The sequence below is a fragment of the Triticum aestivum genome, chromosome 3A, assembly GCF_018294505.1.
Source record: "Triticum aestivum cultivar Chinese Spring chromosome 3A, IWGSC CS RefSeq v2.1, whole genome shotgun sequence".
Lineage (NCBI taxonomy): Eukaryota > Viridiplantae > Streptophyta > Magnoliopsida > Poales > Poaceae > Triticum > Triticum aestivum.
This window is the reverse complement of record NC_057800.1, coordinates 535,023,240-535,095,328: the sequence shown is the minus strand read 5'-3', so window position 1 is coordinate 535,095,328 and position 72,089 is coordinate 535,023,240. Positions and strand designations below refer to the sequence as shown.

At 42.4% G+C, this 72,089-nt stretch overlaps 2 protein-coding genes across 4 annotated transcripts; both read left to right on the top strand.

Moving 5' to 3' along the window:
* The first annotated feature begins 33,413 nt into the window (after positions 1-33,413).
* On the top strand, positions 33,414-44,853 carry LOC123062090 (uncharacterized protein At4g18490). Its single transcript, XM_044485430.1, has 16 exons — positions 33,414-33,595; positions 35,205-35,286; positions 35,542-35,662; positions 35,767-35,952; positions 36,039-36,251; positions 36,338-36,844; positions 37,119-37,301; positions 37,380-37,487; positions 39,749-39,934; positions 40,016-40,187; positions 41,109-41,173; positions 41,264-41,303; positions 41,714-41,866; positions 42,407-42,517; positions 42,609-42,683; positions 44,463-44,853. Exons 2-16 carry the CDS (start codon positions 35,223-35,225, stop codon positions 44,466-44,468), a joined length of 2,190 nt encoding a protein of 729 aa, XP_044341365.1. The 5' UTR covers positions 33,414-33,595; positions 35,205-35,222; the 3' UTR covers positions 44,469-44,853.
* Positions 44,854-58,600: 13,747 nt separating this feature from the next.
* LOC123062089 (pentatricopeptide repeat-containing protein At3g58590) lies at positions 58,601-63,839 on the top strand. Of its 3 annotated transcripts, XR_006429479.1 has the most exons (3): positions 58,601-61,643; positions 61,763-62,677; positions 63,359-63,839. XR_006429479.1 is itself a non-coding variant. In XM_044485428.1 (2 exons), exon 1 carries the CDS (start codon positions 58,850-58,852, stop codon positions 60,833-60,835), a length of 1,986 nt encoding a protein of 661 aa, XP_044341363.1. In that variant the 5' UTR covers positions 58,601-58,849; the 3' UTR covers positions 60,836-60,859; positions 61,763-63,839. The 3 variants fall into 3 exon arrangements, 1 of the variants encoding a protein (XP_044341363.1); XR_006429478.1 differs by having other exon boundaries at positions 61,763-63,839; XM_044485428.1 differs by having other exon boundaries at positions 58,601-60,859; positions 61,763-63,839.
* Positions 63,840-72,089: the final 8,250 nt, after the last annotated feature.

Here is a 72,089-nt window from a genome sequence, read left to right as displayed (position 1 = left end):
CGTCTCCGATGTATCTATAATTTTTTATTGTTCCATGCCATTATATTATCAACCTTGGATGTTTTATATGCATTTATATGCTATTTTATATGATTTTTGGGACTGACCTATTAACCTAGAGCCAAGTGCCAGTTTCTGTTTTTTCCCTTGTTTTAGAGTATCGCAGAAAAGGAAAATCAAATGGAGTCCAATTGACCTGAAACTTCACGAAACTTATTTTTGGACCAGAAGAATCCCACGGAGTATCAGAGATGGACCAGAAGAGTCCCGGGCTGCCCACGAGGGTGGGGGCGCTCCCACCCCCCTGGGCGCGCCCCCTGCCTCGTGGACAGCCCGGAGATCCACCGACGTACTTCATCCTCCTATATATACCCATATACTCTAAAAACTTCGGAGAGCATAATAGATCGGGAGTTCCGCTGCCAGAAGACTCCATAGCCACCAAAAACCAATCTAGACCCGTTTCGGCACCCTGCCGGAGGGGGGAACCCTCACCGATGGCCATCTTCATCATCCTGGCGCTCTCCATGACGAGGAGGGAGTAGTTCACCCTCGGGGCTGAGGGTATGTACCAGTAGCTATGTGTTTGATCTCTCTCTCTCTCATGTTCTTGAGGTGATACGATCTTGATGTATCGCGAGCTTTGCTATTATAGTTGGATCTTATGATGTTTCTCCCCCTCTATTCTTTGTAATGGATTGAGTTTTACCTTCGAAGTTATCTTATCGGATTGAGTCTTTAAGGATTTGAGAACACTTGATGTATGTCTTGCAATGCTTATCTGTGGTGACAATGGGATATCACGTGATCCACTTAATGTATGTTTTGGTGATCAACTTGCGGGTTCCGCCCATGAACCTATGCATAGGGGTTGGCACACGTTTTCGTCTTGACTCTCCGGTAGAATCTTTGGGGCACTCTTTGAAGTTCTTTGTGTTGGTTTGAATAGATGAATCAGAGATTGTGTGATGCATATCGTATAATCATACCCACAGATACTTGAGGTGACATTGGAGTATCTAGGTGACATTAGGGTTTTTGTTGATTTGTGTCTTAAGGTGTTTGATACGTCTCCAATGTATCTATAATTTTTTATTACTCCATGTTATATTATCTACTGTTTTGGACATTATTGGGCTTTATTTTCCACTTTTATATTATTTTTGGGACTAACCTATTAACCGGAGGCCCAGCCTAGAATTTATGTTTTTTGCCTGTTTTAGGGTTTCGAAGAAAAGGAATATCAAACGAAGTCCAAATGGAATGAAACCTTTGGGAACGTGATTTTCTCATTGAATACAACTCAGGAGACTTGGACCCTACGTCAAGACACGTAACAGGAGGCCACGAGGTAGGGGGCGCGCCTACCCCCCAGGCGCGCCATCCACCCTCGTGGGCCCCCTGTTGCTCCACCGACGTACTTCTTCCTCCTATATATACCCACGTACCCTCAAACGATCAGAGATAGAGCCAAAACCCTAATTCCACCGCCGTAACTTTCTGTATCCACGAGATCCCATCTTGGGGCCTGTTCCGTAGCTCCGCCGGAGGGGGCATCGATCATGGAGGGCTTCTACATCAACACCATAGCCCCTCCGATGAAGTGTGAGTAGTTTACCTCAGACCTACGGGTCCATAGTTAGTAGCTAGATGGCTTCTTCTCTCTTTTTGGATCTCAATACAATGTTCTCCCCCTCTCTTGTGGAGATCTATTCGATGTAATCTTCTTTTTGCGGTGTGTTTGTTGAGATCGATGAATTGTGGGTTTATGATCAAGTCTATCTATGAATAATATTTGAATCTTCTCTGAATTCTTTTATGTATGATTGGATATATTTGCAAGTCTCTTCGAATTATCAGTTTGGTTTGGCCTACTAGATTGATCTTTCTTGCAATGGGAGAAGTGCTTAGCTTTGGGTTCAATCTTGCGGTGTCCTTTCTCGGTGACAGTAAGGGTAGCAAGGCACATATTGTATTGTTGCCATCGAGGATAACAAGATGGGGTTTTCTTCATATTGCATGAGTCTATCCCTCTACATCATGTCATCTTGCTTAAGGCGTTACTCTGTTTTTAACTTAATACTCTAGATGCATGCTAGATAACGGTCGATGAGTGGAGTAATAGTAGTAGATGCAGGCAGGAGTCGGTCTACTTGTCTCGGACGTGATTCCTATATACATGATCATACCTAGATATTCTCATAACTATGCTCAATTCTATCAATTGCTCAACAGTAATTTGTTCACCCACCGTAGAATACTTATGCTCTCGAGAGAAGCCACTAGTGAAACCTATGGCCCCAGGTCTATCTTTATCATATAAATCTCCTACTACTTAGTCATTTACTTTGCCATTTACTTTGCCTTTATTTTACTTTGTATCTTTATCATAAAAATATCAAAAATATTATCTTATCATATCTATCAGATCTCACTCTCATAAGTGGCCCTATAGGGATTGACAACCCCTATTTGCGTTGGTTGCGAGGATTTATTTGTTTTGTGCAGGTACGAGGGACTCGCGCGTAGCCTCCTACTGGATTGATACCTTGGTTCCAAGAATTGAGGGAAATACTTACGCTACTTTGCTGCATCATCCCTTCCTCTTCGGGGAAAACCAACGCAGTGCTAAAAGAGGTAGCAAGAAGGATTTTTGGCGTCGTTACCAGGGAGGTCGACGCAAAATTCAACATACCAAGTACCCATCACATACCCTTATCTCCCGCATTACATTATTTGCCATTTGCCTCTCGTTTTCCTCTCCCCCCCCCCCACTTCACCCTTGCCGTTTTATCTTCCCTATCTCTCTCTATCCTCCCTCTATTTGCCTCTTTTTGACCGCTTGCTTTTTGTTTGCTTGTGTGTTAGTTTGCTTGCTTGTCACGATGGCTCTACCTAAATTTGGTGACCTTCACCTTAAAAGGTTAGAAGAAATCGGAAATAATGTTAGGAGTTTCATGGTTTTGCAAATTGAACATAATAGTTTCTTCAGAAACGAGCTTAAAGAACAGAAAAGTTTTACGAGTTTTATGAATAAAGAGCTCGATGATATGTCTAAATAATTCGATGGTTTAAGATCCCAACTTGCTCATCTTGAGAAATTAACTGCCGAAATTTCAGATAAGCAGGCTACCCTAGTTAATAAGATGGCCGCTAAACCGAGTTGCTATGAAAATAATGATGAAGATCTAAAAGTTATTGATGTGTCCCCTATTAAATCCTTGTTCTGCAATATGAATCTTGATAATGATGGGACTGAATATGATCCACCTTTACCTAGAAGGTGTTCCAAGAATTCTGAATCTTTTGATCTTGATGCTAAATTTGATAAAAGTAGGATTGAAGAAATAAAAACCCTAGATGTTGCTAAACCCACTATTATGGATTTCAAGGAATTTAACTATGAAAATTGCTCTTTGATTGATTGTATTTCCTTGTTGCAATCCGTGCTAAATTCTCCTCACGCTTATAGTCAAAATAAAGCATTTACTAAACATATCGTTGATGCCTTGATGCAATCTTATGAAGAAAAACTTGAATTGGAAGTTTCTATCCCTAGAAAACTTTATGATGAGTGGGAACCAACTATTAAAATTAAAATTAAAGATCATGAATGCTATGCTTTATGTGATTTGGGTGCTAGTGTTTCCACGATTCCAAAGACTTTGTGTGATTTGTTAGGTTTCCGTGATTTTGATGATTGCTCTCTAAACTTGCACCTTGCGGATTCCACTATTAAGAAACCTATGGGAAGAATTAATGATGTTCTTATTGTTGCAAATAGGAATTATGTGCCCATAGATTTTATCGTTCTTGACATAGATTGCAATCATTCATGTCCTATTATTCTTGGTAGACCTTTCCTTAGAACGATTGGTGCAATTATTGATATGAAGGAAGGGAATATTAGATTACAATTTCCATTAAGGAAAGGCATGGAACACTTTCCTAGAAAGAAAATTAAATTATCTTATGAATCTATTATGAGAGCCACTTACAGATTGCCTACCAAAGATGGCAATACCTAGATCTATTCTTGCTTGTTATGCCTAGCTAGGGGCGTTAAACGATAGCGCTTGTTGGGAGGCAACCCAATTTTATTTTTATTCCTTGATTTTTGCTCCTGTTTAGTAATAAATAAATTATCTAGCCTCTGTTTTGGTTGTGTTTTTGTGTTTAATTAGTGTTTGTGCCAAGTAGAACTGTTGGGAAGACTTGGGGAAAGTCTTGTTGAACTTGCTGTAAAAAACAGAAACTTTAGCGCTCACGAGAACTGTTGTCATTTTTATTTGGAAAGACATATTTAGTTTATTCTTGTTGAAGATGATTAATAGATAAATTTCTCATGCCCATCAATTTATTTTCGAATTTTTGGGGTTCCAGATCTTGCGCTAGCTACAGATTACTACAGACTGTTCTGTTTTTGACAGATTCTGTTTTTCGTGTGTTGTTTGCTTATTTTGATGAATCTATGGCTAGTAAAATAGTTTATAAACCATAGATAAGTTGGAATACATTAGGTATAACACCCATATAAATAAAGAATGAGTTCATTATAGTACCTTGAAGTGGTCTTTTGTTTTCTTTTGCTAACGGAGCTCACGAGATTTTCTACTTTAAGTTTTGTGTTGTGAAGTTTTCAAGTTTTGGGTAAAGATTTGATGGATTATGGAACAAGGAGTGGCAAGAGCCTAAGATTGGGGATGACCATAGCACCCCCAAGATAATCTAAGGACACCTAAAAGCCAAAGCTTGGGGATGCCCCGGAAGGCATCCCCTCTTTCGTCTACTTCTATCGGTAACTTTACTTGGAGCTATATTTTTATTTACCACATGATATGTGTTTTTCTTGGAGCATCTTGTATGATTTGAGTCTTTGCTTGTTAGTTTACCACAATCATCCTTGCTGTACACACCTTTTGATAGAGCCGTACATGATTTGGAATTTGTTAGAATACTCTATGTGCTTCGCTTATATCTTTTGAGTTATATAATTTTGCTCTAGTGCTTCACTTATATCTTTTAGAGCACGGTGGTGGATTTGTTTTATAGAAACTATTGATATCTCATGCTTCACTTAGATTATTTTGAGAGTCTTAATAGCATGGTAATTTTCTTAAAATCCTAATATGCTTGGTATGCAAGATTAATAATAAAACTTTCTTATGAGTGTGTTGAATACTAAGAGAAGTTTGATGCTTGATGATTGTTTTGAGACATGGAGGTAATAATATAAAAGTCGTGCTAGTTAAGTAGTTGTGAAATTGAGAAATACTTGTGTTGAGGTTTGCAAGTCCCGTAGCATGCACGTATGGTAAACATTATGCAACAAATTTGAAACATGAGGTATTATTTGATTGTCTTCCTTATGAGTGGCGGTCGGGGACGAGCGATGGTTTTTCCTACCAATCTATCCCCTTAGGAGCATGCGCGTAGTACCGAGGTTTTTGATGACTTGTAGATTTTTGCAATAAGTATGTGAGTTCTTTATGACTAATGTTGAGTCCATGGATTATATGCACTCTCACCCTTCCATCCTTGCTAGCCTCTTCGGTACCGTGCATTGCCCTTTCTCACATTGCGAGTTGGCGCAAACTTCGCCGGTGCATCCAAACCCTGTGATATGATACGCTCTTTAGTACATAAACCTCCTTATATCTTCCTCAAAACATCCACCATACCTACCTACTATGGCATTTCCATAGCCATTCCGAGATATATTGCCATGCAACTTTCCATCATTCAGTTCATCATGACACATTCATCATTGTCATATTGCTTAGCATGGTCATGTAGTTAACATAGTATTTGTGGCAAGGCCACCGTTCATAATTCTTTCATACATGTCACTCTTGGTCCATTGCATATCCCGGTACACCACCGGAGGCATTCATATAGAGTCATCTTTGTTCTAGTATCGAGTTGCAATCATTGAGTTGTATATAAATAGAAGTGTGATGATCATCATTTTCTAGAGCATTGTCCCTAGTGAGGAATAAAAAAAAGAGATAAAGGCCATAAAAAAGAGAAAAGGCCCAAAAAAGAGGGGAAAATGAGAGAAAAAGAGAGAAGGGACAATGTTACTATCCTTTGCCACACTTGTGCTTCAAAGTAGCACCATGATCTTCATAGTAGAGAGTCTCTCATGTTATCACTTTCATATACTAGTGGGAATTTTTCATTATAGAACTTGGCTTGTATATTCCAACAATGGGCCTCCTCGAGTGCCCTAGGTCTTCATGAGCAAGCAAGTTGGATGCACACCCACTAGTTTCTTTTGTTGAGCTTTCATACATTTATAGCTCTAGTGCATTCGTTGCATGAAAATCCCTACTCCTTGCATTAACATCAGTCGGTGGGCATCTCCATAGCCCATTGATTAGCCTCGTTGATGTGAGACTTTCTTTTTTTTGTCTTCTCCACATAACCCCCCTCATTATATTCTATTCCACCTATAGTGCTATGTCCATGGCTCGCGCGCATATATTGCGTGAAAGTTTATAGGTTTGAGATTACTAAAGTATGAAACAATTGCTTGGCTTGTCATCGGGGTTGTGCATGATGATAGCATTCTTGTGTGACGAAAATGAAACATGACTAAACCATATGATTTTGTAGGGATGAACTTTCTTTGGCCATGTTATTTTGAGAAGACATAATTGCTTAGTTAGTATGCTTGAAGTATTATCATTTTTATGTCAATGTGAACTTTTGTATTGAATCTTTCGGATCTGAATATTCATACCACAATTAAGAAGAATTACATTAAAATTATGCCAAGTAGCACTCCGCATCAAAAATTCTGTTTTTATCATTTACCTACTCAAGGACGAGCAGGAATTAAGCTTGGGGATGCTTGATACGTCTCCAACGTATCTATAATTTTTGATTGCTCCATGTTATATTAGCTACTATTTTGGACATTATTGGGCTTTATTTTCCACTTTTATATTATTTTTGGGACTAACCTATTAACCGGAGGCCCAGCCCAGAATTGATGTTTTTTGCCTGTTTTAGGGTTTCGAAGAAAAGGAATATCAAACGGAGTCCAAACGGAATGAAACCTTCGGGAACGTGATTTTCTCATTGAATACAACTCAGGAGACTTGGACCCTACGTCAAGACACGTAACAGGAGGCCACGAGGTAGGGGAGCGCGCCTACCCCCCAAGCGCGCCCTCCACCCTCATGGGCCCCCTGTTGCTCCACCGACGTACTTCTTCCTCCTATATATACCCACGTACCCTCAAACGATCAGAGACGGAGCCAAAACCCTAATTCCATCGCCGTAACTTTTTGTATCCACGAGATCCCATCTTGGGGCCTGTTCCGGAGCTCCACCAGAGGGGGCATCGATCACGGAGGGCTTCTACATCAACACCATAGCTCCTCCGATGAAGTGTGAGTAGTTTACCTCAGACCTACGGGTCCATAGTTAGTAGCTAGATGGCTTCTTCTCTCTTTTTGGATCTCAATACAATGTTCTCCCCCTCTCTTGTGGAGATCTATTCGATGTAATCTTCTTTTTGCGGTGTGTTTGTTGAGATCGATGAATTGTGGGTTTATGATCAAGTCTATCTATGAATAATATTTGAATCTTCTCTGAATTCTTTTATGTATGATTGGTTATATTTGCAAGTCTCTTCAAATTATCAGTTTGGTTTGGCCTACTAGATTGATCTTTCTTGCAATGGGAGAAGTGCTTAGCTTTGGGTTCAATCTTGCGGTGTCCTTTCCCGGTGACAGTAAGGGCAGCAAGGCACGTATTGTATTGTTGCCATCGAGGATAACAAGATGGGGTTTTCTTCATATTGCATGAGTCTATCCCTCTACATCATGTCATATTGCTTAAGGCGTTACTCTGTTTTTAACTTAATACTCTAGATGCATGCTGGATAACGGTCGATGAGTGGAGTAATAGTAGTAGATGCAGGCAGGAGTCGGTCTACTTGTCTCGGACGTGATGCCTATATACATGATCATACCTAGATATTCTCATAACTATGCTCAATTCTATCAATTGCTCAACAGTAATTTGTTCACCCACCGTAGAATACTTATGCTCTCAAGAGAAGCCACTAGTGAAACCTATGGCCCCCGGGTCTATCTTTATCATATCAATCTCCTACTACTTAGTCATTTACATTGCCATTTACTTTGCCTTTATTTTACTTTGCATCTTTATCATAAAAATATCAAAAATATTATATTATCATATCTATCAGATCTCACTCTCGTAAGTGGCCCTATAGGGATTGACAACCCCTATTTGCATTGGTTGTGAGGATTTATTTGTTTTGTGCAGGTACCAGGGACTCGCGCGTAGCCTCCTACTGGATTGATACGTTGGTTCTCAAAAACTGAGGGAAATACTTAAGCTACTTTGTTGCATCATCCCTTCCTCTTCAGGGAAAACCAACGCAGTGCTAAAAGAGGTAGCAGTGTTATTCTAGTACGAACTCTATGATAGATTGAACGGAAAGAATAGCTCCGTGTTATTTTACTACGGACTCTTGAATAGATAGATCAGAAAGGATAACTTTGAGGTGGTTTCATACCCTACCATAATCTCTTCATTTGTTCTTTGCTATTAGTGACTTTGGAGTGACTCTTTGTTGCATGTTGAGGGATAGTTATATGATCCAATTATGTTATTATTGTTGAGAGAACTTGCACTAGTGAAAGTATGAACCCTAGGCCTTGTTTCAACACATTGCAACACCGTTTACACTCACTTTTATGATTAGTTACCTTGCTGTTTTTATATTTTCAGATTACAAAAACCATTATCTACCATCCATATTGCACTTGTATCACCATCTCTTCGCCGAACTAGTGCACCTATACAATTTACCATTGTATTGGGTGTGTTGGGGACACAAGAGACTCTTTGTTATTTGGTTGCAGGGTTGCTTGAGAGAGACCATCTTCATCCTACGCCTCCTACGGATTGATAAACCTTAGGTCATCCACTTGAGGGAAATTTGCTACTGTCCTAGAAACCTCTGCATTTGGAGGCCCAACAACGTCTACAAGAAGAAGGTTGTGTAGTAGACATCAGTCTCCTATTAGATCTTTATTTGCCAATATGAATCTTGATAAAGATGGGACTGGAGACGAGTCAACTTTAGTTAAAAGGCGTCCCAATGATTCAGAGTTTTTAGATCTTGGTGCAAAAATTGGTAAAAGTGGGATTGAAGAGGTCAAAACTTTACATAGCAATGAACCCACTATTTTGGATTTCAAGGAATTTAATTATGATAATTGTTCTTTGATAGATTGTATTTACTTGTTGCAATCCGTGTTAAATTCTCCTCATGCTCATGATGAAAATAAAGCTTTTACTAAGCATATTGTTGATGCTTTAATGCAATCTTATGAAGAAAAACTTGAATTAGAAGTTTCTATCCCTAGAAAACTTTATGATGAGTGGGAACCTACTATTAAAATTATGATTAAAGATCATGAATGCTATGATTTATGTGATTTGGGTGCTAGTGTTTCCATGATTCCAAAAACTTTGTGTGATGTGTTAGGTTTCTGTGAATTTGATGATTGTTCTTTAAATTTGCATCTTGCGGATTCCACCATTAAGAAACCTATGGGAAGGATTAATGATGTTCTTATTGTTGCAAATAGGAATTATGTGCCCATAGATTTTGGCGTTCTTGATATAGATTGCAATCCTACATGTCCTAATATTCTTGGTAGACCTTTCCTTAGAACGATTGGTGCAATTATTGATATGAAGAAGTAAATATTAGATTCCAATTTCCATTAAGGAAGGGCATGGAACACTTTCCTAGAAATAAAATTAAATTACCTTATGAATCTATTATGAGAGCCACTTATGGATTGCATACCAAAGATGACAATACCTAGATCTATTCTTGTTTTTATGCCTAGCTAGGGGCGTTAAATGATAGCGCTTGTTGGGAGTCAACCCAATTTTATTTTTATTCCTTGGTTTTTTTTCCTGTTTAGTAATAAATAAATAATCTATCCTCTATTATGATTGTGTTTTTATGTTTTAATTAGTGTTTGTGCCAAGTAAAGCCTTTAGGATCTTCTTGGATGATTGTTGTTTGATCTTGCTAAAAGAAAGTATGTGCTCACGAGAATAATTTTTGTTTTTTACCAGAGAGCGATAAAATACCAATTCCAACAGAAGTAGATCAATATAGAAATTATTTAGGATTTCCTAATTTTTAAGAATTTTTGGAGTTACAGAAGTATTCGAAACCTACAGATTGTTAAAGATTGTTCTGTTTTTGACAGATTCTGTTTTTCGCGTGTTGTTTGCTTATTTTGATGAATATATTGCTAGTATCGGGGGGTATGAACCATAGAGAAGTTGGAATACAATAGGTTTAACACCAATATAAATAAAGAATGAGTTCATTACAGTACTGTAACATCCCAAATTTTTAATTTGGAATGTTATACATTAGCTCATCATTGCATATCATAATTTTTTTTGCCTTTGGCTTTGATCCTAGAAGTTCTACGCAACTCAAGGACCCACAGCGAGAGTTGGGGATTTCATTATTTTCATATTTGAGTTTTCTCGAATTTTGAGAATAGGATCATTTGATTTTAATTATTTTATCATCAATTATTTCTATTATAAAAATATGAGAGAGGGAATAAAATGACTTTCCCAAAATAAAGAAATATTGAGGATTTAATAATAAAATCAAATAAGATTTTATTTCGGAGTTTTTCGGTATTTTATTTGAATTTAGGAAAAACGTACGTTTTTCAAAATTGCATTTAGGCCCCAAATAAATGTTCACCTTGTGCGGCTTGATTCTAGAAGCCCGGGAAAATTTATTTTCGGATTTTTGGAGTCCGTTTAGTATATCTTTTATTTGTTTTTCTGCGCGTAATTATTTTAAAAAAAACGCGAACCGACTCCGGGCCATACCCGAGCGGGACTCCGCCCGGGGGCAGCCTTTAAATAGCCACCGCCCGAGCCGCCCCAGCCCAAAGCCCGCCGCCGCCAACCCTAACCCTAGCTGCGCCTCGATCCGTGCGCCGCCGCCGCCGCCGGAGCCGCCGCCGTCGCCGACCCGCCACCCGAGGTTGCCTCGACCCGCGCGTCGTTTTTTTAGAGAAAAACCGTTCGGATTTTTTTCTGTTTTTTTAAATATATCGTTTTTTTCCCGATTTATTTAAATAGCGAGCGTTCGTCCGTTCGTTTGTTCTAGCGAACGTTCGTCGTTTTTCTTTTTTCTCAGATTTAATCCGCGATTTCTCTGATCGCGATTCCTGATCCGATTTTCGTTTTAGTATAACTTTTCGCTTGTTTATCGGATTCAGGCGATTCAAGCGCCTGGAGTTTCGTCTCGAAACCCTCTATCCGTTAAACCAACTTAAACAAGTTTTTGCCACTGTAAAAATTGCCCTAGATCCAGAATAGTAAATGAAGCCTGTTTCTTTTGCCGTTTGACTTTCGTTGCTTCGTTTGATTTGATTCTTTTTGCAAACCGGAGTTCTTAAGTTGAACCTTCTGGTTAGATCTCTTATTTGAGTTTTACCTGTGCATTAGATGAATACTTATTGTATGATTGTTTGTTTGTCTGCGATAGAATACCCGGAGTGTGCCGCCTATTACTTTGAATCTCTAGGTTTTGCGGATCATCAGCAAGGCAAGTAACACTTTGATCATACCTCCTACTACCCAGTTTTATTGCATTAGATCAATCCTCAAACATTTGCATGATTAGGAGCTAATTAAATTGTGGGATGGGAAGTAGTTGAGGTAGTACCTATTACCTGTTGTATTATCAAACCTTTGGGAGTTACTTCTACGTTTGCCTATTATGCCATGCTATGCTAGTAGACGTGGATTGGGTGAGTGATATCCATGACAGATGTGAGTTTGTTAATTTAATGGTTTATCTAAGGTGGCAACTTAAACACACATCTGGGTGGACTGAGGTACCTGGATATTCCAGGATTGCCTATTTTTCTTTATGGACCGCCACCCAGGGCCAAAGGGATCATGAGATTTTTCATACTAGAAACTTCCATGTGCAGCCACAAGCTATTATGGGCTCTAGCATAGTTGATTAAGTCGTGCGAACTCTTACAGGGTAGACTAGTAGACGTAGGGCAAAGTAGGTGTAACGGTCTATCCATCGTAAGGTGCTAGCACTTCCGAAAGATTGTGTCTCGGTCATCCGTCTTCTCAAACACCATGTAGTGCGAGAAACCAAACGGAGGCGATCGAGTCTTGTGGGGAAAAGTGCGCAAACCTCTGCAGAGTGTATAAACTAATCATGGTTAGCCGTGTCCCCGGTTATGGACAACTTGAGTATCTAGTACTTGGATTATCATGTGAATCTCAACATGTTACTCTAAATTAATTTTGTTGGGTTTTGTTAATAATGATGCTTAATTGGGATTGAGGATGCTGTCAACCATTCTCAATGTTTAACAACTACCATGATAGTTAAATAAAATTTATTCCTTTGCAGTAGGGAAAAATTGGCTTTATGCAAAACTGTAAACATAGAGCTTTCCACCAGCCAAATATGCATATAGTATAGCTGTTTCATTCCATTACTCTCTATGTGTTACCTTGCCAGCATATTCCATGTGCTGACCCATTTCGGGCTGCAATGTTAATGTTGCAGACTTTTCAGACGATGATTAAGGGGTTTTTAGGTCGTGGTTCTATACTCAGTGATGCCGTTGGAGTTGACGGACTCACTTATCTTCCAAGCTTTCCGCTGTTATAGTTATTAGATGGCCTTAAGCCATATTTATTGTAATAAGTTCTCAATTGAGACACTCGATGTAATAAGTGTGTGATTGCTACTTTGTTATAAATCCTCCAAGTATTGTGTGGTGTCAGCATTACTGATCCAGGGATGACACCTGAGCACAGAGATCAGACCGTTTGAGGTCTGGTCGCTACAAGTACCTTAAAGTGGTGGTTTGTTTTCTTATACTAACGGAGCTCATGAGATTTTCTGTTGAGTTTTGTGTTGTGAAGTTTTCAAGTTTTTGGGTAAAGACTTGATGGATTTTGGAATAAGGAGTGGTAAGAGACTAAGCTTGGGGATGCCCAAGGCACCCAAAGGTAAAATTCAAGGACAACCAAAAGCCTAAGCTTGGGGATGCCCCGGAAGGCATCCCCTCTTTCGTCTTCATCTATTGATAACTTTACTTGAGGCTATATTTTTATTCACCACATGATATGTGTTTTGCTTGGAGCGTCTTGTATGATTTGAGTCTTTGCTTTTTAGTTTACCACACTCATCCTTGCTGTACACACCTTTTGGAGAGACACACATGAATCGGAATTTATTAGAATACTCTATGTGCTTCACTTATATCTTTTGAGCTATATAATTTTGCTCTAGTGCTTCACTTATACCTTTTTAGAGCACTGTGGTGGTTTTGTTTTATAGAAATTATTGATCTCTCATGCTTCACTTATATTATTTTGAGAGTCTTTTAGAACAACATGGTAATTTGCTTTGGCTATAAAATTAGTCCTAATACAATAGGCATCCAGGATGGGTATAATAAAAACTTTCATATAGAGTGCATTAAATACTATGAGAAGTTTGATACTTGATAGTTGTTTTGAGATATAAAGATGGTAATATTAGAGTCGTGCTAGTTGAGTAATTATGGAATTGAGAAATACTTGTGTTGAAGTTTGCAAGTCCCGTAGCATGCACGTATGGTAAACGTTGTGTGACAAATTTGAAGCATGAGGTGTTCTTTGATTGCTTTCCTTATGAGTAGCAGTTGGGGACGAGTGATGGTCTTTTCCTACCAATCTATCCCCCTAGGAGGATGCGCGTACTGCTTGGTTTTGATGACTTGTAGATTTTTGCAATAAGTATGAGTTCTTTATGACTAATGTTGAGTACATGGATTATACGCACTCTCACCATTCCATCATTGCTAGCCTCTTCAGTACCGTGCATTGCCCTTTCTCACCTCGAGAGTTGGTGCAAACTTTGCTGGTGCATCCAAACCCCGTGATATGATACGCTCTATCACACATAAGCCTCCTTATATCTTCCTCAAAACAGCCACCATACCTACCTATTATGGCATTTCCATAGCCATTCCGAGATATATTTCCATGCAACTTTCCACCTTCTGTTTATTATGACACGCTCCATCATTGTCATATTGCTTTGCATGATCATGAAGTTGACATCATATTTGTGGCAAAGCCACCTTCATAATTCTTTCATACATGTTACTCTTGATTCATTGCACATCCTGGTACACCGCCGGAGGTATTCACATAGAGTCATATTTTGTTCTAAGTATCGAGTTGTAATTCTTGAGTTGTAAGTAAATAAAAGTGTGACGATTTTCATTATTAGAGCATTGTCCCATGTGAGGAAGGGATGATGGAGACTATGATTCCCCCATAAGTCGGGCTGAGATTCCGAACGAAAAAAAGAGGCCATAAAAAAGAGAGATAAATGGCCCAAATAAAAAATGAGAGAAAAAGAGAGAAGGGGCAATGTTACTATCCTTTTTCCACACTTGTGCTTCAAAGTAGCACCATGATCTTCATGATAGAGAGTCTCTTATTTTGTCACTTTCATATACTAGTGGGAATTTTTCATTATAGAACTTGGCTTGTATATTTCAATGATGGGCTTCCTCAAAATGCCCTAGGTGTTTGTGAGCAAGCAAGTTGGATGCACACCCACTTAGTTTCTTTTTGTTGAGCTTTCATATATTTATAGCTCTAGTGCATCCGTTGCATGGCAATCCCTACTCCTTGCATTGACATCAATTGATGGGCATCTCCATAGCTCGTTGATTAGCTACGTTAATGTGAGACTTTCTCCTTTTTTGTCTTCTCACACAACCTCCATCATCATATTCTATTCCACCCATAGTGTTATGTCCATGGCTCGCGCTCATATATTGCGTGAAAGTTGAAAGAGTTTGAAAAGGCTAAGTATGAAACAATTGCTTGGCTTGTCATCGGGGTTGTGCATGATGGGAGCATTTTGTGTGACGAAAATGAAGCATGGCCAAACTATATGATTTTGTAGGTATAAGATTTCTTTGGCTATGTTATTTTGATAAGACACAATTGCTTGGTTAGCATGCTTGAAGTATTATTATTTTTATGTCAATATTAAACTTCTGTCTAGAATCTTTTGGATCTAAAACATTCATGCCGCAATAAAAGAGAATTACATTGAAAATTATGTTAGGTAGCATTCCACATCAAAAATTCTGTTTTTATCATTTACTTACTCAAGGACGAGCAAGAATTAAGCTTGGGGGTGCTTGATACGTCTCCAATGTATCTATAATTTTTTATTGTTCCATGCCATTATATTATCTGTTTTGGATGTTTAATGGGCTTTATTATGCACTTTTATATTATTTTTGGGACTAACCTATTAACCGAAGGCCCAGTGCAGATTGTTGTTTGCCTATTTCAGTGTTTCGCAGAAAAGGAATATCAAACGGAACGAAACCTTCGCGAGGATCTTTCTTGGAACAAACTTCACCCGGGAGACTTGGAGTACAAGTCTGGAAGTCTGCGAAGCTTCCACGAGGTAGGGGGTGCGCCCAGGGGGTAGGCACGCCCCCACCCTCGTGGGCCCCACAGAGCTCCACCGACCTACTTCTTTCGCCTATATATACTCTTATACCATGAAAACATCCAGGGGAGCCACGAAACCGCTTTTCCATCGCAGCAACCTTCTGTACCCGTGAGATCCCATCTTGGGGCCTTTTCCGGCGATCTGCCGGAGGGGGATTCGATCACGAAGGGCTTCCACATCAACACCATAGCCTCTCCGATGATGTGTGAGTAGTTTACCATAGACCTTCGGGTCCAGAGTTATGAGCTAGATGGCTTTTTCTCTCTCTTTGGTTCTCAATACAAAGTTCTCCTCGATGTTCTTGGAGATCTATTCGATGTAATACTTTTTGCGGTGTGTTTGCCGAGATCCGATGAATTGTGGGTTTATGATCAAGATTATCTATGAACAATATTTGATTCTTCTCTGAATTCTTATATGCATGATTTGATACCTTTGCAAGTATCTTCGAATTATTGGTTTAGTTTGGCCTACTAAATTGATCTTTCTTGCAATGGGAGAAGTGCTTAGCTTTGGGTTCAATCTTGTGGTGCTCGATCCTAGTGACAAAAAGGGAACCAACACGTATTGTATTGTTTCCATCGAGGATAAAATGATGGGGTTTATATCATATTGCTTGAGTTTATCCCTCTACATCATGTCATCTTGCCTAATGTGTTACTCTGTTCTTATGAACTTAATACTCTAGATGCATGCTAGATAGTGATCGATGTGTGGAGTAATATTAGTAGATGCAGAATCGTTTCGGTCTACTTGACACGGACGTGAGGCCTCATGATCATGCCTAGATATTCCATAACTATGCGCTTTTCTATCAATTGCTCGGCTGTAATTTGTTCACCCACCGTAATATATGCTATCTTGAGAGAAGCCACTAGTGAAACCTATGGACCCCGGGTCTACTTTACACCATATAAGTTTCGAATCTATAATTCTAGTTTACTATTTATTTTGCAATCTTTACTTTTCAATCTATACAATAAAAATACCAAAAATATTTATCTTATTATCTTTATCGGATCTCACTTTTGCAAGTGGCAGTGAAGGGATTGACAACCCCTTTATCGCGTTGGTTGCAAGGTTCTTGATTGTTTGTGCGGGTACTAGGCGATTTCCGTGTAGTCTCCTACTGGATTAATACCTTGGTTCTCAAAAACTGGGGGAAATACTTACGCTACTTTGCTGCATCACCCTTTCCTCTTGAAGAGAAAACCAACGCATGCTCAAGAGGTAGCACACCCATGGAGTCTTAGTGATGATCATGTTTTGTTCATGGAAGAGGCTTACTCAATGGGTCTGCAACATCCAGATCCGTATGTATCTTGCAAATATCTATGTCTCCCTCCTTGACTTGATCGTGGATGGAATTGAAGGGTCTCTTGATGTGTTTGGTTCTCTTGTGAAATTTGGATTACTTCGCTAAGGCAATTGCTCCAGTATTGTCACAAAAGATTTTCATTAGACCCGATGCACTAGGTATTACACCTAGATCGGATATGAACTCCTTCATCCAGACTCCTTCATTTGCTGCTTCCGAAGCAGCTATGTACTCCGCTTCACATGTAGATCCCGCCACGACGCTCTGCTTGGAACTGCACCAACTTATAGCTCCACCATTCAATATAAATACGTATCCGGTTTGTGACTTTGAGTCATCCGAATCAGTGTCAAAGCTTGCATCGAAGTAACCATTTACGATAAGCTCTTTGTCACCTCCATAAATGAGAAACATATCCTTAGTCGTTTTCAGGTATTTTAGGATGTTCTTGACCTCTGTCCAGTGATCCTGTAAGTGCATCTAGTGCCACCCCTAGTTGGTTTTGGAGTATTGACGACAAACCTAGTTGAGGGACTAATGTGTCTAGTGGATGACAGGAAATGTTCATCACGAAGCCAAAGCCTTTGATATCATTGAGCTCACTGGTCTGCCCACTCCTGGAGATCTCTATGAACCTGGCTGTCAGCTTCACACTGAAGCTATGGAGAGCATCTTTCACAAGCCTGAACCGAACATGAGTCAGATGCTCAGTATGATGAAGCCTTTGCCACAAGATGCTGCATATCCTAAGGAGTTCTTTGTTGAAGACCTGGAGTATCTGCCAAAGACTATCTATCACATTCTACGACGAACTCTCTGGCCCATCAAAGGACATTCTCCACATACAAAACTGGAAGGTGCAATGAAGACTTTGGTCTTCTATATTCTCCATGGCAACTGCTTCAATGCACAAGACTTCTTCATTCGCCAACTTGCTGCATCAGGATCTGATCTTTTTGGCTTGAAGTTCTACGCTCCATGGATAATGTGGCTGATTAAACTCCACTCAGCTATCTCATATCAGCCATCTGCTCGCAATCATCGGATCTTTCTGCCCGATGTGGATATGTCCGTTGAAGCCATTTATCCAGATCCTGCCAAGGAACCTCTTAGTCTTCAGAATGCGGAGCATCAAAGTTTCACTCAGAACATTGAAGGAGTTGAAGCAGTCACTCGTGTTTATCCTCTGGCTGGTACTACACGTGCACCTCATCGTGCCCTTACTGAAGCCACTGAAAGCACTATTGACCATCGACCCAAGAAGCGATCTCGTGTTCTCAATGACCGAGAGCTTCTGGTTGCTCTTCATCAGAAACAGGATAGGCATTATGACTGGCTGAAGAGCCAAATGCACAGCCTCTTGGTGGATGTCAACCGCATTCGCAATCTTGCCACCAAGAATGCCTTTGTTGCCCATGAAACCTGTCGGCGTACATGGAAAGGGCTGACGCTTATGTGTTCTGAGGATGATCTTCAAGAGGATGGCTTCTCTGAACGTTTCAAGTTTGACTCCACACCTCCCCGAAGGACTGTGCTGCGACGAACTCCATCTCTTGAAGACTCTGAGTTCTCTTCCTCTGCGGCAACTGTGAATGCTAGAGTGATCGAGGACAAAGATGATGCCACTTCACCGCCCCCTACTTCTGCATGCCTCGACACTGCCCCAAATTCTTCTGCACCGCCGAACACCACCGATGACCCTGCTGCTTCACCTACTCTTCATGGGAACGAGTAGCTGCTCTATGTCTTCAAACCTTTTTGGTCCTCACTGACAAAAAGGGGAGAAGCATATGAGTTTGATAGTCTTCAAGCGGGTCCATATGGGCGGTTACTTTATGTTTTGCCTAGTGTTTACAACTCTCGCTTTGATACATTTGGTTCTTTGAGTTGTAACACTTAAACTCGATGGTCGTCTGCTACTTATTTGCTATTTTGTGATGCGATGATAAATCCCGCATGTGCGATGATAAATTCCGCACTTAGATCATTTTGCAGACGTCCATTTTTCATTATGCATGTCATTATCTTCACATACCCTTCATGCATGATGAATTGTCATCATAAGTTGAAGAGGATCTCCACAAGTACAACCTGCCATGTGCATTTGCATTCCAAAAGCAAATTACTTATATGCACATCTTTAGGGGGAGCCCTTGCAACTTATGAAGACAATTCCTTGTCCTTTACAATTTCACATATTATATTCCCCGTTGAAAACTTCAACTAGTTTGTCATCAATCACCAAAAAGGGCGAGATTGTAAGTGCATCTAGTGCCACCCCTAGTTGGTTTTGGAGTATTGACGACAAACCTAGTTGAGGGACTAATGTGTTTGTGAGAATTGCAGGATAACACAGGTAGAGGTCCCCCATTGATTCGATTTTCCTACCAGAGATGACCCCTAAAAATGTATGAAGACATTGAAGTCAAAGGTGGTAAGTGAAGACATTCACCTTGAAGACTATGACAAGAGAAGACATCGCATGAAGACTATGGAGCGCGAAGACTTAGATCTTTCGTAGTTCTTTTTCTTCTTTGTTGAGTCATAGGAACCACTGTACTGTTAAGTGGGGTCCAAGAAAACCAGTCAGAATGACTGAAGTGATGCTTAGCCAAAATCCTATGTCTTCAAGTGAAGACTATGAGAGCGAATCTTGTTCAGAGTTGGACAAGTCAGCTTTGCTTGTAGCCCAAGTAAAGTTGACGTGTGTGTTTGAAATCTGACCGTTGGAACACGTGTCAGTTCCTTAGTGACCTAGGGTCATTTCGGACAAATCAGGTCGGGTTGCCTAGTGGCTATAAATAGCCCACCCCCTACAACCATAAACGTTTGGCTGCTCAGAGTTAAAGTACGTCTTTTGTCGTTTGAGAGCAACCCACCTCGAAGCCTTTGAGAGAGAATTCCTTGAGAGGATAAAGCCCTAACCACCCAGAGCCAAAGAGTGTTAGGCATCACTTAAGTCTTCTTGTTTGTGTGATCTGAAGACTTGTTACACTTGAGGACTGTGAATCCTCCAGCCGGTTAGGCGTCACGTTTTGAGCATCGAAGAGTCATTGTGGATCACCGGTGAACGAAGTCTGTGAAGGTTTGGAAGTCTACCTTGAAGACTTACCAGAGTGATTGGGCGAGGACTGGGTGTCCTTAGCTCAAGGGGAATAAGGTGAAGACGAGGTCTTCTGAGTTGAATCTCAGCCTCCCTAACCAGACGTACAGTTGTCACAGCAACTGGAACTGGTCCAACAAATCATTGTCTTCAACGAGTCACTGGTTTCATCCTTCCCTTCCCTTTACTTACTGTTGGTTCTTGTGAAGTCATTGTACGATAGCATCACCGTTCGACTTCACTGAGTGATTACGTGTACTGATTGGCTTCTCAACATCTTCCTACCTGATCCTTACTGCCTAGCTGTTATTTGTCATTGTGCTTTCACTTCATTGAATACATGACTATGGTTTGCCTAGTGTAGTCTACCTTCCGCTGCATGATAATAGGTTTATTTCTATTGTTTGTCTTCGAAACTTACATGTTTTGAAGACTTTCATAAAAATCGCCTATTCACCCCCCCTCTAGTCGATCACTAGCACTTTCAGATCCACTCCTGGATTACTTTGGTACCTCCTTGCTAAACTTATAGCAAGGCTCACATCAGGTCTGGTACACATCATTGCATACATGATATAACCTATGGCTGAGGCATAGGGAATGACTTTCGTTTTCTCTCTATCTTCTGCAGTGGTCAGGCATTGAGTTTGACTCGACTTCACACCTTGTACTTCACACCTTGTAACACAGGCAAGAACCCTTTCTTTTACTGATCCATTTTGAACTTCTTCAAAACTTTATCAAGGTATGTGCTTTGTGAAAGTCCAATTAAGCGTCTTGATCTATCTCTATAGATCTTGATGACCAATGTATAAGCAGCTTCACCGAGGTCTTTCATCGAAAAATTCTTATTCAAGTATCCTTTTATGCTATCCAGAGATTCTGTACTATTTCCAATCAACAATATGTCATCCACATATAATATCAGAAATGCTACAGAGCTCCCACTCACTTTCTTGTAAATACAGGCCTCTCCAAAAGTCTGTATAAAACCATATGCTTTGATCACACTATCAAAGCGTATATTCCAACTCCGAGAGGCTTGCACCAGTCCATAAATGGATCGCCAGAGCTTGCACACTTTGTTAGTACCTTTAGGATCGACAAAACCTTCTGGTTGCATCATATACAACTATTCTTTAAGAAATCCATTAAGGAATGCGGTTTTGACATCCATTCGCCAAATTTCATAATCATAAAATGCGACAATTGCTAACATGATTCGGACAGACTTAAGCATCGTTACGGGTGAGAAGGTCTCATCATAGTCAACTCCTTGAACTTGTCAAAAACCTTTTGCAACAAGTCGAGCTTTGTAGACAGTAACATTACCGTCAGCGTCAGTCTTCTTTTTGAAGATCCATTTATTCTCTATGGCTTGTCGATCATCGAGCAAGTCAACCGAAGTCCATACTTTGTTCTCATACATGGATCCCATCTCAGATTTCATGGCCTCAAGCCATTTCGCGGAATCTGGGCTCATCATCGCTTCCTCATAGTTCGTAGGTTCGTCATGGTCTAGTAACATGACTTCTAGAACAAGATTACCGTACCACTCTGGTGCGGACCGTACTCTGGTTGACCTATGAGGTTCGGTAGTAACTTGATCTGAAGTTTCATGATCATCATCATTAGCTTCCTCACTAATTGGTGTAGGAATCACTGGAACTGATTTCTGTGATGAACTACTTTCCAATTCGGGAGAAGGTACAATTATCTCATCAAGTTCTACTTTCGTCCCACTCTCTTCTTTCAAGAGAAACTTCTTCTCTAGAAAGGATCCATTCTTAGCAACGAATATCTTGCCTTCGGATCTGCGATAGAAGGTGTACCCAACAGTTTCCTTTGGGTATCCTATGAAGATGCATTTCTCTGATTTGGGTTCAAGCTTATCAGGTTGAAGTTTTTCCACATAAGCATCGCAGCCCAAAACTTTAAGAAACGGCAGCTTAGGTTTCTTGCCAAACCACAATTCATATGGTGTCATCTCAACGGATTTAGATGGTGCCCTATTTAACGTGAATGCAGCCATCTCTAAAGCATAACCCCAAAACGATAGTGGTAAATCGGTAAGAGACATCATATATCGCACCATATCTAATAAAGTACGATTACGACGTTCAGACACACCAATACGATGTGGTGTTCCAGGTGGCGTGAGTTGCAAAACTATTCCACATTGTTTCAAATGAAGACCAGACTCGTAACTCAAATATTCACCTCCATGATCAGATCGTAGAAACTTTATTTTCTTGTTACGATGATTTTCCACTTCACTCTGAAATTCTTTGAACTTTTCAAATGTTTCAGACTTATGTTTCATTAAGTAGATATACCCATATCTGCTCAAATCATCTGTGAAGGTTAGAAAATAACGATACCCGTCGCGAGCCTCAACACTCATCGGACCGCATACATCAGTATGTATTATTTCCAATAAGTCAGTGGCTCGCTCCATTGTTCCGGAGAACGGAGTCTTAGTCATCTTGCCCATGAGGCATGGTTCACAAGCATCAAGTGATTCCAAAAGCCCATCAGCATGGAGTTTCTTCATGCGCTTTACACCAATATGACCTAAACGGCAGTGCCACAAATAAGTTGCACTATCATTATTAACTTTGCATCTTTTGGCTTCAATATTATGAATGTGTATCACTATGATCGAGATTCAACAAAAATAGACCACTCATCAAGGGTGCATGACCATAAGAGATATTAATCACATAAATAGAACAACCATTATTCTCTGATTTAAATGAATAATCGTCTCGCATAAAACAAGATCCAGATATAATGTTTATGCTTAACGCTGGCACCAAATAACAATTATTCAGGTCTAAAACTAATCCCGAAGGTAGATGTAGAGGTAGTGTGCTGACGGCGATCACATCGACCTTGGAACCATTTCCGACGCGCATCATCACCTCGTCCTTAGCCAATATTCGTTTAATCCGTAGCCCCTGTTTCGAGTTGCAAATATGAGCAACAAAACCAGTATCAAATACCCAGGCACTACTACGAGCATTAGTAAGGTACACATAAATAACATGTATATCAAATATACCTTTCACTTTGCCATCCTTCTCATCCGCCAAATACTTGGGGCAGTTCCGCTTCCAGTGACCAGTCCCTTTGCAGTAGAAGCACTCAGTTTCAGGCTTAGGTCCAGACTTGGGCTTCTTCCCGGGAGCAGCAACTTGATTGCTATTCTTCTTGAAGTTCCCCTTCCTCCCTTTGTCCTTTTTCTAGAAACTAGTGGTCTTGTTTACCATCAACACTTGATGCTCCTTCTTGATTTCTACCTCTGCAGCTTTAAGCATCACGAAGAGCTCGGGAATTGTCTTTTCCATCCCTTGCATATTATAGTTCATCACGAAGCCTTTATAGATTGGTAGCAGTGATTGAAGAACTTTGTCAATGAAACTATCATCAGGAATATTAACTCCTAGCTGAGTCAAGTGGTTATGGTACCCTAGACATTCTGAGTATGTGTTCATTGACAGAACTGTTCTCCTCCATCTTGCAGCTATAGAACTTGTTGGAGACTTCATATCTCTCAACTCGGGCATTTGCTTGAAATATTAACTTGAACTCTTGGAACATCGCATATGCTCCATGACGTTCAAAACGTCTTTGAAGTCCCGATTCTAAGTCGTAAAGCATGTCACACTGAACTATCGAGTAGTCATCAGCTTTAGTCTGCCAGACGTTCATAACGTCCGAAGTTTCTCCTACAGCGGGTCTTGCACCTAGCGGTGCTACCAGGACGTAATTCTTCTGTGCAGCAATGAGGATAATCCTCAAATTACAGACCCATTCCGTGTAGTTGCTACCATCATCTTTCAACTTAGCTTTCTCTAGGAACGCATTAAAATTCAAGGAAACGGTAGCACGGGCCATTGATCTACAACAACATAGATATGAAAAAAAACTATCAGGACTAAGTTCATGATAAATTAAAGTTCAGTTAATCATATTACTTAAGAACTCCCACTTAGATAGACATCCCTCTAGTCATCCAAATGATCACGTGATCCATATCAACTAAACCATGTCCGATCATCACGTGAGATGGAGTAGTTTTCAATGGTGAACATCTCTATGTTGATAATATCTACTATATGATTCACGTTCGACCTTTCGGTCTCAGTGTTCCGAGGCCATATCTGCATATGCTAGGCTTGTCAAGTTTAACCCGAGTATTCTACACGTGCAAAACTGGCTTGCACCCGTTATATGCAAACATAGAGCTTATCACACCCGATCATCATGTGGTGTCTCGGCACGACGAACTGTAGCAACAATGCATACTCAGGGAGAACACTTATATCTTGAAATTTAGTGAGGGATCATCTCATAATGCTACTGCCATACTAAGCAAAATAAGATGCATAAAAAGATAAACATCACATGCAATCAAAATATGTGACATGATATGGCCATCATCATCTTGTGCCTTTGATCTCCATCTCCAAAGCACCGTCATGATCTCCATCGTCACCGGCTTGACACCTTGATCTCCATCGTAGCGTCATTGTCGTCTCGCCAACTATTGCTTCTACGACTATCGCTACCGCTTAGTGATAAAGTAAATCAATTACATGGCGATTGCATTTCATACAATAAAACGACAACCATAAGGCTCCTGCCAGTTGCCGATAACTTCTACAAAACATGATCATCTCATACAATAACTTATGTCACATCATGTCTTGACCATATCACATCATAACATGCCCTGCAAAAACAAGTTAGACGTCCTCTACTTTGTTGTTGCAAGTTTTGCGTGGCTGCTACGGGCTTCTAGCAAGAACCGTTCTTACCTACGCATCAAAACCACAATGATTTTTCGTCAAGTGTGCTGATTTAACCTTCAACAAGGACCAGCCGTAGTCAAATTCGATTCAACTAAAGTTGGAGAAACTGACACCCGCCAGCCACTTGTGTGCAAAAGCGCGTCGGTAGAACCGGTCTCATGAACGTGGTCATGTAATGTTAGTTCGGGCCGCTTCATCCAACAATAGCCGAATCAAAATAAGACATTGGTGGTAAGCATTATGACTATTATCGCCCACAACTCTTTGTGTTCTACTCGTGCATATCATCTACGCATAGACCTGACTCGGATGCCACTGTTGGGGAACGTAGCATGCAATTTCAAAAAAGTTCCTACGATCACGCAAGATCTATCTAGGAGATGCATAGCAATGAGAGGGGGAGAGTGTGTCCACGTACCCTCGTAGACCGAAAGTGGAAGCGTTAGGTTAACGCGGTTGATGTAGTCGAACGTCTTCGCGATCCAACCGATCAAGTACCGAACGTACAACACCTCCAAGTTCAGCACATGTTCAGCTCGATGACGACCCTCGAACTCTTGGTCCAGCAGAGGGTCGAGGGAGAGTTCCATCAACACGACGGCGTGGTGACAATGATGGTGATGTGATCCGCGCAGGGCTTCGCCTAAGCACTACGATACTATGACCGAAGAACAATTGATGTGCTATGGGGTGCCCCCTGCACCCGTATATAAAGGAGGGGAGGAGGAGGAGGCCGGACAGGAGGGGCGCACCATGGGGGGAGTCCTACTAGGACTCCGCTCCTAGTAGGATTTGCCCCCCCTTTTCCTTTCTTCACCGGAGGGAAAAGGAAGGAGTGGAACAGGGAGAGGGAAAGGGGGGCCGCCGCCCCCTCACCTAGTCCAGTTCAGACTGCCATGGCGGGCACCCCTTGTGGCCCTCCTCTCTCTCCACTAAGGCCCATGTAGGCCCAATAGTTCCCCCCCGGGGGGGGGGGGTCCGGTAACCCCTCGCCACTCCGATAAAATACCCGAATCACTCGAAACCATTCCGATGTCCGAATACTACCTTCCAATATATGAATCTTTACCTATCGACCATTTCGAGACTCCTCGTCATGTCTGTGATCTTATCCGAGACTCCGAACAAACTTGGTCACCAAGAACACATAACTCATAATACAAATCGTCATCGAACGTTAAGCGTGCGGACCTACGGGTTCGAGAACTATGTAGACATGACCGAGACACATCTCCGGTCAATAACCAACAGCGGAACCTGGATGCTCATATTGGTTCCTACATATTCTACGAAGATCTTTATCGGTCAAACCGCAATAACAACATACGTTATTCCCTTTGTCATCGGTATGTTACCTTGCCCGAGATTCGATCGTCAGTATCATCATACCTAGTTCAATCTCATTACCGACAAGTCTCTTTACTCATTCTGTAATGCATCATCCCGTAACTAACTCATTAGTCACACTGCTTGCAAGTCTTATAGTGATGTGCATCATCGAGAGGGCTCAGAGATATCTCTCCGATACTCGGAGTGACAAATCCTAATCTTGATCTATGCCAACCCAACAAACACCTTCGGAGACACATGTAGAGCATCTTTATAATCACCCAGTTACATTGTGATGTTTGATAGCACACAAGGTGTTCCTCCGGTATTTGGGAGTTGCATAATCTCATAGTCAGAGGAATATGTATAAGTCATGAAGAAAGCAATAGCAATAAAACTTAATGATCATTATGCTAAGCTAACGGATGGGTCTTGTCCATCACATCATTCTCTAATGGTCAGGAAACTTAATCGTCTTTGATTAATGAGCTAGTCAAGTAGAGGCATACTAGGGACACTCTGTTTTGTCTATGTATTCACACATGTGCTAAGTTTCCGGTTAATACAATTCTAGCATGAAATAATAAACATTTATCATGATATAAGGAAATATAAATAACGCTTTATTATTGCCTCTAGGGCATATTTCCTTCAGAAGCAGGGCTATCAGTGGACTGAGTCAGATGGGGAGTCCATTGCTGCCGCTGAGACAGATGAGGAGCTTGATGGGTGATCGCGTCAGTGGGAGCTACCACCTGTGTCGCAGGTGTCATCTCTACCTTTTTGGTGTATCGATGCCAAAGGGGGAGAGAGTCCAGGATTTGCGAGTCTTGTGTCTTGTTGCTTTCGTTTCATTGAACCTTTATCGCTTTGGTTTGTTGGTTTGTGTTGGTGTGTGTGTGAGACCAAGAGACCCATGCTATCATATGGTGTGAGACATATGCCCTCAAACTTATCTTATCTTATTGTCTAGTATGTTAGTAGTTTGTGAGCTTATGTTATCTTGTGCCCTTTACTTCATGATCACTTACTTTACCTTGCCTCAATGCTTATTGTCACTTATATTATTGCAAGTTTTGCCTTGTCTATAAAATATAGGGGGAGTGTTGATCCTAGTATGTGTGTCGTGCAGTCCAAAGCATATCTATATCTAGAGTGCACACATCTAGGGGGAGCCTGACTATATTTTATAGATGTTGAGTTTGCTTATGTTCATTTTTATATCCTTATGTGCAAATCCCGTATTGTCATCAATCCACCAAAAAATGGAAGTTGGAAGGGCATATTTCTCCCTATGTGGTTTTGGTGATTGATGACAGTGCATTTGCGGACTAATTGTGTGCTTTGAGTATTTCATATATCTCATTTTCGGGCACAAGACAATTCGGTGCCCCTCGGAGCCTATCGAAGACGGCGGTTTTCTACGTTTCTTTTCGGTGGATTTGAGTCGTAGGAAAGCCGTACTATTAAGAGGGGGTCCACTTCGGAAAGGTTAGGGTGGAATCTACACGTACACATCTGTTCCTTTGCACCACCTTTCCTTCACTTCTTTGGAGCACCATTCGTCTACCCTTGTCTCTGCGAAATGAAGGCTTCCAAATGCTTAAGTGTCTGTGGCGTGTGGTAGTACTGCTCAAGTGAGCAGTAGTACCGCAGGGCCTTGCGGTAGTACCACTCAGTGAAGCGGTAGTACCACAGGGTCCAGCGGCAGTACCGCTCTTGGTGAGCGGTATTACCGCTCGCTCCGACCCTGACACTGGCGCGTGCGAAAGTAGACACGAAAGTAATTTTTTTACTTCTGCCCCCATGTGGTAGTACCGCTCCCTGCCAGCGGTAGTACCATGCCAGATTTTTGCATAGTCATGATCTCAGCGGAAGTAGTCACAGACGTAATTTATTTAGTCTGTGCCTTTCCAGCCCAGTTGAGCCCTGCCTTGCAGTAGTACCACAAGGGTGCGCGATACTACCGCTCTGGCGGTTCTACCGCTCGTTGCTATGCGCAACAGGGCCTCGTCTGGTCACTGCCGCTTTAGCGGTAGTATCGCGAGCTTGTGCGGTAGTACCGCGTGTCGCGGGCTGAATAAGTGGGTAATGGTTGGATCTTTTCCCCCACTATAAAAAGGGGGTCTTCTTCCCCAAGAACACCACCCCTTCCCTCCCCAAGCTCCATTGTTGCTCAAAGCTCCATTTTCGCCCGATCTCTCTCCCTAGCCAATCAAACTTGTTAATTTTCTAGGGATTTGTTGAGAAGGCCCCGATCTACACTTCCACCCAGAGAAATTTGATTCCCCCACCAATCCCTTGCGTATCTTGTTACTCTTGGGTGTTTGAGCACCCTAGACGGTTGAGGTCAATGCGGAGCCATATTCCATTGTGGTGAAGCTTCGTGGTGTCTTTGGGAGCCTCCGATTAAGTTGTGGAGATTGCCCCAACCTTGTTTGTAAAGGTTCGATCGCTGCCTCCAAGGGCACCAATAGTGGAATCACGACATCTCGCATTGTGTGAGGTGTGAGGAGAATACGGTGGCCCTAGTGGCTTGTTGGGGAGCATTGTGCCTCCACACCGCTCCAAGGAGACATACTTCCTCTCAAAGGGAAGGAACTTCGGTAACACATCCTCATCTCCACCGGCTCCATTCTTGGTTATCTCTTACCTTTACTTGCGCAAGCTTATATTGTGTTGTATCCCTTGCTTGCTTGTGTGCTAGTTGTTGTTGCATCATGTAGGTTGAAGGAAATATGCCCTAGAGGCAATAATAAAGTTGCTACTTATATTTCCTTATATCATGATAAATGTTTATTATTCATGCTAGAATTGTATTAACCGGAAACTTAGTACATGTGTGAATACATAGACAAACAGAATGTCCCTAGTATGCCTCTACTTGACTAGCTCGTTAATCAAAGATGGTTAAGTTTCCTAACCATGGACGTGTGTTGTCATTTGATGAACGGGATCACATCATTAGAGAATGATGTGATGGACAAGACCCATCCGTTAGCTTAGAATAATGATCGTTTAGTTTTATTGCTATTGCTTTCTTCATGACTTATACACATTCCTCTGACTATGAGATTATGCAACTCCCGAATACCAGAGGAACACCTTGTGTGCTATCAAACGTCACAACGTAACTGGGTGATTATAAAGATGCTCTACAGGTGTCTCCGAAGGTGTTTGTTGAGTTGGCATAGATCAAGATTAGGATTTGTCACTTCGTGTATTAGAGAGGTATCTCCGGGCCCTCTCGGTAATGCACATCACAATAAGCCTTGCAAGCAATGCGACTAATGAGTTAGTTGCGGGCTGATGCATTATGGAACGAGTAAAGAGACTTGCCGGCAACGAGATTGAACTAGGAATAAGGATACCGACGATCGAATCTCAGGCAAGTAACATACCGATGACAAAGGGAATGTCGTATGTTGTTATGCGGCTTGACCGATAAAGATCTTCATAGAATATGTAGGAGCCAATATGAGCATCCAGGTTCCGCTATTGGTTATTGACCGGAGATGTGTCTCGGTCATGTCTACATAGTTCTCGAACCCGTAGGGTCCGCACGCTTAACGTTCGTTGATGATTTGTATTATGAGTTATGTGTTTTGGTGACCGGAGTTTGTTCGGAGTCCCGGATGAGATCACGGACATGACGAGGAGTCTCGAAATGGTCGAGAGGTAAATATTGATATATTGGACGAAGGTATTCGAACACCGGAAATGTTTCGGGACGTTTCGGATATTCATCGGGGAATCGAGGGGTTACCAGAACCCCCCAGGAAAGTTATGGGCCTTAATGGACCATAAGGGAGTAGGAGAGGGCAGCCCGCAGGGTGCCCCCCAAGAGAGTCCGAATTGGCCTAGGGGGGATGCGCCCCCCTCTTTCCTCTCCCTCTCCCTTACCTTCCCTCTTTCCCCCTCTTGGAATAGGAAAGGGAGTCCAACTAGGATTGGAAATCCTAGTTGGACTCCCCCTTGGCACGCCCCCTCATGGCCGCCGGCCTCCTCCCTCTTCTCCTTTGTATACGGGGGCGGGGGCACATCAATTGTTCCTTAGTCGTGTACGGTGCCTCCCTTCACAGTTTACCACATCGGTCATATTGTCGTAGTGCTTAGGCGAAGCCCTGCGCGGATCACATCATCAACACCGTCACCATGCCGCTGTGCTGACGAAACTCTTGCTCGACCCTCTACTGGATCAAGAGCTCGAGGGACGTCATCGAGCTGAACGTGTGCTGAACACGGAGGTGTCGTACGTTGGATCGGTTGGATCGTGAAGACGTTCGACTACATCAACCGCGTTAACCTAACGCTTCCGCTTTCGTTCTACGAGGGTACGTGGATACACTCTCCCCGTCTCGTTGCTATGCATCTCCTAGATAGATCTTGCGTGATCGTAGGAATTTTTTTAAAATTGCATGCTACGTTCCCCAACATAGGTTGCTCACCTAGTTGCATATCTAGACAACCTATTTTGATGCTAAGTTTAATTTGGTAAAGAAAAACTAAAAATTGTTAGTTGCCTATTCACCCTCCTCGAGTCAACCATATGGATCCTTTTATCTAGCTCTGGGTTCCGGTTGAGTAGCATGTTGGTCCCGTATAATTGGAACCACACTAGAATTATTCGGGACCCAAATAAGTCTTTATTTTATTTGAGCGATGCTACAAGAGGTGGCATGTGTGTAGATAAGAGCATCTCAATAAATGATGTAAAATACATCACTAAATTGTGCTTTTCAAGTAAATTTTTAATCACAAAAGCGGTTTATTACATCACCAAAACCTTCCACTCTAACAGATGATGTAAAACAAGTGTTACAAAATACATCACGACTTTCTTCTTGTAGGTGCCCTATTTTACACCACCTGTTGGAACACTTGGTGATGTAAAAATAGCACTTGGTAATGCAAAATTTGCTCCAGCCGTTGTTCCCCGCGTGGTCCTCTGGTGATGCAACATTTTCTCTAGAGCATCAAGTGATGCAAATTTGCATTACTTGGTGCCCTATTTTACATATAGAACAAATCTTTAGTAAAAATATTTGCATCTACAGCATGTATTGGAGCAGCGTTTTCTTTCTTTCGTGATGTAAAAGTGGTTCCAGCCTATTTTACATCATCTATTGGAAATGCTCTAAGTATCTCTTGATTATTTCAATAGAAAAAACTTGATACTTACTACAAACCACCGCATTTGCTCCCCCCTCGGGTGTCGCCGTTGTACTCGGCACTGCGTGCGTGGCAGCAGCAGCTCCGGCCTTTCGTTTGACGAGGTAGCTGTCGACCTCGAACATCCCTCCGTTGTTTAACACAAGTAAAAACATTCATATGTACGAAATAAAAATTTCAGCACATATTAAAAAATATACGTTCACCAAAATAATTTTATTCATGTATTTTAAAAAGCTTATGTATTTCTCAAAATAACCATGGATCAAAAGTTGTTTATATATATTGAATAAAATATTCATATTGTACTTAAATATGTTTATATATAATGGATGAATATTCATCGCATAATTAAAGGTATTTATTTATACAAATAATAAACTCATGTGTTACTAATAAGTTTACATATTTTTACTAAACTTCATGGTTTTGTCTAAAGGAATATATAAAACGACATGTAAAATATAGGAATGATTCAAAAATAAATGCAAAAATGAAAGAAAATGAAAAACAACTGAAAACGAGAAGCTGAAAAACAAATGAAACCCCAAAGGGAAACAAAATAGGGTAAAAACCCGCTGAAACTAAGAATGGCTCTGGCCCATTTGCATGCTCCCTGCCATTGCTCTCTTGTTCGACACGTTGGATTCAAAGGTTCAAAGAAATTTTCGAGGATTCTAATCCTTAATATTGTCCCTATGTGGGTTGTTTGATCCGTATTATTTAAATACATTTTTCTTAGGATTCATTTGTAGTTTTCATATATAAAATCTCATCCACTCTAACCTCATGTAAAGAATACTACGCTTTCTTGCGTACAATCAAATGCATGTACTTTTTTTTATAAAAATGATCCATATATATTATCAAAGTTTAGCAGAAGTACAAAGCATGTTGAACATAGTAAAAGTTATATTGAGATTTCAAGACCGACAAACAACCACTACTGTCGCTAGAACAAGCTGCCGACGCGCTGTTGTCGTCGCTCCCATATCGGAGCCGGCTTGACCTTGTCGATGACATCCGGAAAGTCTTCATGCATGTGTCCCCAAGGACCAGCGCCCTAGAGCCACAATCGTCGTCGTTGAACCCTTGCATAGATTTGAAGCACCTGCACCAAATCTCGGCACAAGATGAGAAACCCTAACCTCAGCGTCCCAAAGAGAGGGTAGGAATCTACATCAGAGATCCGTTGACTACGTCCAGACAGACGTACTCGAGGAGGATCGTGGACCGGAAGACAAACTCGAAGAAGTAGCGCCGCCATCCGTCTAACCACCGCACCCGCGAGGACTAAAAAACCTAACCTAAACTACTAACCGGAGCGGAGGCACCGGGATTCCCCTCCCCGCCATCGGCCGCTGGAGCGGCAGGCAGAGGGGAGGTGAATCCACGGACTCGCCGACGAAGTTTGGAGAGAATAATTTGCCATGCCTGTACTAACATTGTAGTATTGAAGATGACATGCCACTCCAATGTGTTTTTTCTTTCACACATTTTACAAATCCTACGAATCAAAGAGACTCTAAGCGTGGAATAGTCCACATGCACAATCTAATATGCTTTTGTTAACCATTTTTATTTTTCTATAAAATGCTTTCAGCTTAGCATTTTTTAATATTTAAGCAGTTAAAATTAAAAAGTAAAACATGTTCATATTCATTTGCTAGAAAAATTTCACGTTTATTAAAAAATTGCTCATGTGTTTTCAAAAAATGTTTGTATATTTTTCTAAAAAAATTAGTGTATACAAAAGATAATATTCATGCACTACTACAAAAGAATGCTCACATATATAGAATGAAAAAAATGTTTACATATCTGCCTCCCTAAAAGGATTTAAAAAAAATCAAAGGTAAAATCAAAAAAATAAATAGAAAAAATAAAAAGCTAGGTTTTTTTAGTCTAACTAGGTAAAAACAGAAGAGAGGAAAAAGGAAAAACAAAAAAACATATAACCAGAAGAAAAAAACTAAATGGGCCAGAGCGTATGCCGGCCTAGACTCTGTATGCCGCCTTGCCTCGATTGATCAGGCCTGCTCCAGCCCCGGACTGTGTTCACTGTTCACCCACTTCACAACTGTCTTTTCTTCTTCCGTTCACCTCACCTCGCGTGTAGGCGCGCGCGCGCTCGCTCTCGCTCCCCCCTCTCTCTCTCTCGTGGCAACGACTGGCCGACCGCCGCCGCCCTACGCAAGGTGCCTAGGTATTCGTCGGGCCGTTCGCCGGCGACGAGCACCCACCAGGTGTGCCCACCCCTTCTCTTCCCTTCCCGCTGTGCGAAACTGAGCACCCACGACACCTTCTAGATCCGCCCCTGATTGGTGCGTTTTTGCTGTTAATCTGGGGCGATTTCTGCTCAATACTTTTTGCGTTGATTTTCGGAAGGTTTGGTGCAGGATTAACGGAGGTCTCTACTCTCCACGCCACCTCTAGGTCTTCTACACCACCCGTTCCGTGCGTGTTCGCGCGCGCACGCTGTTTGATCAAATGTTTCCTTCGTTTTGATTACGGTGTACCGCAACCAGCAAGCAGTGGCATAATTGTGATAGTTTCCTGGGTGTTCGCGTGGCTTTAGCATTCCGACAAGTTTCATGATCTTGTTTGACTGCCTCATGGGCTCTTATGAACAGTAGCTAGTGTCATCGGAGTCATGCTGTTTTTCAACCCCTGCCCGTTGCCATTTTGCTGTTTTGTTTCGACTCAGCAAAGTGGTTTCCCTGTCAACGAAATATAATTAGGACATTTATTCGAATTCCATGTTCATTTAATGTATGGATGAGCAACACGGAAACTGAAAAAAACGGAAGGCCGCCTACAAAAGATATTACTGTAGCTGACAATATTACGAACCTCTAAAGTACATTAGTACTCCTGGTTTTCAAATCTTATTGGAGGGATCTTCAATACTGCTCTCCTTATTTTCGTGCATCTCATGGTTAAAATGGCGCATTAAGTGTTCTATAAGTTCTCAATGTTTAACCGTGTAGCCTGCTGTCAAACTCTGATTCGCATAGACTTGCTTTACCAAGCTTCATTTGATCCTAAGTCTATTGTCAAAATGTCAAATAGAGGTCCCTTGCTCCAAATGTTGTCCAGTAATGTTAATTATTCCACTGATAAAAGAAATATGTTCTGACTGTCAAGGTCAAAGTTAACTTGTAGTTTGTTGTTTAAAATTATTGTCATTCTTCTGCAACCATTTACTGGTATCTAGTATGACATTGCAAATCAAAATTGTTTTCAGTTTAGTTCTAGTTAGTTCAAGCGTTCACTTCTATGGCCCACTTGATGTTTTTATCGATCATAGTAACTTCCTACTTTCAAGTTTCAAGAAATGAGCTGGTGCTCTGAATGGAATGTGCTCATATTATTTGTTGCCTGTCAGATTTTCACGTTCCCCATTGTTTGCTGTTTTCTGGATCTTTGGTGAGGTCCTACCCATTAAGCACCTTGATGAGATTGCCTATTGTCTCTGAAAACATGGGCAGATAGGTTTTATTGTTTAAATCTAGGTAATGTAAGCTGAATAGAGGTATGATCTCAGAGAGAGATAGGGTCATTGAAAATCTAGTAGTCAGTCGATAGACCCTTTAATGTTTTTTTATTCTATTGTTTAATGTCTCTCTGTATTTCACATGTGCTTTGTTTCCTATTAAGCATAGTGGTGGGAAAAAACAAATCTGAATTGACCTATTCCTAATGTGTCACCAGCATAATTAAAACATCACCAGCATTTGCAAATGTATTTGGAGTGGTTATTAAGAATATTAATAATAGTGGCATACATGGTTCCTCTTCCACTGTGTGTCTTTAGTGGTTCCTAATGTATTTTCCTTTTCCTTTGGCATGCAGTCCACGTTTGTGGGAACCATGGATGAATCACGAAAAAGAGCTGCCTCTAATGCAAATGCTAAAAATACAAGTTCATCCCTTGGTATGTATCTTGTTATTATTGTGTTATGATACTAGGTCATCCAGGCACCTTGTTTCCTTATTATGCTTCACCATAGTCAAATTAATCTTAGACTGCTATGTTGAAGATTTCTGATTGATGCTGTGTATGAGTCATGTTCATTGTATTTGTTTCCTTCTTATCCTCGAGAAATTAAATCTACTACATGAGCTGTGCGGTAGACTTGGAAAATGCATTTTAAAGATTGTAATGATTTAACATGTTATTTATTGGCAGATGAAGACTTTGGCAATGATTTTCTTTCATCTTGGAAGTTACCAAAATCAGGAAAAGATACAATTGACTTTGATGTCGAGTCAGCTCCAAAGAGTAGCAAGAAGTTTAGCTTTGAGAATTTGTGAGTATTGCGCTTCAAAGTTTCCTTAACATTTGGTGCAAACAAGTGGAAATTAGTTACTATCTAGTGTTCATATGGTGCTGACAATCTCTTTCCTTGTCCAGTGATGATTTTGGACTTGATGGAGCCTTTGACAAATTATCATCATTTAAAATGGGCATGTCTGATTTAGATTTCTCTAGTCCTCTCAAGAAAAAAGCGAAGAACAACAGTTCAAACGGCGATGAGCTTTCTGAAGGGAGAAAAGTAACTGAAAAAGACAACTTCTCCTTTTCCTTTGATTTTAATGAGTAAGTTATCCTGGCTGATGAAGACTGTTCTTCTCATAAAGTTCATGCAATTAGCTGTTCATCTTGTTTATTTTGTTTCCTTAAAGGCTGGGCAACTTCAATCTTGACACAAAGTTGGGCTTTGAGGAAAATGGTATGAGCAGACCTAAAGAAAAAACTGACCCTATCTCTTCAGAGGGTAACAAGGATCAAGAAAATGGTATTTCAGGGAAGGGCACTGATGTTCCTGAAGATAGTAAGAGTAAGGAACAAATACAAACACAGAATGCTTGCACTTTGAAGCCTGCTCATTTGACAAGGTAGGCGAATCTAACGAACGGCAGTTGTCTGACTTTAAGTATTAACACTACTGAGTCATCTAACGAAAAATGCATCATTTTTTCAGCATCAATCCTGCAAGTGTGGGCCAACTTGAAGTAGATATGGTGTCAAATGATGTGCTTGAAGAGCACTCTAATGAGACATATCCAACAAAACCAGTTGTCAACAATTCTTCTCATAGCTTTCCTTCCACTGCTGTATCTGGTGAAGATCCAACACATTTGAAAGCGGTAGCAGTTCCTGGGAGCAGCAAGGAAGCTCTTCCAGTTGACCCTAGTAAAGTTAAGATAACATCAAGGGAGAATAATAGCAGTGAGCAATCAGTTAGTTCACAATCCAGAAACAAGAGCACTGAGAATGTCCCCATCTCAAGAAGATCAGGGGGCCACTCAGATTCTCAAAATAACCAGAATGAGCCTGTGGAGGAAAGTACATCTCTTAATGAAGGAAGTCATGGTAACCAATTTTATAGAGGCACTTCAATGAAGCCTCTAAGGAAGACATCATGCGGGACAAAGAATGTTGAGAAAGGGACTTCAGGTCCAAAGAATCTATCTTCAACAATGCAGAGGTTTATCTTTGACAAAAGTTTCTTTCTCAGCAAAATAAAACCTTCAACCTAGTGTTGACTGCTGTTTGTTTGACAAGAAAAGTCTTATCTTAAATTAGAACATCATTAATGTTGGATTAAGTACATTGCACATACATCATTACGCACAACAAATGCTTCATGGAACCCATGGTTCTGTTGAGTATCATATTTTGATTTACTTGGTTGTGACCTAACTTTTAGTTTTGTGTGTTGATCTCTTACTAGGCGAATGTGTTCTGATACATTTATGCAGGGAAATCAGAAATGTTAAACCTACACTAGTGAATGAAGCAGGAACCTTTTCTCTTCTGTCCAAGTCTGCAAATACGAAAGCAAGCAGGCCTCCCCAAATAACTTCAGAGACTACCTTAAATCAACTAAGTGGTGCCAATAACATGATCAAAAAGACAAATACACATCCTACAGACCTGAACAGGTAATAGATAGATTGGCATACTAGCATGTACTTATAAAATGATAAAACTGTATCACTAATGAGTGTTTTCCAATGCAGGGAACACAAGCATGCAGATCCTGATAAACATAAAATCACGCCGGCAAAAACATACTGCAAGCCAGGATTACAGGGGCTGTCAACCACCTCCATGAATGCCAAACATGGGTACGTAATTATTCACCCTTCAAAGTACAACAATGTGCTGAGTTGAAATATATGCACATGTTTACCTGGGTATGCTCAACTCTGCTGTATTTTCTCCATATTATGATGGTGTCATGATGATATAGTTTCCATAAGATTTTTTCTTAAGTCCCACTGTGTATGAACTTACCTAACATTGAACCGACAGAAATATCATTCTAAGACCTCCTTTGGTTTGTTGGAATTTCATAGGATAGAATTTCTAAAAGATTTCTTTTCCTATAGAGCCATTTGGTTTGTAGGAATGGATTCCTATTTTTATGTAGGATTGGTCCCTATCCTTCACATTTCAAAGGAAAAAAATTTAGCTATGGACCTAATGGAAAAATTCCTATCCTATGAACCAAATGACATCTCTTTTCCTATAGGAACTGAGATAGTACATGTGATCTCATTTCCTATGACTTTCCTATTCCTATGATTTCCTTATCCTATGAACCAAAGGAGGCCTAAAGTTTCACTCCTATTGATCTTGGTCTTTCAACAAACTTTTATTGAGTTTATGGCTTTATGCAGCGCTATGGTTTATGCGGTGTGTGTGTCCTTATACATAAAAAATGTGACTACCTTAAATATTTTGAATTTCAATGTATCTTTCATAGATGTGGTGGCAGAGGTTTCGTAATCTCTTGATAGTGGAACCCAGTCCATTTCTGGATCATATAGGAAAAAAAATGTGGTGGCAGAGAAGCAACTGATGCATTGAATAGAGTGGATTTGCATCACATGCATTTTTCTACCTTTCGAGTTTACACCATGACATAATGCTCTTTGTTGCAGTAGTATGTATCATTCTCAACTTTCGACAGCACTGGTAGCTAATAAGTTCCGCATGTCATTTACGCCATTTTTAGAATCATAGTATAGAAGGGCGCAGCAGCAAAGCTGTTGCCTTGTGACTAGGACCATGTGGTCACATGTTCGAGTCCTGGAAACAGCCTCTTGCAGAAATGTAGGGAAGAACTGCGTACAAAAGACCCAAAGTGGTCGGACCCTTCCCCGGACCCTGCGCAAGCGGGAGCTATGTGCACCGGGCTGCCCTTTTTTAGAATCATAGTATAGTTTACGTGGTAGCAATGTTGTAATAGGAAGTCACTTACCACAGTGAATGTGATCCTCGTGGAAAAGGACCCCCATTGTATTTGAATTATAACTAACTGTACTTTGGATTTACTTCCTGACAATCCTACATGGCATAATTCTTGATATTTGATGTACTCATGGTTTATCATGTCTCTAGAACAAAGTATGACCTTTTCCAGTTCTTAATTGGTATTTTGAGTTCTCTGTAACAGTCAGTCATGATTCAGGTGGTCCGTGCGACCCCTTGGCCCGGTGGACTGGACCTGGCTTTTGGCACCAATAGGGTAACCTGACGGCCCATATAACCTTTAGGGTCCAACAGGGCCATATCCTTTTGACCCTAGGGTCGAACCGCTCCTTCGTGCTTTGCGAGGTGCCGCTAGCCATGCTCCAACGCGGGTGGTTGCTTCTGGTGACGCCCGCGCACGCCTTGCAGCTTCCGCCGCCCGGTCGGCTGTACGTTCGTATCAACGTGGTCCGCCGCACCACAGCCACAGCCACGCCCGTTGCCTGCGACGGCTCGACGCAGCACTCGCCCTGCAGCTCGTGCCGCTGCGCCGGCCGCACGTCTGTCTCGGCATCGTTTGTGGCACCACAGGCACCTCCACACCGTCGGCCGCTCTCAGTATACGCACCCGCACACATCCTGCAGCTCGTGCTGCCGCGCTGGCCACACATCTGTCTCGCGTCGTGCACGACGCCACGGTCACCACCACGTCCACAGGCTGCGACCGCCCCACAGAGCCAAAAATGGACGTCTTGCTGCTGCCAGACTGGGGGCGCTCATCCTGCTCTATCCCGACGCTGGTGGGTACACGACTGCGCGTACGACACCGTGTCATCCTCGCCGGCGTGCGCCTGTTTACTAATTATTAGGGCCGAACCTAGGTTTACCCGTGTGGCCCTCTTAGATGAGATGCGGGCCGAACTGTGGACCTGTGGTTTTGCAAGAGGTTTAGAGGTGCAGTAACTGGTCCAAACCGGACCGGACCACTTGAATCTTGAACAGTCAGTCATCGTAAGTTTGTATGCCCATCTATTTCTGGATTTATCCGCTTCTCTTGTTATTGTTAAGACAGTCTACAAATCTTCTTGTGAGATATTGTCAACGCTGATAAATATATATGCATCTTTTTCAGACTTGAGCCACTTAGTGCAGGCAACTCATCCATTAAGAATACTCCAAGCAGTACAGCACATACCACTGGAAATAATTTACTAACAAGCCAGATGCTCCTAAAAGGCAGCAACACCTCTGATATGATACAAGGCACTCCTTCCAAAGATGATAAAAGACCAACAACTTTCCAACTGGCCGGATCAAGGTTATCTCTACTCCAATATCTCATGTTTTTTGTTCTAGAAATGTTACGTGAAAGGGGACTGAATTATTTTCCTGAATGTAGAGTTTCAAAAGTAGGCAACAGAAGTCCAAAGTCTGGCTTGATTCTGGATAAAGATTCAGTAAAATTGAGTGGGAGCAAGGGTTCCCCTGTAAGGACACACAAGATCCCAAACTCCTTTGTTGAAGGAAAAGCTGCATTGCTTAGTCCGTCCATTAAGCAAAAGATGCCCGAGGTTCTTTTCGTTCTGTGCAGTTTTATATCATCAAACACATTTTCTTTTATGCTTAAGCTTGTTTCCTTCTTTGCTTTATCCTAATTGCCTTCTTCTGAAGGTTGTGATTCATATCATTGCAAAGAGTTACATTCTCTAAATGCTAACATTGCATTGTTCATTTCCACATTGTGTTGAGTGTTTGTACCCGCTTATTTTGCAATGTGCTGAAGTGTTGCATCCGTATAAAATTTTACCTTGGAGTTACAAGTGTTAAATAATATATCAATGTAGAGATTGCCGTATCTTGATACTGCAAACTGATTAGATCATGTGCCAGATCTAAGAGATCTACGATGCAACTACAGAGAGTGCCTATTGGCCTGTCTCTTCAATTATATGATCAATCAGCGCATGCAATTCTGTAATCTAGATATGTAAAATTTAAATTGCACTATGTTTTGAATTTGGTATTATATTTCGAGTGCCAGAGTGCTATTTTATCATGGTTGATCTTCAAGCTTAGACTTGAGATTTCAACCAATTGACATGATCATATTGTGTAGATTATCAATCATTTAGACCTGGACAAATAAATATATTTTTTCTGTAAAATACTACCTCCATTCCAGAATATAAGGTGTATCGATTTTTGTGCAAGTCTACCTTGCATGTCTTTGACCAAGATTATAGAATAATATATTGACATCTACAATAGAAAATAAATAAAATATGAAAATACTTTTCGTGATGGATCTGATGATACAAATTAGGTACTATATTGATATATTTTTCTAAAAACTTGGTCCTTATATTTTGAAACGGAGGGAGTATTACCCAAGCTACAATGGAAAAAACATATATAGTTTTGTTATCTGTGTTCTATAGTATAGGAGTATAATTTTTGGTACTTCTGTTCATGCTGTCAACTTCCCTTCTCAGGAATCAATCCCAGATCCAAAAGCCCCTGCTGTGCTGAAACGCATCGTGAGATCTCCAGCTGTGAGGTTGTTGGTCCGACAACATCTAGTAGATTCAATGTACCTCTAGAGTAGCTCTTTTTATTGGAAATAACAGGTTTGCAATTTATCGTGTAGAATATCACCGCAAACTGTTCCAGAGTTGGGGAATCAAACAGTAAGTGTATTGAATATTCCTTAGTTGTTCTATTATTACCTCCAGTCCCAAAGGTTGCCTTGGTACACAGTCGAACATTTATAAGAACGACCATTAATTTATATTAAGTTTCTAGATCTGACAGAAAAATAATATCAAAAGATATAGTTATGAAAACCTTCCGCCACACAATATTTTATATCACTACGTTAATAAGTTTGTAGTCTCATGTTTTTCGACTATATTGAGCAAGAGGTTTGCCGCTTTGATGTTTTGATAACTAGAACTAAGAGTAGCAATTCTACAAGATGAAAGTAGCAGATATAAGCACATCTTGAGATTGTGAAAAAGGCAAAGGTGACTTATGTTTGGAACTGGAGGTAGTATTCAGTTATTCACGTCCGCTCATTTTTGTTGATTTCACTGCTTAGATTCAAAGTGGAACTCCGAAAGCTCGTATGGATAATGCAGTTTCTTCCACAATATGGGAGATGGGTGACATTTCAGATCTAGAGTTGCCTGCCCTGTTAGAAGATGATGGAAATGTAGAGAAAGCTGAGGCTTGTAGAAAACAGCTTGAAGATGTGAGTAAATCTGCCAACGAATGCTTTATTATCCTTGTCTGAAAATCTGTTACTAGAATGTAAACTAGCAGTTGGGGTTCTCAGTTTGTGTTTGACTGAGCCTTACCCACCTTAAAACTGATATAGCTTTGGAACTGCACGGTTGGACTTCAGAACATTTCAGGGGCTGCTTTCCCAAATTTATTATATTTCGTGTCACTTTACTTGTATTTTAATGTTAATTATTTAAGAAGACTCTTGCTCCCCTTTTGATCACATGAGAAATATGGAGGGTGAAATTGTAGATGGTACAACTTGCAAAAGGTGCAGAATGCATCTTCTCCAGATCATTAATGTCACGGTTTCATGCAGATAAATGAATATCATCAGTATTCAGTAGTGACTAAGATGGTTATTTGTTTCCTTATTGATAGTGCAATACCAGTAATTTTATCCTCGATGCAACTGGTATTTTCTTACTCTACATGAATACACGTGTTGACGTGTAGAGGATCTGAATTAACAGTTGAGATATTTACGTTTTCATGTCGTATCATGCAGATGTGCATTTTGATGAAAAAGAAACACATGGAAGCTAAAGAACTAGCAGTTCGGGCTATTGTTAACAACAATATGCTGTTGATGCTAAACCACCCAATGTTTGAGGAGAAAATATCCTTGCCTACTTCTAACTAAGTCACATGTTACTACTGCATATTCACATACATGGATGTTAAACTTGGGATTCCTTCATCAGAAGAACCTTTCTGCTCTTCAGAAATACGCCGACAGCATGAGATCCAAGCACTTATTTGAGGAAATTGTCACAATGGATACTGTAAGTTAACACCCTATTCCATTTATATGCTTCTGATTTGGTATGCTCCCTTCATTTCACTATATGTGTCCCTGGCCTCGAAAACTCCTTTTCACTATGTTTGCCCTTGGGCCGAAACCATATTTTTCAAGTGCCATTTCCCCTCTTTTGCCCTTAATAACCGCTGTCGTTTACTTGTTTTCCCGAACATCATGACATTGAATGCAGACTGGCTCCAATGCAAAACTGGACATGGCCGTTACATGCTTAGCTCCTAGTCTGAGTCATCTTGAGCTTAGCTTTCTATATTTTCTTGCAGTTCTTCGTTTTTGAACCCTTTGGATTTCTGATCCTACCATCTTTTTCTTTGTTTTACTCAACAGTTACGGCTTAAAATTACTTGTTTACCAGCAATCCATTATGGGATAGTAGATGCCAGAAAGTAATAGAACTATACAAAGAAGTCTAGAGATCTTGGAGTGGAGGTACCTGCATGCTGCATTTATGTTGGTCTATAGTAGCCTCGGATCATTACCAGCATGGAGTATATCTTCAAAATAATTGATAATTACCTTTGCAGCACAACTTGGAGATGTTCATTTCCACACATTGGTGCTCTATTAGTTCGATTAGTGAATACTGCTTTATTCCTACATGATGGTTTGCTGTAGAACTATGAACTTAATAAACAAAGTTATGGAAGCTCAATATACTGCAACTCCATGCATCAGAATATGTGCAATTGCCATACACGATCCTAGTTTTAGTCTCTTTTTATTCTTCTAAAGTACCTTAAAAAGTGCTAGACACTGTAATTACTTGGAAGTGAGAACCAATCACACGAGTGCGTGGGATATCTATATTGCTTTTTCTATGCTAGTTTGACCTTCTTTAATGATTTCGTATGCAAAGTTACCTACTGATATGTTGAATTTAGAATTGGGCTGTTGGAAGCATGAAACACACCACACTTTCAGACTTCCCTGAAAAGTATTGTCAACTATACAGATTATGGTGTGAGTAGCAACTGCTTGGCATACTATGTTTTGTTTTCCCACCTGCATAACCCATTTCTGATCACTTGTAGGGATGTTTGGCGTTTTAGTTTATACCATTATGTAATACTTCTATCTGGTTTTATTCTTTTCGTTTTAACATTTTAGCATTATGTTATTTAGTAGAACCGTGGTTCCAGATTGCTTACTTGCACATATTGGACAGCTTACCTTGCATTGCATGCATCCTTGTCAGATGACTTCTATCTTCTTGTTTAGGCTGGCATTAGCGTATAATATCATTATGTTATTTAGTAGAAGTGTGGGTTCTGAATCACTTATTTACGCATGTTGTACAGCATGCCTTGCATTGCATGCATCCTTCTCAGATGACTTCATCTTGTTGTTTAGGGCTAATATCAATTGGCTTCCATCAGCTATATCAACCAATGATCTATTGTTTCAATTGCCAATCGTATATGTTCACTGGGGTCTCTCATAGCACTGGAGTTACCACTTAAGTGGTTACTAGTGGCATATATTCCTAAAGATAGCTCTGAAGTAGGTTATTTGTTCTTTTATACAGTATACTTGCATTGGTTCAGTACTTCCAGTTGCAGTTTAAAAGGACGCATAGCTTGTGATAAGTTTTATGCACGGGCTACCTTGAGAAGTTGCCTTCTGTTTACAGGAAGTTCAGTTTTGTTAGCAGTTGTAGTAAAGCATCTTCATATTCTGCCAATATGAAACTTCCTCCATCATATTCCATTGTTTATAGTAACCCAGTAATATTTTGTTCTGGCAGTATTGATGCGGGAGTACTGTGGGAAAGAAGATGCTTCACCCTGGAGGAACACGGGTAATGCAAATGCAATGAAAGGACATATATAGGATTCAGCATGTACTTAATACCGAGACGAAGTTCAAACACTACTGAATAGCTAATGTAGTCACATTACTTGCTCCTGTAGAGGTACTTTGCTTGCATGTTATAGCTAGCAGTTGTTTGGAGAGTGCTGGAATCAGTAGTTGGGTCGATTCCACTAGCACAAGACCTGAGTACTCAAATGGATGACAATCCAAGAGGGCATGCTTACGAAGTTTAGTTCAGGTGACTAGTCAATCCCCGGTGCCATCTGTGGTTAAATCCTGTATGAAATGCAATTGAATAGAAGTCTAGTTTCACATTGGATCAACCATTAATCTAAGGGTAAAGTTAACGATAACAATTAAGCATGGAATAATTATGGTGGGTGACTAGGCATCCCATTCCTTCTTAATCTCGATTCGTAGGTTAAAAGCTGGTTAACTTTGGTGCCTCGACCTTTTTGTAAGTTAGTGTGTTACAAGTGGTAAATTTTGGCATTTCTAGTACACTTGTTAGTATGTTGGTTGTCTAGTTGCAGTACACTTGGTAGCACTGCCGGGCAGGCTTGTGTGATTACCAACGTAAAACATAGCGGGTGGGTGTCAGCAATACCTGTTGTGTTTTCTTAATTTTGGTTCACCTGGGAAGATGGCCCCAGCGATCTTTGATTTATTACCTCTCTATTTACTATACGATTTTGCATGAACTAGTGCACATCACAATATGCGTGGTCTTCCCAAGGATGAAAGCAATTGTGACGGTCTGTCTCCACTTAAAATGGGTGGTTTAACGCCAAAAGTCAATGTGCTTTACATCGTTTTTAGGTCCAGTTGCTTGGCTAAGTAGGGTAGGGTAGGGCCCCAAGTAGTCGAAGGTGGTGCTGGTGTGGAGGGTGTGGAGGAACCCATTGAGTGTGGAAGGTTATCGCTGTTTACGGCTTGATAGCTGACACCGGCGAAGGCCATATCAACGTTGGTTTATTGTGAGTCCACAAAAGCCAAAGCAATCTCGAGCAGCAATGGCTTTTCACATGGTTTGCCAGTCCTATTGGCTCAACCATACACCTAGCCTACCTTTCTCCTCCAGTGTTGGGCTCCCCTTTTCTTCCATTCATTGGATCATCCGCAAAAGGTTGAATGCGTGTATCGAATCATGGACGAGATAACTAGCATCCAGAAGGAGATTGATATATCTACTCAAAAGTTGGGAGTAATTTGATGAGTTCGATCGTCGTATACTCGTATCCGACCTATGGAGCTGCAAAGGCGCCTGAACCAAAAAACACCGATAACCGTCCAAGCCAGCCTTTAGGCAGGTGATGTCTGATAGGGAGGGGGGAGGCGCATGCGTCCAAGCCGGTCGGTTGTGGTTGCGCCTTTGCTCCGCGCACGTACTATCGCCGGGCATACCTACACATTGGTCGCCTCTGATTGATCGAGAAGACGATGTGCGAGTGGTTGAAGCGCATGCACTCAGGAGATCGGCCTGGCTATTGGCCGGGTGCCCCAATGGAGGCATTTTTTAGTGAACTTTTTGCTAGATAAAAACGGCCGCCGATGCAACCGTCTAACCGGTCCATCCCACCGGTGGAGTGTTTCAAAATCTCTTACGTGGAGTCCATAATGCCCCCGTGTATATAAGTCGGTCCATAGCTTAGGCATGATTCGTACTTCCTAGCTAGCTCCAGAGCCCATTGCCTTGCAGTGTCGTTGCATCAACGATCCTGCCTCATCTTTGCACGAAAGATAGGGGCATACATTGTCGCTGCAGCTCACCAGTCAAGCGCCCGCCTCTCCGAAGCAATAGATGGCACGCACCACCGGCCTGGGGCTCTTCATCTGCGCCGTGCTGCTGCTCGCTGCCGCCGTGCCCTTGGAGTCGGCTCGGGTCTTGAGAGAAGCACCGTCCGCCACTGGTGGCACTGGTGTCACCGAGGTATCCATGAAGGTGCCCGACGAGGGGCAGAGGCAGGTCGGCAAGGCGGCGGAGTCCAAGCGCCTGAGCCCCGGAGGATCGGACCCTCAACACCATTAGGTGGCCATTGTGTTGAGCTCTCCCGTGCTCGCCGTGTCGAAGGCTGTAGGAAGGAACAAACAAAGGTTGGCGAGGGTGTTTTTTGGGACAATAATTAAGGTTGACGAGGATAATGTTATCGTACTGCCCATTCGTTCGGTGCGGTTACTGTATGCTTTCACTTTGTCTTTTAGGTGAGGGCGCTTTCCTACTATATACTGTACTTACTATATACTGTACTCTGTATGTGTTTTATAATGTCATCATGTCCACAGAAATATATTGGACCATGCACGTTTGGTGTGCATCCTTTCCGATCTGCTGTCTAATTAACTAACCTCTGCATTGCCAACTGAACTTGCTTTCTAGCAACCGCGGAAAGGGAGTGTCTGGTACTTTAGTTGCTATATAGCAGCATGGGCTTAAGTAACGACTCATGCCCGCCGTTTGGCATGATAGGCTAGTGCTACGATATCTAATACACAAAGTCATCCACTACGGACCAACCTCTGTTCTCTAATTCTATGCGATGTATTTGCTGTAAGGCAGCCTTATGGCCTGTAGTGCATCCAGCGCCTGCTCTGCATGCGCCAAAAACACCAACTTACGAGTGTAAACTCTAAAGCACACTCTGCTCCAAGAGTTGAGCTATCACATGCATAGAAATACCAACCGAGATGAGATTGATCAAGGCGTGTCTGCTGGGGCGGCAGCTATGATCTGACTCCAAGATCTGGCCATGCCTAGCTCGGTAGCTCGCACCGGCCAAGGAGGAAACGGCACGATGGCTTGATCGACACAGCTTCGCAAAGCACGGTGAGTGAAGCAAGGGTGTTGAATCCCTCATGCCTCGAGGGGAAGCTGGAGATCGTGATATCTGATGGATGGAAAGGAGAAGACCGAGGTGGCTGGCTTGTGGCGGCGACGATACGTCGTGGAGATGGAGATATCTTGTGTAAGAAGGGGATGCACGAGACGGCTCAAATGCAGCTGGTGGGAGAAAGAGAAATGGATGCATCACATTCTCATCACGCTGGATATCTACCGGAATCTCATTTGAACAGGACATCGATCTAATATACCAGGTTATCGTCTTATCGAACTACAAAGTTCTTTTTCAAGAGTACGCCAATGGAGTACATCTACTTTAGTGATTTAAAAGATCTTATATTAGTTTATGGAGGGAGTACCATATATTTTTGTAGAAGGCAACAATAGAAATGTAGAAGAATCCTATGTACACTGCACACAGTGCAACAAGAACACCCCACCAAAATAACAAACGCTAATTCCAAACCGCTCCAGCCCCTCTAAAGCACTAAGTTCTTCAATAATATGATCAACAAGACCTGCTGTGTAGGCACAGGGGCTCGCCGCTACACAATGCTTGAGATATGGTCAACAATATCCTCCTCTTGGAGGCAGACATAGCAGGCAGCCATTTGAAGTTGCAGATCACGTCGAACATGCTGGTCAGAGGACCATAGTATATGTTGGAAGGCCAACCATGCAAAGATCATGCATTTGAGTGGTGCCCAACACTTCTATATGCAAGTTGCTCCCAAGAACCTAATAGCTCCTTGGCACATCAGTCTGTAAACGGATTTTACCGAATGTTCACCATAGGGCGTCCATCTCCAAGTAAAAGCATCCGAAGCATCAGGGTTTACGGAGATGTCGCTCATTATAGTCCAAAGCCGAACCAACTGAATCTGCCCCTGTCCCGATAAATCTTCGATGGTGTCAGCAATCCACCTCTGGTTATTGACATACTGAGTGCTTGTTGATGATCCTTTTACTCGCCTTTTGGGCAATCAGGGGTGCAAGGTCGCGAACCGAAAAGCCGTTTATCTTTCTAATCACACCAAAAAGGCACTCTTTTCCCATCTCCTAAACTTATCTGGACGAGGCAGTCGAAAATGTCTCTAGCCATGCCATCAGACATGAGGTTAAGACCCTGCTATGGCCTGTCCGGCTCTTCCATCCTGAGCCACTCCCTGCCATCCAATTGCAAAGTAATCTAGACAAACACGATTTAGCGCTATGTGTTGCCAACTATTTGAGCCCGGGAGGGAGGATGAAGTGCTTCCCGTCACAAATTCTTATCCTACCTACGTTAATTTTCTTCGGTTAAATCCGTAAGTGTCATCGACCCCGCAGGTACCTTTTTTTTGAACATCAGTACAGACACAAGCGCTCATATACACGCGCATACACTCATCCATATGAATGCACACACGCACACCCCACCTCTATGAGCACCTCCGAAAGACTGAGCCGGCATATCATCTTGAAATTTACATTTCTATCCACTATGTCACCGCATCGCGACGTGCGTCGTCACAATCTCTATACACTACAGGTCCTCGACGAAAAGGTAAAAGCGGGATGGAAAAATACTCCGGCCAGTTGGTACCGGCGGCTCTTCATTCAGGCCATGGATCGCTTTGCTTTTCCAAGTCTTAATAAAATCGATCGGCCGGAGCTGGTGCCGTCCGTTTAATTCGTTTTCTCCGGGGCGGCCTATCGGCGAGCAGATTTGTCGGCCAGTTCGGCCGGTACGTACGGGCATATCATCCTGCATGCCTATGCTGCGATCTCCAGCAGCGGTTGGAGTTGGACGGCCCTTCAAGATGTCTAACACTAGTTGACTGCTAACCGGTCCATTTCAAATCCTCCAATGACGTACTCTATTATCATATGCATATGCTGTGCGTTTCTTTCATATCGACCAAGTTTGATTGGCCGGAAAGGGGCAAGGCTGCATATTCTAGTCCTGCTTTGCTGCTGTTGGTAGGATGTTGATGGGTGCAATTCGTATTCTTTCTGATTCGGATGTACTGTGATGACCTAGTTTAGCCGGAAGGGATTTGCATCGTTTGTGGAAAATCCATCTTTCGGTAGAAGTATATGAATATAAAGTTTTGGCGTCCGCGTGCGTATGCACTGAAATAATATGGGAGATACTGTTGGAAAGTTATGAAGATAATCTATGCATGGGGTTAACTCCCGTAAGGACAGTGTGTTAGAAAAAGAAAAGCTTAAACTTTTTCTACAAGGACGACACCCATGAACACATATTACCACATGTTAGAACTTCGAAGTGAGCGTAGACCACAGATAAATTCCTATGCACATTGTGTGCATAAGTGTGGCCGTGCGGGCGCCCCGCGAAAATGAAGTACCCGGAAAGAGAGAAATTCCTCATGAAATCATGAGTATATCCGCTTAGTATTCTCCCTTCGAAGTGAGCATGCATGCAGTTGTGCTTCTGATGTCCTCACTTGCTCTTATTTTTAAATTAATAAAGTCAAATGTCCACAACGATATATACAAGGTATTGAGGTAATCCTTTTTGTCTTTGCTTGATCGTCAAAGATCAAGCTGGCACATGAAGATGGTAACAAACTACACTAAGCAAGTACCAACAAACAATCCCACATGCAACCCACCGCGAGCCGCAACATCAGCTCACCGGGCGACCCTGTGCACTAGTGATGAGCCCATTCAAGGCTTCTATCCAGGGGCAACATTAGGCCACCTACTGGCCTATGAGGGCCATCAACAAAGGGACAAAGTGGTGCTCGACACAGCAAGGACCATGAAGCTCAAACATAGGACCAACAACTTGATACCACATCGACAAGCGCATGAGAAGAAGGGCTGGGACATGAAGCAACATTAGAAACAAGAGGGAAGTGTGCCAACGTCATCGAACGCTTATCGGACCATGCTATGATGCCTAGCAAGACACGTTTAAGGGCCCTTGTTCTCACACTCTAGATCGAGGAGTGTTGACCTTGCCGACAAGTAAAGCCTGATCAGAGCCCACACCGACTACTACTAACAACACCAGAACCGATCATCCAGCACACCAGTTTCACCACCGTATCAAGACCCAATCACCTCTGCCGGAGATCCGAATGTGTATAAGTTGGTAGGAAGCATGAAATGTCTATATGATGGAAAAGAGAAGCACCGCACCACCACTTCTGAAATCCAAGTACTATATTTCCACTTATCAAGCAAGCGCATGTGTAGACATAACCAAGCTCTCAACTCTTAACTACTTTTTGTCCACTCCCGAGATGTCATCCACGCTTGAATTTCTATTGCTTATCTCAGAAGCTTCGTGGGATCATAAAGTTAGTTTAAAATCTTGTGGTGGTAGGTCACACCAACTTTGTACCAATTTACTTATGTATTTAGCACGCAAAGTAGAATAATTTCACAATGATCCAGAGATCCGCTTATACCGCATCAATCTCTGAAAACCATCCAATCTCTTCAAATGAGGTTAACTGTATGAACCATAGAAGACTGCCATGGAATATGAGGATACTATGCAACATGTTGAAGACAAGCTTTCTTGAAGTCTAACCCATTGTCAGTCATAAGCTAAACAACATATTCATGCTCTATCTCTTCGAACACTTCTTTAAGGTTTCCATATGTCAAAATTGTGCATGTCTCCAATGGCATTACCAGGTTTGTGGGAGTACATAGGCCCATTTTGAGAAGACCATGAAGTTTATAGGGCTCATGTTAGAAGGTCCGGTTGATACCCTCAAATGGAAGAGATTATTGTAGCACTTTCAATATGGATGTGGAAGTAATGACTGTCAAACACCTAAGGAGCAAGTAGGTTGGCCTTCTATCCTCTCCAGTCATGCATGCCACTTACACAACCTCTATGAACTTACATTGTCTACTTTACTAGAACTTAAGTTGATAGGTGTTTATGTAACTTCTTCCCATATTTTATGGACAAAGTCTAGAGACAGTGTAAAATATGCATCTCACTATTCTACCAATGTGATTTATGTACAATCTTACCTCAGGATTATCTCACAATGTGGTTAAACAACACATGTACTTATGATTGAATTCCCAATGACCAACACGACTATCTATTGATTTTTTTAAGGTAAACCCAACCCTAGATTTAAGTTATAGGCTCATCATACTCCCATAGATCATATAACTCTAAACCCATGAGTTTTTTTTCATTCCTGCATCCCTCCATCTTTTATCATAACATACTATAGTGTTACCATATTGTATGTGTGCATTCATACAAAAGTGACTAAGGATCTCTCCAATGGCCTAAGTGCGGTGCATCTAACTTGGTTGCTCACAAAGACCTAAACAACTTGAGGGCTCATCATTAGAGTAAATATACAAGCCAAGTCCTATAAGATACGTTCCCCATGTAGTATGATGATGCCATGAAGCTATTTAAAAAAATAAATTTACAATGCAATGAAGTAAATTCATCGGTGCAATAAACTTTATGTTTCTTACAGAGAAAAGTGGTGTTGCTCCTTCTCTCACTCATCATTATTTACTTTTACTTTTTATTTGGCGCCATCTGGCACATCTTTCTTTGTCACCTCGGCAATTCCTCTCTCATTTTTCTTAGTATAAGCAACATTTACAATGATGATCAATATACAATAATGGCATACTTCAACTAAATGTAATCATACTACAACTAAATAACATACTTCGTCCAATGCACATAGCTCATCTTTTGGAGGGGTCTATTTGACTTGCTTAGACACACTAGTGGTCGGTGGAGGTAAAGCCACCGCAGAGAGGTCGTGATCTTCAATATTGAAATCAACATCTTTCACCTATCAAACACGGAACATGGATGATCTTGTTTATGATGTAGTCAAGTTCCCAAATCTCTCCGACCATGCCTGACAAGGATATGACACTTGGGTACTGCTAGCCAGGCAAAGGGCTGCCAAAGTTATCTCCGAGCATGAGAATCAGCCAATCACGCCTAGGTGAAAAGGTGGATGCCACGTCTGCTTGGGAGTCAAGGCAGCACTAACCTACTAGGGCATAACAGGGTCCGACTCAACCTGGTGGCAGGAGCCCACCTTTAGTATGGCCTGAATCATGTAACCGTAGCTCGGCTAGGTATATAAGGCAAGTTACGACAACTCTCGGGGGGGGGGGGGGGTCCAAGATTCTCTAGGGCCATCTAGTGCTAGGGTTTCCACCTGCCCTTTCCTCCTCCTCGGCTGTCACACCCAAGACAAAATCTTGAGTGATCTTCCTGATTGTCGGTGAGCACTCGAGCAATGCAACCCAAGCAGACAGGACTAGGGTGTTACCTCAGCAGGGAGGGTCTGAACCTAGGTAGATCATGTGTTTTGTGTGCTACCATCTCGATCCACCACTTGCATCCCCTCTAAACAAATTAGTCGTCATTCGACGATACTGTGAGACTCAGAACATCGACAACACCGAAATACCTGGCCTTTTTGCACTCGCGTCTTGCTCTGACCTCGATCGTTGCCCCACTTTTTTGGTACACACCCTTTTGTCTTGAGCCTTGATGCATCCGTATCTATAACTTTCTAACTTTTCTTGCATATTTCTTATCATTTTATGCAATACTTTATAATTTTTTGACCAACCTACTAATAAATTTTCAAAGGGAAGAATTGCATTCTTTTGTGTTGGTGATTCCAGGACCTTCCCAAACTAAATAAATCTGGAAAACATCAGGCGAAGGCAACTTTATGAGGGATGAACTCCCGCAAAAGGGAAGGTCCAGGGGCTGCCTGTGGGTTCCCACGCACCTTCGGGGCCGGACACGCTAGGGGCACAGACCCCATTAGCAATCTTGTTTCCATCCCTTACGCGTTGTTTGGATACGTGATATGTAGAGAACTGGTTCTCCACAAATTAGGAAAATGACATAACAAACTAAAATCCTGTTTGGCAACTCTATCTAATCCGTGAATATAGGAAATCTGGTTTTCCATAATCCAAGATTTCGGGTATATGGAAAAAATGAAGATTAGTTGTTTTTCTAAAAACGCAATATGCATATACTCAACGCTAACTTTTTCTCTACGCCCGTCCTTTTCTCAACAAACTCGTTGATGCATGTGGGCGAAAAGCCTATCCAAACCAAGCAAGGAACGTGACAAATTGATCCTAAGTTTTTTCTAGTCCAAACATCTTTTTTCATAAGCTGGTTACACATATAACAATTGATAAAACCGATTTTACTAAAAATTGGCTAAAAACCAGTTCTATATAATCCCGTCGCCAATGTGTCGCCCAAATTCTCCATGTCTAGCATATCCTCATCCGTATCAGGAGCATCGCCAATGTGTATACAATCAGGCTACCTAACATTAGCGAGGACAACAACATCAACATTGCACTGTTTGTACTACCAGGTCGGCTAAAAAGAACACAAAAGAGCGTCCACTGGCTAGTACTCCCTCCGTTCCTAAATATAAGTTTTTGTAGATATTTCACTATGAACCACATACGGATGTATATAGATGCATTTTAGAGTGTAGATTCACTCATTTTGCTCCGTATGTAGTCTATAGTGAAATCTCTACAAAGACTTATATTTAGGAACAGAGGGAGTAGCCTGCATTGATCTGCCAACTGACAGCATCATTTAAGAAGATGCAGCATGAGTGCATCTTACTCCGCTATCTACAGAAGCATAAATGCAGCTATCTTGATGCATGCATGGCAGAATTAGGTGTGGCCAAAAAAATAATTTAAGATTGGAATTAGGGTGATAAGATGATAGAAACAAAAGGTGAGGTTTTGAATGGCCGATTGCACCGGCCATTGTCCGTTTGCCGCGAAAACATACATGGCCCAGCAAGATAGCGAGGTTTTGTAGCCCAACAAAGTAACAACTTTCCCTCAAAAAAAAAGTAACAACTAATGGCCTATTAAGCTAGCTAGCAAGAGACTGGTCAAGCCGTCCCCGAACTTACGCCTTCCCGTGCATTCCATAATTAATATTCACTGGATAGTAGGACGGCATTTTCATAATGGCTACGTGATATGATCAAAGATACTGATGATAGTTTACTGTGCACAATGTTGTATTGCTGCCCTTAAGGATAGATAGATAAGATACGCAGTGTGGAACTTTGATATAGATGTATGGTTGTACTCACTCCTTGGTGAAAAGATAATTAATTTAAGAGGCCGAGCCCGGTTCCAATAACCCTCCCTCTTCTTGTACCCCGAGCACAAACTAAGTATACTTCAGATGGTTAGATTCTTGTGTGGGATCAATCAATCCGAGTTCAAGTTACAAACTAGACTCGGGTACACACATGTTTCCTGGGTTTATTTTAAGCTTACCGATGTTATGTTTGAGTGGTAAAATGTGTCCGTCAACTATGAGATGCTTATAAGGGTAGTGTGAATTTGTGCGCGTCTATGCATGTGTTGTGCTTTAAAAAAAGATGCTCCCCTTTTCTCTTGTGTTTTCCGACAAAAATAAATAATCAAAGGGGCTCCCCTAATTGCCCGGACTATCCAGAATCCCCCACTCTCGTGTCAAATGAAGGGCATAAATGGTGGACATCTGAATTGTTCGCTACCTAGGTATGGACACCCCATCCCCACCTGGACCTCACCCGAACCCCCACCCATCCCCATGCTAGGACCATCATGTCCAACAAATAGATACCAAGTGCAAAAAAATAAATAAAGAAGGAAGAGAGGTTCCAAGAATTCATGAAGATACAATCAAAAAAGGTTGAACTTGAGAACTTGAGAACATTGTTGCAAAGAGGGCATCAATCGACACTAGCATCATGTATGCGAATGCGGCGAAGTGGGTTCGCATGATGCATAGCAACATCAATGTGCGCCATGGAAATCGTGGTGAACATCGATTCACTCAATCTATTGAATATGTATTATGAACTTTTGTTGAATTGTTTGTCATGCATAATTTTTGATTTTTGTTGTTGTTGAATGCACGCTATATCTATCATTGAATTGTTGTTGAATGTTGAAAATGTGAAAATTTCAGTTTGACAAAAAATCAAACAAGTAAGGGACGCTCTTGGGTACCACTAAAAATCTGGACAAGTAGGGACGTTCACATTCAAGCAGAGGATGTAATTAGATACATACCCTTGAAGATGCCCTAAGATAGGCCTTTGGTCTTTCAATTTTATTTATCTTGTAGCCGGTCATAACTCTGTTGTTCAAAATGTGGAACACTATTCTCTCAAGAATATATTTTTAAAACTTCTTATACCCTGCAGTACCACCAACTAATATCCGTAGGGAGAAAGGTAAATGTGGCTGCACACACAAAATTCACCTAGATGCCCGGATAAAGTGCTTTTTGGGTGCACCTTGCTAGTTGACACAATAGTATTGAACATCTAATGCACCCTAATCTAGTGAAATTGAGAATTGAGATGGGTAGAGTGGTTTCTCTAGGACTTTGGGTTTCGGATCTTTCATCAAGTTTGATGTTCCACTTTAAAGCCATTGGCTAATCTTAAATATTCAATAAAAATGTTAGTTCGCTCAATGGTTCTGTTATAAAGCATCAAAACCTCGGTAAGATTATCTAAGAGATGCATTTTCACCATATTAAACAACCAAAATGCCAAAAAAAATCTTATTTGATATACAATATAGAATGCATGATTTAGTGAATACAGTTACTTTAGGGTATAGTGTGTTAGATACAGGATCAATGCTTACTCTCTCGTTTTCATCAAAGTATGTCCCTAGCTAGATACTCTTTCTCCCCACACTAATAGTACAATATGAATTAGGTTTTCTAGCAAAGTTTAAGTAATCAATATATTTTGAACCAAAATTTCAATTTATAACTATTTTGTACAAATATGTTTTAATAGGGAACAACTAATTGGAGGGTGCCCCTTGTGTGGGGCACTTTTGCTAGTGCGGGACTGGCCCAGCATGCCATGTGGCCCGTCCAAGCGCCACCATGTGGCATGTGCTGGTTGCTTCCACAACGCAACATTTTTTCTTCATTTCTTCATTTTTGTGTTTTTCTTGGTTTTTGGGTTTTCCTGGTTTTTTGTTTCTTTGTTTTTTCTTACCTGTCACGAGCTCGGAGCAGAGTTGTGGCTCCGCGGGAAAGCACAATTGCGCTTCTTGTGTGAAAGCACAAATGTGCTGCTCGCGTGAAAAAACACAAGTGTACTTCCCTGATAGTGAAGCACAGTTGTTGTTCTCGCGTGAAAGCAAAACTATATAACCACAACTATGCTTCCCCACAAAAAGTGAAGCCAGTTAGTACAAGTTTTGAAGGACGTGTTAGTATAGTTTTAGAGCATGTATTTAGATCAAAAAAAGTTCTTCAAATCTATCAACATGGAGTCGAGTTTTGACACGCAAAACACAATAGTGGAAACGGTTCACGATTTAGACGCACCGTTCGAGAGATAAATCACTTTGAAAACCTAATCTACAAAAAAAGACAAATAAACCCACCCTCTCTCCGGTGGGATTTCATCCCACCAAAACCGTCTAATTGCGACAAGTGACACACATGTAGTGCGTCACTTGTCACAACAAGGGGAGGTGAGAGTGACCTTTGCAAAATGTACCCTTCAATTAGTAATTTCAGTTTAAATAAGTACAACATCGTATAAATTTTAAAGAAATTGGGTCCATGGCCTGACCCAACAAATTAGAGCCCAATATGGGGGAAAGGACGCCTCCATGGGCCTCCAAAGTCCAAAGATACACCAGTCACTGGGATGGCGGTTCTGCGAGCTCTTATTTGATGCTTATGGCGCCTAAATAGTAGCCAGTGCTCGCTCGAAGCCTCTCCAGCCAGCAGATAAATGTTTTTTATTAGTTGGAAAGCTTCTTAAGTTAGAAAGAGAGCAATTAGTTAACGAGCCCTTTTTCGGGAGCCTCGCAACGATCAGCGTCACGTGGCGCGCTTTCAGCCGACCGTCACGTGCGCGCTCTGGACGCTCCCTTCGATTTTTTATTTTTTCCGCACACGTTTTTGACTTTTTAAATCGCCTTTTCGGGTTTTTTCGACGATTCGGTTTTCCTTAGCTTTTGGATAAAAAAATTCAAAAAAAATTGCACGAAAAAAACACGTTTTTTTCTTTCACGAGAGTCACGGTTTTGCTTCCGCGAGAGGCACGTTTGTGCTTTCGCGTGAGTCACGGCCTTTCGAAAATGAAAAAAATGCGTTTTCTATTTTTTTTCTTCCATGAGAGGCACGGTTTTGCTTTCGCGAGGGTCACAGCCGTGCCTTTCAGAAACAAAAAAAAACGCGTTTTCTGTTTCTTTTCCTTCCGCAAGAGGCACGGTTTTGATTCCGCGAGAGGCACGGTTGTGCTTTCGCGAGAGTCACGGCCGTGCCTCTCGAAAACGAAAAAAACGTAATTTCTGTTTTTATTCCTTTCGTGAGAGGCACGGTTTTACTTCCGTGAGAGGCATGGTTGTGCTTTCAAAAAAAAAACGCATTTTTTATTTTTTTTCTTCCGCGAGAGGCATGGTTTTGCTTCCGCAAGAGGCACGGTTGTGATTTTCATGAGAGTCATGGCCGTGCCTCTCGGAAACGGGAAAACTGTGTTTTATGTTTCTTTTTTGCTTCCGCGAGAGGCACAGTTGTGCTTTCACAAGAGGCACAGGCGTGCCTCTTTTGAAAATAGAAAAAACCCGTGCTCCTGGTTCGGTTTTTTCGTCTGGTTTTTTTGGTGAAAAAAAGTTCGTCAAAAACCTATCAACATGGGATATAGTTTTGAAGATCTCGACGCGAGGAATCCAACGGTGAAAACGGTTTGAGATTTGGACGCACGGTTTAAGAGATAAAATATTTTGAATAAACGGATCTACGAAAAAAGAGAAAACTCCCAGATTGTGACAAGTGACGCACGTGCAGCGCGCCACTTGTCGCAACATGGGGAGAAGGGAGTGATCTTTGTAACGAGTACTCCTCAACTAATGATTTCGAGTTAGAGAACATGAATTTGAAGAAAAAAGTTCAAAATTTCGGAAAATGTTTAGGATTTTCTTGAATTTGAAAATAATTCCATGTATTTAAAAAATTTCACGGATTGAAAAAAGTTTACGAAATAAAAAAAACTTCCTGAATTTAAAAATGTTCATGAGATTTCCTTAAAAAGCACGTTTTTAAATGAAAAAAAGGGAAAAGTAAAATAAGGAACAGGAAAAAAAGAAACAGAAAAGGAATAAAAAGAACAAAACCGGCCCATAGCTCTGCGTATGAACAGAGCTATGTTTGGCCGCTTCAGCGTCAAATAGCATTTTCCGGCGGTCCTCTTCTCCAGCGCTCTTCCCTTGCCCTCGGCGGCCGGAGCCGGAGAGGCCAACTTCCACCAACTTGTTCCACTCCGGCCAGCCACAGTTGAACCCCCTCCACGCCAACACAGCTCGCATTCACCATCGCAGCCGCCCGTTCTCCCGACTCCCGCCCGACTCGACGGCCTCGGTCGATCGGTCCTCTGCTCGCCTCACGCCATGCCCACCTCCCGCACGACGGAATGCCGAACCCGGACCCGCCGCTGCCCCCTTCCCTCTTCAACTCCCTCATCGCCTCCCGCGCCCGCGCCGGCCGCGCGGCCGACGCCTTCTCGCTGCTCGCGCGCATGCTCGCCGCGGGCGTCGCCCCGACCGCGTTCACCTTCGCGCCGATCCTCTCCTCGCCCTCCGTGTGCCCCCGCCGCGCCGCGCAGCTGCACCCGCACATCCTCAAGCGCGGCCTGCTCCATAGCGACCCGTACTCCGGGACGGTGCTGCTGGGCTTCTTCGCGCGGCACGGACGGTTCGGCGAGGCGCTCGACCTGTTCGGCGAAATGCCCGCACGGAGCGTCGTCACCTGGAACTGTCTCGTCTCTTCGTTCGCGCAGCATGGGCATGTCCAGGACGCCGTGTTTTGGTTCAGGGAACTCGTGAGGAGCAGCGATGGCTTGTCTGAAGGCTCTCTCGTTGCGGTCTTTCCTGCACTTGTGTCACCGGACCCAGTTCATGGGCTTGCCATCAAAACCGCAATGGATTCCTTCTCGGCAGTTGCTAACTCGTTGCTGAATTGTTACTGTACTTGTGGCACAGTTTGCGCGGCAGAGAAGCTATTTAATGGTTTGATGTTCAGAGATGTGGTTTCGTGGAATACAATGATCACTGCTTTCGCTAGGAGTAACTTCCCAGGGAGAGCTTTTGAGCTTTTCTCAGCGATGCATCATCAGGGTGTTTCTCCAGATGAAACTACATTTTCCAGTGTTCTTTACGCTGGCACCAGTATAAATGCACAGGAGCATGGGAAGTCTGTTCACGCCAAATCTATCAAGCATAACCTCAACACGACAGTATTTGTGAGTACTTCACTGGTTGATTTCTACAACAAATGTGTTAGTAGGAGGGACGCTCTTAAAGTACTCAAAGAGGTTCCTCATAAGAGCACTGCATGTTGGAATGCTCTGCTTTCTATCAAGTCAGATGGTGATTTTCCAACTCTGTTTATGATTCTGAGAGATATGTTGCAATCAGGGATTAGCCCAAATGAATTTACCTTTTCTTCCTTGCTCAAGGATCCATCACTGTTGGATGTGCATCAGATTCACTCATTGGTCATAAAACTGGGTTATGACGGTAATGACTATGTTTCAAGTGCTATTATATCTTCCTATGTCTCACATGGCTTTGTTTCTGATGCCCTCGCTTATGGAGTTACATTGGATCCTGACTCCTGTAATGTCTCCATGAATGTTTTAGCTGGGGCATATAATAGAGCTCACATGTACCAAGAGACCAAGGAGCTACTCTTACATCCGAAAACGAGTGATACTATTTCATGGAGCATACTTATTACTGCTTGTGCAAGGAATGGTGATTATGCTGAAGCTTTTGGACATTTCAGACAGATGAGAATTTTGGGGCATCATTTTGATAACTATGTAGCTGTGAGCTTGCTGAGTATTTGTACAAAAGTTAACAGCCTTGTTCTTGGTAGGCTGGTGCATGGGGTAATCACCAAGACCAGTTATGGGTGCTCAGACACTCGTACTAATAATATGTTGCTAGATATGTATGCTAAATGTGGTAGAATTGAAGACTGTCTGAAAGCCTTTGAGGAAATGGAAGATAGGAACGTAATCTCATGGACAGCTGTGATTTCAGGCCTTGCACTTAACGGTTTTTCTCGTAAGGCCCTGGCATGGTTTAAAGCTATGGAAGGGGCTGCTGTCAAACCTGACAAGGTAGCAATTCTGGCAGTCCTTTCAGCTTGTAGACATGGAGGACTTGTGCAGAAGGGAATGGAGATATTCAAACGTATGGAAGCTGATTACTCAACTGAAGCTGGGATGGAGCATTACATTTGTGTGGTGGACATGCTATGCAAGTGTGGTCATTTAAAGCAAGCTGACTCTGTGATTAGAGGCATGCCTTTCCGCCCGAGTACTATTATTTGGCGCACATTCATCCAAGGATGCAATACATATGGCATGCTAGATACTCAAGTGTTTAGCTAGTGATGGTCTTGGTAAACAATGGAGGTGGGTGTTTTCTCACATGAATTCAGAAAATGGTTGTTGCCAAATTAATATTTAGACCATACTAGATATCAAATGAATTTTGGTTGCACATAGTGTTGATATTGTTACAGTAATGTAAGCTACTCCCTCCGTAAACTAATATAAGAGCGTTTAGAATACTAAAGTAGTGATCTAAACGCTCTTATATTAGTTTACAGAGGGAGTATCATTTAATTCATATGTTTGAACAACCTAGTAATGGAGGATATGTGATTGCTGGGCACCTTTATCAACCACTTCACCTCTTTTGTTCGCTCCATTATATCTATGATGAAGGGTGTTGATTGGAAACGTCCTCATTTGATGAATCTTTTCTGGTTGGTGGTTCATTGTGGGTCGGCATTTCTTTGCTCCCTTCCATAGTTCCTTTGGTTTGGCTTTGTGTTCTGTCATCATCTAGTGGCTAACTACAGAAGGAAAATGCCTTGCTCTTTCTGCATGGTGTTGCAAACTAGCAAGAGGTGTTCCGCGTCCATGTTGTTACCTTCATGGTCAGAATTGTGCAACATGGAGGAGGAGAAAAGGATGGCTTCTATTCCAGTTGACCTGAATATGTGGCCCTTAAAGATCCAACCTCCATATGGTCAATGAAATGTTCACTTTGGCAGTTAGAATTTGAAACTGGTCGTCATTCTTTGTGAAAGTTGCAAAGGTGGTGTGAAGGTCCACAAAGAAAAATGGAAGTGTGTACCTAGTTAGAAATATCTGAAGAAATATTGTACAGTGACTGAATTCAATTATTCAGGTAAGAAATGGAATATGAGAAATGAAGATGATCTCATGGCATAGAGTTTATTGAGCATTAGGAATCTACTGGGTTTGGTGGTTGACTTTCTGTACCTAATGAAATGTTTCAATTCACAGGCAAAAGGAGAGTAAAAGGAGAAAGGCTGTTCTTGAAATACCAAGGTGTGGTAGCCACTTGCAGCCTATGAAAATGTGAAAAATGACAGGAACGTGTTCAGTAAGATCCCCTCCTATTTACTATGCTTGACTTGTGAATCTAATTGATGGTGATCTGCATGATCATACCAGACCAATGCATTTATAATGATTAGTATAGTGAGGCTGCTGTCACCAGGTGTGTTTCCTGCTCAATGAGTATCTGAAACGTGGATTCCTTTTTCATAAACAAGTTCTTGTGAGGCGCCTCTTAGCATCATGGATTAGTCAGCCAAGGTCGTTAGGCTGTGGCAAATCGGTTGCAAAGATGATAAAGTACGAGTCAGCACAGAGGCATTAACTAATTATCAGAGGTACACAGGCTTTTGACGAAGCATGCACATTAGTAGCAAAATATGGGTTATATAATACCGAAGCATGGGCTTATATTGGCTATTGCTTTTCATTCCACTAGGCATTGTCTACGTAGCTCCAACGGTTCGCGTTTACTAATTGAATGATGACCAGGCACTGTTGTCCTGGTACTATAAAGGTGATCTGGTCAAAGAATTCAAAGCATTATCTAATCCAATGGCTGGTGGGTTGAGATATCATGACCTCCGTATCAAGCTGGGATTGCAAAGATTGACAGTTGAAGGAAGATCTAGCTTTACTAGATAGTACATGTCTAACGATTTTAAATTCTGATTAATTTTGGTTGCTGCCATATCTTATGCGTGTTGCAAGGTACTTAGTGTATCTCTGAATTGTAGGCAGATAAACTGGCATTGTCCTTGGTACGACACCTTGATGCAGATTGCAACTGTGACTACTGACTGATGTCTACCTGCATATCGTCACAATTTGTTCTCTGTGACTGGAAAATGCACACCTAAGGTAGGAGCTCTCCCTCCACGGAGCTTACTGGATTCTCGGTGTGAACATTGGTTTGGTTCAAAAGAATTTCGTAGGAATTCTGGAGGACTCAATTCTGTAGAAATTTTCCTAAAGAGCTTGTTACCTTCTTAGGATTAGAAACCATAGGAACTTTTCCCATGGTCTACTTTGTATACAATTTCAAAGAAAAAATCCCATTAAGCCCACCACATTGATATTTTCTTTGTCTCTATGATAACTATGCCATGCACCTAATACTACAGAAAAATTCTTGCATTTTTACTGTGGTGCTACCAACAGCTTCTATCACTAACTTGTGTGTTTTAATTTCCCTAGGATTCAGTATTTTATGCCATCTTGTCTATATTCTTCTTTCATCTGATGGTCTAGATACTAGAATGATGAAGTCAGTGACATCACAATGTAACGTCAAAAGATGTGGTGCCGTGGGGACTATTTGGTCCATAGGATTCTAAGACCGCAGAAATAGGGAAAATTGATGGTTGAGATCCATCCAATGGTAGAATGCTCTAGGTCTGTACCATTGCTATTGTTTTTTTTTTCAACAATCTTTTTTTGTTAACCATCTCTTTGATCAATGTTGAATATATCATTGGTGTGAATTTTCCACCATGTGTTCTGGATAACTTAATTGAAGTTTATAAATTCATGACATGGCAGTGGTGACATGTTAGGCATAAGTCAGTGCCTAAAGAAAGTTCCACTTCACTACTGAGCATGCCATTGGCAACAGGGCATCACTCAGTTGTCTAGAGCTGAAGGTGCTCTCCCAGCCCAGCCCACCCTGGTTCAAGGGATGCTTAACCTCCCTGGTGCTCGTGGTAACCTTTTGTACTCCCTCCGTTCACTTTTATAAGTCGTTTCGGACAACTGAAATTGAGCTGTTTTGCAGTTGTCTCAAATTTCTACAACGTCTTATAAAAGTGAACAGGGTAAATCAAAATGCTGCGGGTGCTGCTTAGGAGGTTCTGTATGTACATATTCTGCCTTTGTTCAATTTGGACGTCAACTCTCCCTTGACCATTGATTTCAGACGTTATCAAGAAAAGTATTTAATATATGATGGTATGTCATGACTTTTGTTGCCAAATTCGGTACAGTAGCATATTATCCATTTGGAAAACTTGAAGAGTTTCTTTTTTGCATTATTGTCCTCCTTTGACTGGCTTTGGCACATTGGGCTAGTAGAATCATCTCAAGTAGCCACAAATGTATGAAGACACGATATATATGCTACCCACGTTTAAGCATATCTGCGGTCAAAAGCTTATAAAGATTATGTTCATGCATGCATGTATTCCTAAACGCTGGGCACCATACATTGTCAAATATCATGGAAATTCTCAGGAGCACGCATTATTCCAGTTTCCAGAAGCAGACAGTCGACACGTCAGCTAGCTACTTTCAGTAGTTCAAATCGTGGCTTATATCCTTTCATTCTTGGATACATCGTCCACATACACGATGAGAGCTGAGAGCGGCGGTTGCATCCCTCCCTGCTTATTGGCGCACTGATGCATGTGGAGTGGATTATTGTGGGCAATTAAGTAAGCAAGAGGCCAGCGTCGACCGGAACATAGGAGATGAACATTGGCTGATGGCGTGCGTAGGCAAGCACGGACACGGAGCATATGCTAATGCAGAAAGGGGGAAAAGATGGAGGATCAATTATGATGGACGCACATCTTCTTAGCCGGTGGCAATGGTGGCCACTCGGACAGGATCACACCAGGTTCATCCAACACTACTCCAACACCACCCCTACGTGGCCCTCTTTGTCCTAGGCAGAGGCAGGCACACAATGCGCGCGGTGGTTCCACCCCCACCAATTATCCGCAACAACGGCCGGACCCGGGCCCACGTTGTAACTGCCGGTATGATCCATCTCGTCGAGCTCCTCGTCCTATAAATAGAGAGCGGCGCCTGGCCAATGAAGGACATCTCTGCACCAGCAGTTCAGCACACACCTTGTACTACTACTGCCTAGCTAGATACGCACCGAGCACCTACGTACGTGTACGCATCTCGTCTCGCAGTTTAACGTTAGCTAACTCCATCCATCATCCATGGCGGCCCGCGTCGGCGCTGTCGTGCTCTGCATGCTCTTGATCGTCAGCGCGGGGCTCGTGGCCACGCCGACCGAAGCTCGCGCCGTGCCGGACGTCGTCTACGCTGCCGCGGCCGGCGGTGGCATCCGTCGGGGCAGGTGGAACAGCGCGAGGAGGCTGGAGGGAGACGCCGCCCGGAAGCGGGAGGTGCCCGGCGGCCCAGACCCGCAGCACCATCACTAGACACAAGCGTCAGCTGCATGCGACGTGCCAACCCAACGTATTACGTATTCCGTATATGATACGGATTCTCGTGGAGCGTCGGCTGGATCATACTGTACGACGTAGTACCTCGCTGTTGTATCTCTGGGATTGTGGATCGGACCGGAGAGGTAAAATAAGTATAGTTTGCATTTGGTTTAAGTATAGTCCACACATATGGTACGACCCAGTTGTAATAAACAAGCTCAGGCTGTTGAAACGCGCAGATAATAATACTTCTGTGTAGCAATGATCTACTGTGTATCCGTGAAGACTGGATTGTCCTTTTTAGCTTGGTCATCTCCTACGTGGTGTTGGGATAATATTATTCGTTATTACGTACGGTGTCGACTGCGATCGTCCACTTGAGAGATCGATCATGGCACCATGCATGCACGATGAACATCTGCATGCGGATCTCCTTTTGTGGTCGGTCGACGCACATTATTTCATTTTGTTTATAATATATTCAAAAAGTGCGTCTAACTTTCAAGTGAGTGTGACCGTAAACCGACTGTAATCACGAATCGCCAATGGGATCAGCGGCGCGTCATCTGACTCATCGTGGTAGGCTCAGAAAGACCAGCAGTGAGTAATGGAGAGATACTTTTCATCAAGCTCGACGAACTGGCGGAACAACGGAACGCGAACCTGGGACCGACTACCGACGCCATGCGGCCATGGTGCGGATCGAGCGTAGCGGCCGTCTTTCCTACACGGAATCCCCCGGTGCCTAGCTCGCTTCCTGCTTGTGCATAACGCATGGCGCGGTGGCGTTCATGCGTGGTTAGAGCATCCACAGCCGGACATGAGTTCCTCTTTTTGCTCCCCCTCCCCCTCCCCTCCCCCTCGCGTCGCCTCCCCTCGGGCGGCCCCCGATCCCCCGCCGCCAGCCCCTCCCCGCTCCTCCATCTCCAGCCGCTGTTGCTGCCGGCAAGAGCCGCGGTGGCGGCAGGCCCTGCATCGCAGATTCTGGGCGGGTGGTCGCCGTGGCAGAACCTGTGAGGCGGCGGCGGCATCTCACGCGGGAAGGTCGGGGGCAGCAGTCAGGGTGGCGCCCCTGCTGCACGGCGGCGATGGGAACCTACATGGCCGGCGGTGTGGCGACCGCGGGTGCATGGGTGGCTTTGATGGCTGCGGATCTGGCGTCCTATCCAGATCCGTCTCGGTACGGCCTTGGCCGGCCGGTGGCACGAGGAGGACCGGTGAAGGGCGGCTGGAGGCTCCCTGCTGGCGTGCCGACGGCGGCCCTCATCTCCACGGCGAGGCTCCGTTCGATTCCAGCCAGCTGCGAGGTCGGGGGGGACGCGACTTCCGATGAAAATCCTGCCGACATCGGTCATGGCGGTGTCTATGACGTCGTTCCCTTCTCGAGGCATTGTTGTTGTAGGTCGTGGCACCCCACTCGTGATGCTCCGGGGGAACCCTAGATCTGGATCTACAGGATCGGACGATGATGGTATCTTTAATGTCGTTGTCCCTCCTGAGGGCATCATTTTGGAGCAAGTACTGGTTGGACAGGACAAGTGGAAGAGTGGTGTCTCATCCACCGCAAGGCCGACGGCGGATCCCGGTGGCATGGTGCTGTGGAAGTTCGGCGACGGGCGCGTGTGGACGGATACATGCATGATGGTGGAGTTCTCTGGCATCGTGGTGGCGTTGACGGCAGGCCAGGCAAGGTCGATGAGTCAGTTTCTGCTCTAGAGAAGGACTGGAGGAAGATGGCGGCGGCAGCCTCTGAGAGTGTGTTGGTCCGGTATGGGACCCAGTCCCGGTGTGTGGCTGGGTTGGGGCATCCAGTTATAGATGTTAGTATTTGGTGCGATGTTCATTTGGTATTAGGTCCGGATATTCAGCACACCTTCATCAATGGGATATGAGTAGCAACATGAAGGAAATATGCCCTAGAGGCAATAATAAAGTTGTTATTTATATTTCCTTATATCGTGATAAATGTTTATTATTCATGCTAGAATTGTATTAACCGGAAACTTAGTACATGTGTGAATACATAGACAAACAGAGTGTCACTAGTATGCCTCTACCTGACTAGCTCGTTGATCAAAGATGGTTAAGTTTCCTAGCCATGGACAAAGAGTTGTCATTTGATAAACGGGATCACATCATTAGAGAATGATGTGATTGACTTGACCCATCCGTTAGCTTAGCACGATGATCGTTTAGTTTATTGCTATTGCTTTCTCCATAACTTATACATGTTCCTATGACTATGAGATTATGCAACTCTCGAATACCGGAGGAACACTTAGTGTGCTATCAAACGTCACAACGTAACTGGGTGACTATAAACATGCTCTACAGGTGTCTCCGATGGTGTTTGTTGAGTTGGCATAGATCGAGATTAGGATTTTTCACTCCGTGTATCGGAGAGGTATCTCTGGCACATCACTATAAGCCTTGCAAGCAATATGACTAATGAGTTAGTTACGGGACGTTGCATTACGAAACGAGTAAAGAGACTTGCCGGTAACGAGATTGAACTAGGTATTGAGATACCGACGATCGAATCTCGGGCAAGTAACATACCGATGACAAAGGGAACAACGTATGTTGTTATGCGGTTTGACCGATAAAGATCTTCGTAGAATATGTAGGAACCAATATGAGCATCTAGGTTCCGCTATTGGTTATTGACCGGAGATGAGTCTCGGTCCTGTCTACATAGTTCTCGAACCCGTAGGGTCCGTACGCTTAACGTTCGGTGACGATTGGTATTATGAGTTTATGTGTTTTGATGTACCGAAGGTAGTTCGGGGTCCCTAATATGATCACGGACATTATGAGGAGTCTCGAAATGGTCGAGACATAAAGATTGATATATTGGACGGCTATAGTCGGACACCGGAAGTGTTCCGGATGATTTCGTTGAAAACCGGAGTGCCAGAGGGTTACCGGACGCCCCCCCCTCGGGAACTAGTGGGCCTAGATGGGCCTTAGTGGAGAGAGAGAGGGGATGCCAGGGCAGGCCGCGTGCCTCCTCCCCCTTGGGTCCGAATTGGACTAGGGGTGGGGTGGTGCCCCCCTCCTTCCTTCTCTTCCTCGTCCTCCTCTCTTCTTCTCCTACTCCAATAGGAAAGGGGGGACCGAATCCTACTTGGACCGATTGTCCAAGTAGGACTCCCCCCCATGGCGCGCCCCCTAGGGCCGGCCACCTCTCCTTCCCCCTTTATATACGTGGGAGGGGGCACCCCAAAGACACACCAAAGTTTCTCTTAGCCATGTGCGGTGCCCCCCTCCACAGTTACACATCTCGGTCATATCGTCGTAGTGCTTAGGCGAAGCCTTGCGCCGGTAACTTCATCATCACCGTCACCACACCATCATGCTGACGGAACTCTCCCTCGGCCTCAACTGGATCAAGAGTTGAGGGACGTCACCGAGCTGAACGTGTGCTGATCGCGGAGGTGTGTACGTTCAAACTTGGATTTGTTGGATCACGAAGACGTTCGACTACATCAACCACGTTACTAACGCTTCCTCTTTCGGTCTACGAGGTACGTGGACACACTCTCCCCGCTCGTTGCTATGCTTCTCCTAGATAGATCTTGCGTGATCGTAGAATTTTTTGAAATACTACGTTCTCCAATAGTGGCATCCGAGCCAGGTCTATGCGTAGATGTTATATGCACGAGTAGAACACAAAGAGTTGTGGCGATAATAGTCATACTGCTTACCAGCAACGTCTTACTTTGATTCGGCGGTATTGTTGGATGAAGCGGCCCCAGACCGACATTACATGACCACGTTCATGAGACTGGTTCTACCGACGTGCTTCGCACACATGTGGCTAGTGGGTGTCTGTTTCTTCCAGCTTTAGTTGAATCGAGTTTGACTACACCCGGTTCCTTGGTTGAAGGTTAAAACAACACACTTGATGAAAAACCGTTGTGGTTTTGATGCGTAGGTAAGAACGGTTCTTGCTAGAAGCCCGTAGCAGCCACGTAAAACTTGCAACAACAAAGTAGAGGACGTCTAACTTGTTTTTGCAAGGCTTGTTGTGATGTGATATGGTCAAGACATGATGCTAAATTTTATTGTATGAGATGACCATGTCTTGTAACGGAGTTATCGGCAACTGGCAGGAGCCATATGGTTGTCGTTTTATTGTATGAAATGCAATCGCCATGTAATTGCTTTACTTTATCACTAAGCGGTAGCGATAGTCATAGCAGCAATAGTTGGCGAGACGACAACGATGCTTCGATGGAGATCAAGGTGTCAAGCCGGTGACGATGGTGATCATGACGGTGCTTTGGAGATGGAGATCAAAGGCACAAGATGATGATGGAGATCAAAGGCACAAGATGATGATGGCCATATCATATCACTTATATTGATTGCATGTGATGTTTATCCTTTATGCATCTTATTTTGCTTAGTTCGGCGGTAGCATTATAAGATGATCTCTCACTAAATTTCAAGGTATAAGTGTCCCTGAGTATGCACTGTTGCTACAGTTCGTTGTGCCGAAATACCACGTGATGATCGGGTGTGATAAGCTCTATGTTCACATACAACGGGTGCAAGCCAGTTTTGCACACACTCGGGTTAAACTTGATGAGCCTAGCATATGCAGATATGGCCTCGAAACACTGAGACCGAAAGGTTGAGCGTGAATCATATAGTAGATATGATCAACATAGTGATGTTCACCATTGAAAACTACTCCATCTCACGTGATGATCGGACATGGTTTAGTTGATATGGATCACGTGATCACTTAGATGATTAGAGGGATGTCTATCTAAGTGGGAGTTCTTAAGTAATTTGATTAATTGAACTTTAATTTATCATGAACTTAGTACCTAATAGTATTTTGCATGTCTATGTTGTTGTAGATAGATGGCCCGTGCTTTTGTTTCATTGAATTTTAATGCGTTCCTAGAGAAAGCTAAGTTGAAAGATGATGATAGCAATTACACGGACTGGGTCCATAACTTGAGGATTATCCTCATTGCTGCACAGAAGAATTACGTCCTGGAAGCACCGCTAGGTGACAAACCCGCTGCAGGAGCAACGCCAGATGTTGTGAACACCTGGCAGCGCAAAGCTGATGACTACTCGATAGTTCAGTGTGCCATGCTTTACGGCTTAGAACCGGGACTTCAACGACGTTTTGAACATCATGGAGCATATGAGGTGTTCCAGGAGTTGAAGTTAATATTTCAAGTAAATGTCCGGATTGAGAGATATGAAGTCTCCAATAAGTTCTACAGTTGCAAAATGGAGGAGAATAGTTCTGTTAGTGAACATATACTCAGAATGTCTGGGTACCACAACCACTTGACTCAGCTGGGAGTTAATCTTCCAGATGATAGTGTCATTGACAGAGTTCTTCAATCACTGCTACCAAGCTACAAGAGCTTCGTGATGAACTATAATATGCAAGGGATGGATAAGACGATTCTCGAGCTCTTCGCAATGCTAAAGGCTGCGGAGGTAGAAATCAAGAAGGAGCATCAAGTGTTGATGGTCAACAAGACCACTAGTTTCAAGAAAAAAGGTAAAGGGAAGAAGGGGAACTTCAAGAAGAACAGCAAGCCAGTTGTTGCTCAAGTGAAGAAACTCAAGTCTGGACCTAAACCTGAGACTGAGTGATTCTACTTCAAAGGGTGTGGTCACTGCAAGCGGAACTGCCCCAAGTATTTGGCAGAGAAGAAGTATGGCAAAGTGAAAGGTATATTTGATATACATGTTATTGATGTGTACCTTACTAATGCTCGCAGTAGCGCCTGGGTATTTGATACTGGTTCTGTTGCTAATATTTGCAACTCGAAACAGGGGCTATGGATTAAGCGAAGATTGGCTAAGGACGAGGTGACGATGGGTGTGGGAAATGGTTCCAAAGTCGATGTGATCGCCGTCGGCACGCTACCTCTACATCTACCTTCGGGATTAGTTTTAGACCTAAATAATTGTTATTTGGTGCCAGCATTGAGCATGAACATTATATTTGGATCTTGTTTGATGCGAGACGGTTATTCATTTAAATAGAGAATAATGGTTGTTCTATTTATATGAATAATATCTTTTATGGTCATGCACCCTTAATGAGTGGTCTATTTTTACTAAATCTTGATAGTAGTGATACACATGTTCATAGTATTGAAGCCAAAAGATATAAGTTTAATAATGATAGTGCAACTTATTTGTGGCACTGCTGTTTAGGTCATATTGGTGTAAAGCACATCCATGTTGATGGACTTTTGGAATCACTTGATGCTTGCGAACCATGCCTCATGGGCAAGATGACTAAGACTCAGTTCTCCGGAACAATGGAACGAGCAACAGACTTATTGGAAATAATACATACTAATGTATGCGGTCCGATGAGTGTTGATGCTCGCGGTGGGTATCATTATTTTCTTACCTTCACAGATGATTTGAGCAGACATGGGTATATCTACTTGATGAAACATAAGTTTGAAACATTTGAAAAGTTCAAAGAATTTCAGAGTGAAGTGGAAAATAATTGTAATAAGAAAATTAAGTTTCTACGATCTGATCGTGGAGGTGAATATTTGAGTTATGAGTTTGGTCTTCATTTGACACAATGCGGAATAGTTTCGCAACTCATGCCACCTAGAACACCACAACGTAATGGTGTGTCCGAACGTCGTAACCGCACTTTATTAGATATGGTGCGATCTATGATGTCTCTCACTGATTTACCGCTATCGTTTTGGGGTTATTCTTTAGAGAGGGCTGCATTCACGTTAAATAGGGCACCATCAAAATCCGTTGAGAAGACACCTTATGAACTGTAGTTTGGCAAGAAACCCAAGTTGTCGTTTCTTAAAGTTTTGGGCTGCAATGCTTATGTGAAAAAACTTCAACCTGATAAGCTCGAACCCAAATTGGAGAAATGTGGCTTCATAGGATACTCAAAGGAGACTATTGCGTACACCTTCTATCACAGATCCGAAGGCAAGATATTTGTTGCTAAGAATGGATCCTTTCTAGAGAAGGAGTTTCTCTCGAAAGAAGTGAGTGGGAGGAAAGTAGAACTTGACGAGGTAATTGTACCTACTCCCTTATTGGAAAGTATTTTATCACTAAAA

Bases quoted from the DNA above. Each gene is read 5' to 3' on its own strand.
- LOC123062089 (XM_044485428.1), top strand. From the start codon at position 58,850: ATGCCGAACCCGGACCCGCCGCTGCCCCCTTCCCTCTTCAACTCCCTC.
- LOC123062090 (XM_044485430.1), top strand. From the start codon at position 35,223: ATGGATGAATCACGAAAAAGAGCTGCCTCTAATGCAAATGCTAAAAAT. The intron at 35,953-36,038 runs GTAAGTTATCCT...GTTTCCTTAAAG, and splicing joins TTTTCCTTTGATTTTAATGA to GCTGGGCAACTTCAATCTTG. The intron at 40,188-41,108 runs GTTCTTTTCGTT...TTCCCTTCTCAG, and splicing joins TTAAGCAAAAGATGCCCGAG to GAATCAATCCCAGATCCAAA.